The following is a 72,089-nucleotide window of genomic DNA, read 5'->3' on the forward strand; positions in this document are numbered from 1 at the left end:
AAGGGGAGCGGTAGACAAGATGGGGAGAGAGGGGGAAGGACACAAAAGAGAGGGGGAAGGACACAAACACAACATTTGAGAGCAGGGACATCGGGAGGACTTGGGGGGAGGTGGGAGAGGATTAAAACAAGGTGGTAGATTTTTCTGCTTTTGGCCCATTAGTGGCTTCTGATCCGTTACCAGCCTGAAATTCCGGCTATACAAATACAAATGGAACTTCTTTAGGTGGCACACCATTGCCCCCCCCCCCCCTCTTCTTACCACCTCCCTTCTTCTTACCACCTCCCTTCTTAGTCTGCACATGTAATGTTTCTCTGCAGGGCTGAGGGCTCTGCAGGCAGATGCTATCGGTCTTTTGGATCCATCTTCCAGCTGGTGACTTAATACTGCCCCCATATCCTGGGGAACTAGCATCTACAGTCTACAGCTACACTTAACACCAGAGTTTTGTTCGGGACATGATGCAGTAAACTTTGTCACCTGTGAGAAAGTTTTTCATGCACACAAAGACATCCTCACACTTTGCAAACCACGCCCACTTTGCGTGCTGGTTCAATAGGTCATAGAGAGGAAGCAGTTTTGAATACAAGTTTGGGACAAACTTTCCATCATAGTTCAGCATTCCCAAAAATGACTTTAGTTCTGAAACAACTTTAAGTCTGGGGGCCTTCTGTAAAACCTCCACTTTACTTTGGAAGGGGCAGATCCCATGTGCACTCAACAAGTGATATAAATACTCAAGTTCAACTTTGAAAAATTTGCATTTTTCCACATTTAGACGGACGTTGTGTTTGGAAAACCTACCAAACACTTTCTCATGAACTTCAATATGTGCTTCTACTGTCTCGGTAGCTGCTATATCATCAATGAAATAAAGTATTTTATCTACCCCTGCCAGAATCTTCAATACTTATGCTAACCTAAAATGGGGGAACTGAACATAAAAAGTGCGATTGTTCCACACTAGTAAAACATATATACAGTCGTGCCCAAAAATATTGGCACCCTTGCACTATTTTCAAATAATGCACCATTGTTGGTGCATTATCGTCCAGAAACTTGTTGAAATTAAGAAATATTTTGGTATCCACAAATGTATTTCTTTGGTTTGCTGTGGAACATAACAAAAAAAAGCTGAAAAAAATACAAAATCTTAGCTTATTCCACACAAAAATCCCAAAATGGCATGGACAATATTATTGGCACCTTTTAGAAGTTGTTAGAAATAATTATATTTCAAGCAGGTGATCTCCATTACTTTGGCATTGAACTCACCTGTGGTGAGGTGCAGGTACCTGCAATATAAAAATCACTCATTCAACCAGTTTGAATAGAGAAAAGGAATTATTCTGCTGTTTTGTGTCACTGTGTGTACCGCAATGAGCATGGAGAAAAGAAAGAAAACCAGAGCATTGTCTGAGGAGGTCAGAAACACAAGATTGGAGCCAAGCATGAACAATCTCAAGGTTACAAGTCCATCTCCAGAAATCTTGATGTTCCTGTGTCCAACGTACGCAATGCTAGCAAGAAGTTTAAGGCCCATGGCACAGTAGGCAACCTCCCTGGACGTGGCCGCAAGAGAAAACTCGATCGGAGATTGCAGCAAAGGATTGTTCGAATGGTGGAGAAAGCATCTCGATCAACTGCCAAACAGATTCAAGCTGACCTTCAGACACAAGGTATGACAGTTTCGACTCAATGAAAGGGGGTTCTATGGTAGGAGACCCAGGACCCTACTGCGGAGAGAGAGACCCAAAACACACCTGAACAAGCCAAAATCCTTTTGGGAGAATGTCCTGTGGACAGATGAGACCAAACTACATCTTAGTGGTGAAGCACATCATTTCTATGTTTACAGAAAACAAAATGAAGCCTTCAAAAAAAACAACACCTTCCCTACAGTCAAAGATGGAGGAGGTTCAGTGATGTTTTGGGGTTGCTGTGCTGTCTCTGGCAATGGGTGCCTTGAATGTGTGCATGGCATCATGAAATCAGGAGATTACCAAGGCATTTTGGAGCACAATGTTCAACCCAGTGAGAAAGCCGGGTCTCTGTCGAAGGTCATGGGTCTTGCAGCAGGACAATGACCCCAAACACACTTCAAAAAGCACCAGGAATGGTTCAAGACAAAACGCTGGACTGTTCTGAAGTGGCCAGCAATGAGTCCAGATCTAAATCCCATTGAACACCTGTGGGGAGATCTGAAAACAGCAGTTGGGAGAACGCACCCTTCAAATCTGGGAGAACCGGAGCAGTTTGCACAAGAAGAGTGGGACAAACTGCCAGTAGAGAGGTGTAGGAAGCTCATTCATGGCTATAGGAAGCGCTTGCCTGCAGTTATTTTGTCCAAATTCTGTGCTACCCAATATTAAGTCGAGGGTGTCAATAATTTTGTCAATGCCATTTCTTTTTATTTTCTGATTTGAAAGCATATATTAAGTTCTGAATCAAAAACAAAGGTTCTGTAATATTAACAGTAAAAAAAAAAGAATGAATGATCGTTTTAAGGCCATTTTCCCCGCTGGAGCAAGGGTTAGCCTTGCGGGCCCCATGACAATCATGGTTCCCTGTTTGAGGCAATGTTTTTATGGCCGGATGCCCTTCCTGACGCCAACCCTTGATCGCCTCTTACGATGCACAGGGATACGGTGTACCTATTCTAAACTGGGGTACACACCATGATCATTCATCCCAGCAAGCTGGTACTCAATTTGTCGGAGAAGGGGCAGGAACAGGGCAAGTGGACTAGAAAGGTGAAGCCTGCGTGCCCCAAAACCTCCACAGGGAAAAATAGCAACTCCTCACATCCAAGAGGTGTAATATTAACAGTGAAATAAAGAATTGTGAGACCAAACACTTTTGCCAATTTCAACTTATTTTTAGAGAAAATTTTGAGTTATTTGAAAAAAGTGCAAGGGTGCCAATATTTTTGGCCACGACTGCACAGAAATACCAAGAAATAAAAGGTGACCTGTACTCTTGCCTCATATTCATATTTTGATCTCAAATCCAAATTTCTCGAGTATATAGCAATAATAACAAAATTTACTTCACTGTTCCAAAACTTATGAAATATTTTTTTTTTTTATACTTTATTGTATATAGTTATTATTGATTTCATTCTCCGCTTATTTGTTCGGGATTAAACCCGTTTGGTTTTATTCAAAGCTTTATCCCGGTGTGTACCCTGGTTAGAATAGGTACACCGTATCCCTGCATGTTGTAAGAGGTGACGAAGTGGGTTGGCGTCAGGAAGGGCATCCGGCCATAAAAACATTGCCTCAAAAAGAGAACCATGACAATTACAACTACATATGGGCAGGGTACAGCCCGAAGTGGAGATCGGTTTCTGAGGTTTGGGACATGGAATGTAGGGAAAATGACAGGGAGATCAGGAGAAGTGGTGGAAGTATTGGTCAGAAGAAGAGTGGACATATGTTGTGTGCAAGAGACGAGATGGAAGGGAAGTGGTGTGAGAATGGTGAAGGGTAGGCAGGGACAGAAATACAAGTTTGTGTGGCAAGGGTGCCCGAAGGGCGTGAATGGTGTTGGTGTCCTGTTTTCTGAGGAGTTTGTAGACAGTGTGGTGAGTGTGACTAGAGTGAGTGATAGGTTGATGATGGTGAAAATGATGATTGGAAAGCTCTTGGTGAACGTCATCTCGGGATATGCTCCGCAGGTTTGTCGGAGTGATGAAGAGAAGGACAAGTTCTGGTGTGTGATAGAGAAGCTGATGGAAAACGTGAAAGATGAGGAAGTTGTTGTGGTAGGAGGAGACCTAAATGGACATGTGGGAAGGAGTATGGATGGTTTTGAGGGAGTTCATGGGGGTAACGGATATGGTGTGAGAAATGGAGAAGGTGAAAGGATTTTGGAGTTTGCTAATGGAGCTGATTTGTTGATTTGTAATACTCAGTTCCAGAAAGGGGATAATAAGCTTGTTACATACATGTCAGGTGGGTCGGCGACAACCGTTGACTTCCTGATGGTGCGTCGGCGATATAGGGGGCACTTCCGGGACATAAAGGTGATCCCGGGGGAGGAGGCTGTTTCACAGCACCACTTGGCTGTCTGCGACATAAGGGTGAAAGGTGCGAGGAAAGCTCGGTGGGTGAAGTACCAAACGAGAATGAAGGTGTGGAGGTTGAAAGAGGTGACAGTAAGGGAGGCATTAAAAGAGAGGCTGAGTAGGGTAGAGGATGATGTGCTTGAGCTTGAAAGTGGTTGGATGTCAATGAAAGATAGTCTGTTGGGAGCCGTTGGTGAGGTATGTGGATGGACAAAAGGCACTCTGAAACATGGTGGTGGGATGATGAAGTTGGAAAGAGGATTGACGAGAAGAGGAAGAGGTTCAAGGAGTGGCAGAAGGCGAAGGGTAAGGGAGCAGAAAAAGCAGAGCATGAAAGTTATAAGGCAGCCAAGAAGGCTGCAAAGAAAGAGGTAGCAAAGGCACAGGAAGCATGTAGGAAAATGTTCGGAGAATGCTTGGATTCGGAAGAGGGTCAGAGAGCAGTATTCAGGATTGCAAATCAGATAGCGAAAGAGAGGTGTGATGTGATGGGGGTGAGTTGCTTGAAGGATGAAGTGGCATAAATCGTTGTGGACCCAGAAGGAATAGATATGTGGAAATGCTGCTGAATACAGAGAATGAATGGGATGGCAACATAGAGAGTAACCCAGTTTTAGGACCGGCAGAGAAGATAACTGGGAAGGAAGTTGAGGAAGCGATAAAAGCAATGAAGAGTAGAAGAGCGGGAGGGCCGAAGGGAGTTGTGGGAGATATGTTGAAGGCAGCAGGAAGTTGGGGTGTGAAGAGAATGTCAGAGATCTGTAATCTGGTGGTGAAAGAAGGCCGCATTCCAGTGGATTGGGAACTGAGTACTCTTGTCCCTCTATACAAGGGGAAAGGTGACCCTCTGGAGTGTGGCTCGTACCGAGCGATAAAGTTATTGGAGCATGGAATGAAGGTATTGGAAAGGGTGTTGGAGAGGAGGATAAAGAAGAAGGTGAAGATCGACGAATTGCAGTTTGGATTTATGCCAGGAAGAGGAACGACAGACGCACTCTTTATTGTGAGGCAGTTGCAGGAGAAGTACATGGAGAAGAGGAAGAAGTTGTTTCTTGGGTTTGTTGATCTGGAGAAAGCATTCGATAGGGTTCACGTGAAGTATTGTCATGGGCATTGAGGAAGTTAGAAATGGAGGAATGGTTGCTCAGAGTAGTGATGGCAATGCACAAAAGAGCACGCACAGCTGTAAGGACGAAGGACGGGAACAGTGGTGAGTTTGAGGTGAAGGTGGGAGTGCATCAGGGGGTCGGTACTAATTCCACTACTATTTGTAGCTGTGATGGAGGTGCTGGCTCAGAACGTAAAGGAGGGTTTACCGTGGGAGTTGTTGTGTGCAGGTGATCTGGTGTTGATTGCGGAAAGTATGGATGGACTGAAGGAAAAGATGAACAAGTGGAAGGAATGTATGGAGACAAAAGGTCTGAAGGTGAATATAGGAAAGACGAACGTGATGGCAAGTGGTAAAGCATGTGGTGAGGTGGAAAGAACTGGGAAGTGGCCATGTGCTGTGTGCAGGAAGGGTGTCGGAGTGAACTCCATTCAATGTACAATGTGCGCTGAGTGGGTTCATCAAAAATGTAGTGGTCTGAGAGGGTCATTAACCAGTGTGGCAGCTAATTCAATTGTAAGGTGTGCACAGAGGGAGCTAAAGATGGAGGAAATGTTTGAGTTGGATCTTGGAGACGGCGTGAAGCTGGAAGGTGTGAAAACATTTTGCTACCTCGGAGACATGCTGAATGGAGAAGGTGGATCAGACTCAGCAACGGTTGCTAGAGTGAGATGTGCATGGAAGAAGTTTCGGGAAATGAGTGACGTGCTGATGAGGAGGGGAGTGTCGTTGAAGCTGAAGGGAAAGGTGTATGCTGCATGTGTGAGAGGTGTTATGATTTATGGGAGCGAGACATGGGTCATAAATGTAGAGCAGCAACGAAGGCTGGAAATGCGAATGGTTCAGTGGATGTGCAGAGTATCGTTGAGAGAGTGGAAGACAAATGATGAATTGTGAAAGATGATGGGAATAGAGCCTGTGATTGATGCTGTGAAGAGGAACAGGTTGAGATGGTTTGGTCATGTGTTGAGGAAGGATGAAAGTGACTGGTTGAGAAGAGTGATGGAAATGAATGTGGAAGGAAGTAGAGGACGGGGAAGACCGAGAAAGACTTGGCTAAAGCTGGTGGAAGAAGAAATGCGGGCAAGGGGAGATGCAGAAAATAGGGCAAAATGGAGAAGATGGTCATGGGGACTGCAAGGCTAACCCCCGCTCTAGCAGGGAAAATGGCCTTAAAATGCATGTTGTTGTTTGTTCCAATACTTATGGAGGGCACTCTCTTCTTTGGCGATCACTCGTTCGTAGCCGAGTATGATAGTTTTCCAGTTCACGAGTTGTGGGGCCGTAGGTGGCTAAAGAGGCCGATCTTCGAGCCGCAAATCCTTTTGCAGTGAGGGCACTTGTTCCCAGATGGAAGGGGATCAATCGGCTGTTTTGTTTTCTTGTCTTCCTTTTCTCCTCCTCCTCCTCCATTTAGCCTCAACTGCTTGTCGATGTAATTTTTCAAAACGATGCGAGCCCTTGTAGAGCAAGTTGCGCCAAGCAGATCTATCTTGCGGCGAGGGTCTCCCATGTAGGCCCCCTATCTGTGTTCATCTTGCATGGCCTTCAAGTTGCTTTTTAGTGTGTCTTTAAAACGCTTACGTTGTCCACCACGAGTCTGCTGTATGTAACCCGGATCGATGTATTATACATGCACATAGGCAGAAAAACATGTTTTTGCTTCAAATGCTGCACAGATTATTTGAATGTTATTTTTGGGAGTGATAGAGTCAACCATCTATATCTGACTATTTTGTCTTAAAAAACTCGACCAGGGACCACACCGGAAAACCCATTTCATTACATGAGTCTTTGTCCGAGTAACTCCCTCACACAGGACAATCCTTGTGGACACTAATAGTGAACAGTGCAAGCCCCCCCCACCCCCACCCCAAACTGGAGTAACCAAGGGGGGCGGGATGAAGGTTTGCACGGGGCGTCCCCCCTCTCCAGGTAGGTAAATTTTGTAATCTAATTAGAACCAAGGATCGGTACTTTCATTGTGTAAAGTGAAGCAAGGTACCAATTTGAACCACATATCGGTACTTTCATTGTGTAGAATGAACTAAGGCACCAATTTGAATCGATGATCGGTACTTTCATTGTGTAAAATGAACCAAGGTACCAATATGAAAAGAGGATCGGTACTTTCATTGTGTAAAATGAACTAAGGCACCAATTTGAAAAGAGGATCGGTACTTTCATTGTGAAAAATGAACAAAGGCACCAATTTGAACCGATGATCGGTACTTTCATTGTGTAAAATGAACCAAGGAACCAATATGAAAAGAGGATCGGTACTTTCATTGTGTAAAATGAACCAAGGTACCAATATGAACAGAGGATCGGTACTTTCATTGTGTAAAATGAACAAAGGCACCAATATGAACAGAGGATCGGTACTTTCATTGTGAAAAATGAACAAAGGCACCAATATGAACAGAGGATCGGTACTTTCATTGTGAAAAATGAACAAAGGCACCAATTTGAACCGATGATCGGTACTTTCATTGTGTAAAATGAACCAAGGTACCAATATGAACAGAGGATCGTTACTTTCATTGTGTAAAATGAACCAAGGTACCAATATGAACAGAGGATCGGCACTTTCATTGTGTAAAATGAACGAAGGTACCAATATGAACAGAGGATCGGTACTTTCATTGTGAAAAATGAACAAAGGCACCAATTTGAACCGATGATCGGTACTTTCATTGTGTAAAATGAACCAAGGAACCAATATGAAAAGAGGATCGGTACTTTCATTGTGTAAAATGAACCAAGGAACCAATATGAACAGAGGATCAGTACTTTCATTGTGTAAAATGAACCAAGGTACCAATATGAAAAGAGGATCGGTACTTTCATTGTGTAAAATGAACCAAGGTACCATTCTGAAAAGAGGATCGGTACTTTCAATGTGTAAAATGAACCAAGGTACCAATCTGAAAAGAGGATCGGTACTTTCATAGTGTAATGTGAACGAAGGTACCAACATGAACAGAGGATCGGTACTTTCATTGTGTAAAATGAACCAAGGAACCAATATGAACAGAGGATCAGTACTTTCATTGTGTAAAATGAACCAAGGTACCAATATGAAAAGAGGATCGGTACTTTCATTGTGTAAAATGAACCAAGGTACCATTCTGAAAAGAGGATCGGTACTTTCAATGTGTAAAATGAACCAAGGTACCAATCTGAAAAGAGGATCGGTACTTTCATAGTGTAATGTGAACGAAGGTACCAATATGAAAAGAGGATCGGTACTTTCATTGTGTAAAATGAACTAAGATAGCAATATGAACAGGGGATCGGTACTTTCATTGTGTAAAATGAACGAAGGTATCAATATGAACAGAGGATCGGTACATTCATTGTGTAAAGTGAACGAAGGTATCAATATGAACAGAGGATCGGTACTTTCATTGTGTAAAATGAACTAAGATAGCAATATGAAAAGAGGATCTGTACTTTCATTGTGTAAAATGAACTAAGGTACCAATCTGAAAAGAGGATCGGTACTTTCATTGTGTAAAATGAACTAAGATAGCAATATGAACAGGGGATCGGTACTTTCATTGTGTAAAATGAACCAAGGTACCAATATGAACAGAGGATCGGTACTTTCATTGTGTAAAATGAACTAAGGTACCAATCTGAAAAGAGGATCGGTACTTTCATTGTGTAAAATGAACTAAGGTACCAATATGAAAAGAGGATCGGTACTTTCATTGTGTAAGATGAACCAAGGTACCAATATGAACAGAGGATCGGTACTTTCATTGTGTAAAATGAACTAAGGTACCAATATGAAAAGAGGATCGGTACTTTCATTGTGTAAAATGAACTAAGGTATCAATATGAAAAGAGGATCGGTACTTTCATTGTGTAAAATGAACCAAGGTACCAATATGAACAGAGGATCGGTACTTTCATTGTGTAAAATGAACCAAGGTACCAATATGAACAGAGGATCGGTACTTTCATTGTGTAAAATGAACCAAGGTACCAATATGAAAAGAGGATCGGTACTTTCATTGTGTAAAATGAACCAAGGTACCAATATGAAAAGAGGATCGGTACTTTCATTGTGTAAAATGAACCAAGGTACCAATATGAAAAGAGGATCGGTACTTTCATAGTGTAAAATGAACCAAGGTACCAATATGAAAAGAGGATCGGTACTTTCATTGTGTAAAATTATGAACCGCAGGTGTGCTGTGATATCTTTGCTGTTAACAAGATTTTATTTGTCTAGCTCATTCAAACAGTGCAATCATAAAAGCCTTCCAATTTTATATCTTTATACCGTAGTATCTTTACCACAGACTTCCAGCTAGTTGGAGTATAAAAAGGTAAGAGTGAAAAAGTGTGGGGGTAGGGGGGAATTGGTGGGGTATCAGCTCGACCGGGAGTCCTAGGACCACAATTTGTCCCCTACTCCTGCCTCTTAAATGCAAAACCTTCCTCCCTACACCATTTTTCCAACCATTAGTTGACATCTATCACTCTGCTCAATATTTATATTACATTTCATGATCTTGGGAGAATCCAAGACAACATTACCTCACTACCCTTTGCTGTCAGCCCCTTGCCAAATGTGCTCTACATTTTTTTTCAAATCCTTCGAATAAACTTTCCCTACATTAATTGCTTCAAGGTGTATAAGACACAACCAACGTATTTTTGCCTTGTACCGATACAATGTCATTAAACCTTGCTCCAATGTCCCTAACTCCTGCTACTTCAAAACTGCACGGAGTCGATATCTACGATCCTTCCTGCAGAATGAAGAATCCACATATATTTAATAGTTTAATTGCCCAGAAAGACGGTCTCCCATACCTCATTTCTACCGGTCTCTAGTGCTGCACAATCACCATTGTCTACACTTGCTACACCCTGAGTACTGACCACTCTCTGGACCATCATCACTGCCTGCACTCACCACACCATCGCCGCTGCCTGCACTCTCAATTCAGCCTGCACTCCCTGCAGCCTCACTGCTACCTGCACCTGCTGCACCCTCACGGCTGCCTGCACTTACTGCACCATCACCACTGCCTGCGGCGTCACTGTACTCTCACCACTACCTAAAACTCGCCACACCCACACCTTTGCCAATCTCCTTCGGAAACTCACTCGACAACCATTATCAACTTTTCTCCACAAATTCCTCCCATTCTGATAACTGCTGTAAAGTATGTAGCCGTTCCTTTCTTTCATATCATAATGCACATAGATCTACTGAGGCGGTGTTAAGTGGCTAATTACAGGTGAACCCTCCAGCGCAGGATACTTGAATGGCTTATTTCTGCGATCTGGTAGTCATTTTGCAGACCTCAGAAGGATGGCAGGCTGAGTCAACCCATCTGGTGTTAATTAATGACATGGAAGGAGATTGAACTCAGGAGGTTAAGATCTTGATCCAGCCACCTTAAGCGTTAAGCCTTAACACCAGGGTTCCAGTGAATATACTCCTAATCCAAAGACAGAAGAGATGTTAAACAGAAGGATTAATTCAAATAAACATCTGAGCATATCATTCTTGGAAAGATGGTGCCACCATGTTAAATTAAACGGTGCCAGCTGTATGTGGAATATTGGAGTGCTTGAAGAAGAACCATCTTTAGAGGCCATTTTTCCCCGCAGAGCAGGGGTTGGCCTTTTTCCCTTTTTCGGGCACCGTGGTCCCCTTTTTAAAGCAATGTTTTATGGCCGGATGCCCTTCCTGCCGCCAACCTTGTTAGTCGCCTCCTGCGACACACAGGGAATTACCAGTGAACTGGTACTCAATTTGCCGACCTCGGAAGGATGACAGGCTGAGTCAATCCCCCTGGCGTTAATTCAGCGATCGACCGGGATTCGAACCCAGGATCCTTTCATCCCAAGCCAGCACCCTAACCGCTAAGCCAACACCAGGCTACCTTGCACCAGGACCAGGAGTGCTTGAAGGAAAGCCACAATATGTATGGCTCATTTTTCATAATTCAGATGAACACTGTAACTGATAGGAATAATGCGCTGAGTGATAATGCTAAGGTGAAACAACTTGGATTCCCTCTGGATGGAACATTTTACAAGTAAGACAGTTTAGAAATCAATGGGGATAAAAACAATTGTGCTGAAGTTTCCAAGTCTTGTCAAAAGGTTTGTGAAAGCAATGGAAAGAGAGGGCCTAATTTAGACATGGATGCATATAAAAGGTTATTTATAGTCCTGTAGATGCTATTGACCCGAGTGCTCAAAAGGAAAGTATAGAATTCAATGGAGTAGATGTTTTATATATTTTGTTATGGATTAAAGTATCGATTTTATTAAGTAGCGTACTCCAGCGTACTGGATCTTCACCAGTTCATCTGGAAATATTTTGTCAAGAATACATCTAATTTAGAAATTAAAAAACATTGTGAAAAATTGAATATTGAAATGTAGTTATTTGTATGAGAGATTATTTAACTCGGTTGTCTATGAATACTGAAAATATTGTTATGAATTTAGAATTGTTCATGTCAATATTTTTGGGTTATACTTTCTTTTTGCCGGTCAGCCAAAACTTTTTTTATCAGAACAATAATTTGATAAATGGATGGATATCCATCCCTTGAGATACACCAAAGATAGAACAATGTTTTTAAAATGTCATTTTGCATTTACATTCGATGAAAAAAATGATGTCATGAAAATGTTTCATTGTTGAGATGAAAAAATATGCATAAACATAATTGTTCACAAATTTGGAATTGAAATCTTGTATCTGAAAAGTGAGATAAACACCCTTCTTTAAGAATTTCATAATTACGAAGACCATCAATATCAAAATAATATTTACCTTGATTATTATAACTCCAGACTGAATGAGAACCATTCCCTTTGGGATTTTTTATGCCTTTGTCTGTGTAAAAAAGGATGCACATGAGTATGGCATTTGTAAGGATACAATCTGCATGGCCAAGAGAGTGTACAAGGCAAATAAAAGAGTGTCCAAATGCAACGTACCCATGGAAGTAATTGTATATTCTTCTTTACATTATAACATTATTTTGAGCAGACATTAAATTGCAACAAAAGCAGATGAAAGTTTTATTTTTTGCTTTTCAATGTTTTTACATTTTGCAAAAAGTGCAAAACACTGCACGTTATGTTTTTATCATCAATGAGAAAAATTTGCAACCCAATGTATACAACTGCCAAATAACATTTGTTTCATATAATTGTCCATTTCCATTTACCTTTTCCCATAATATTCCTTTTATTTCCATGATGTTGCAGTGATGTTATATTTGAGTAAACATGTGAATGATGAGTATTTTAAATTGAAACCCAATGGATAAGTCGCAAGTCATAATTATGTGTTGATTCATATAGTATTACTAATATTATATTACATTCCCAGTTCCAATAATATTATTTTTACTCCTGCTAGGGAGTAATGCATTCGATCGTGTCCGTCCGTCCGTGTGTGTGTGTGTGTGTGTGTGTGTGTGTGTGTGTGTGTGTGTTCGTATGTTCGTGTGTTCGTGTGTGTGTTTGTGTGTGTGTGTGTGTGTGTGTTCGTATGTTCATGTGTTTGTGAACAAGATATCTGGAAAAGTTCTGAACGGATTTTGATGAAAGTTGGTGGGATGATTGCACTTGGGATAAGGAAGAATTGATTAGTTTTTGGTGAAGCTCAGGATATTATTCCGGATCCAGGAATTTTTTGAATAATTGTTTACCATTGGAAGATGGGGCTCATTTTTTTTAAACATTATCTTCTATATATTCTATATTTAACATTGTGATATGAAAATAGTTTTCATATTTGTTGTAAATGTAGTTTAAACTCGTGGTTATGCGGTAGAGCGGTGTATTTTTTTTTAGCAGCGTCGTCTTCAATGTTCATTTTTTTCTTTTCTTATAAAGACATATTCTCTCATTTTAAAATCACCAAAGTGTGTATTAGGTTTCCCCGTTTCATAAAATGTATCGTTTGATACGCATCATGCTTTAAAACAGTTTTTTTTGTTTGTTTTATTTACCTCAGAAGAGATACCGTAATCAACATTTACCTCAGCGAATGTCAATCCCGGTGTCAATATTTGATGAACTTAAAGACTTAGGTGACTTATAAGTGTGACCAGCATGTGCACGGGATTCTTCCCAGAAGAATGAGTGGTCGCATTAGCTTGTACGACTTAAAATGAGTGAGTTTTGTTTTGACGTTTGGGCCAGTTTTACATGTTGTATCCCTAAGGAATGAAACGCACGTTTTCCTGGCTTACAATTTTATTTGAAGTCACACATGCCTCAAAATACACTCACTTATATAGAATTGAATTCTGAATCCGAAAATGTAAGTGAAATTGCCGTTTTTTTAAATACATTATCATATATATATATATATATATCTGTGCAGTGTCTGTCTTGTGTTGTCTTGTCTTGTCTTGTCACTGAACTACTCCCTCAAACTTTTGTGAAATCGTACTATTCCAACTTGACCCACGGCGGGAGTATGCGCTCCACTGAGTGGCATTCTAGTTACTTCCTGTATTGCAGCAGTGACCGTCACACGATGAGTGAGTATTGCTTTTTGTCTCTGCAAAGTGCAGATTTTAAAATGACTTCGGCCTTGAGGTCAACTGGAGAAAGAAAAACAAATGTTCAATATGATGTAAACATTTTCATCCAAATAAAATTGAATGCATTTTATATACAGTAAATGATTGAGGGTTATGCTTCTATTTTGGTCAGACTTGATCATATTAATTGTAAAGTTATTTCAATTGTCTTGATTCACAATAGCACATATTCATTGTCATTGTTTATGGAAAAAAAACATAGTCTGGATTGAGGATAAGCCACGACTTATTGCTTTAAAAGTAAGATTAAGAAACAAATATGATGAGAGAATGTATTGCAAAAACAAACAAACAAAATATTTGTCTGAATGTTCTAATCATTGGAGACATTACCAGCTGTAGTAGATGTGGTCGTCGGCAACAATGGATTTTGAGGGGGATGGACGTTTGACACAATAGCAAACAATCCCCAAAAGTATTCCCACTCCAAGGAGAGCTCCAAGGGTACCAAACAGGATCTTGAACAAGTTTGTGTCAACGTTACACCCCGTACACTTCTGTTTATCGGTGCAGGCAGGATCACAACTGGGAGGAGAAAAAATTGATAATTACAGAAGATGAAGGCAATTCACGGCTCCTCAAGATCTGTACACCTGCTCTCCTCTGTGTCGATCAAATCCACTCAACCTCCTTTGCTTCTCTTCCCCATGAGCCTCGATTTTGCATCTTTTAAAAACCAAGACCCCTCCTTCCCCAAACTTATATAAAGCACGTGTGATTTGCAGTACTGGGTAAATATAAGCACACTCAGGACAGTGCATTTTGAGGTTGGGTGGGGACTGCGTGCGCTCAAACATTTTTCTGTTTTGCAAAATGATTCATAATTTAAGAAGTAAAGCTGCTTTTAACAGTCGTCTGGAATAAAGTGAGTAATATAAGACAATATTTACAAGCTGAATCAAAGAAACATGATGGCATCTTTGTTGAGGAATAAAAAAAGAGGTATTCGGTAGCAAAGAAAAAACAAAAGTTTGAAAATGAAGGCAGAATACTTAATAGTTTTGCGAGTACAATTTTTGCCTTGAGACAGAATCTTAGATCATAGCAACTGGAGAAACCAACTTTACCTGCAATTTGGGCCAGTTTCCAGGTGTGTGCAATTTCCACGATTGTTACAGTAAGAAGGGTCGGTGCACGGTGATTTGCAGAAAACTCCGGTGCTATCGAATAAGACAATATATCCCTCGTACTTGGAGTTGCACTGAAACACCTTGTCCAGGTCCTCCATTGGAACTGTGATCGGAACAAAGTGAGATTTGTATTCAGCTTTTGTTTAGATTTCTACGAAATACTCTTGAAACATTATTCATAGAATTATTAGCACAGTACATTGATAAACATGCTTTGTGAAATCACACAATTAGCTTCCTGAATAATCAGGTACATCTTACCATTTGTTTGATTAACTTCTCCTCTCAGGGTCATCTTTTCTTGCCGGGTGGCCCGTACTTGGCTCCTGAACTTGTTTTTAATATCATCTTTGAGTCTGCCATTGTAGACTTTGTTGATGTTATCATTGGTATAATCAAACTTTGCTGTCACAGGATAATCGTTGGTTGTGCCTTCCCTGCTCCCATGATAAAGACAATAAAACAGGAACGTGTTTTAACGACATCAAAAGAACAATAAATCAAATATTCAAATGCACATCATTGATCCATAAACATTGTTGTTTCTTACTTGAGTGGAGAAACACTGACTTGGTTAAACCCAGAGAGGTTTCCGAATTGCTCACGTAACTGCAATACAGGATTGAGAATAATCACCAATCATATGCAATATTCAACTTGTGAACTACACAGTATAGACATGATTTGGATAGAATGGAGGCCGAATGGCATGGACTACTATATCTCAGAGCTTGTGGACATAATTTTAACGGCGTAGCCCATAGGACAAAGCCGTCTAGAATAGTGTTTGTCCATATGTATGTATGTATGTATGTATGTATGTATGTATGTATGTGTATGTCCCCTCAAACAATAACCAATCAGAGCTGACGATCTGGTCACATGACAGGGTGTTGTGATTACGTTTGATGTCATTACGGCGGTACGGTGGCTGACTCTCCACATACCGCCATTTTGATTTATATGCAGTTCATGCCAAACATATTGTCGAACCTGTCATATATCACAATCGCCATGCTCTACCCTGATGTTTTTTCATTCAGTGTAACACACAAACAAACCGGTTGCTAAAATCACCATCAAATATTGAAAGCATCGATGTTACGTCTCTTGCAACAAAACGGTACGTACCCAACCCTTATGGGGTATAATCTAGATTACATATCTTCCCTCAGTTCTGGAAGTAAAACTTACCTCAAGGATGGCTGGATTCCTCCAAATGTCTTTGTTTAATGTTATAGACTGCATGAGCGACTGCATAAAAAGCTAATCATGTTTTGTGTTTATAATATTTTACAAGCCCGGCTACGCCGCTGTTAGACTTTTGGTCTTGTTTTATCAAAAAAAGTCGAGGTTCCAGGAATATCTGGTACACTGAACAGATCAGGATGCAACAGATAAATAGGACGCAAAACATGCAAAATAGGATGCAAAAGGAACAGTAGAGAGGAGGGGGGGGGGGGGGGGGGGGAAGGAAACACGAACAGCACAGTTGAAGGCCAATTATCATTTGATTGTTAAAGTGGATATTTCTCTGGCCATTCTCAGAGAGCCTCCTCATCATCGACGAGTCTGGCATTTCACTCAGGCCAACTGGCACGCAGCCATCAATGATGCCCACAATTGATGGCTGCTTGAAAGCCCACAGAATCTTGTTTCTCACAGTCTGAGAGTCCTTTAGATGCTTTTTTGCAAACTCCAAGCGGGCTTTCATGTGTCTTTCACTGAGGAGAGGCTTCAGTCTAGCCACTCTGCCATAAAGCCCAGATCGGTGGAGTGTTGCAGTGATGGTTGTCCTTCTGGAAGTTTCTCCCATCTCCACACAGGATCTCTGGAGCTCAACCAGAGTGACCATCGGGTTCTTGGTCACCTCTCTTACCAAGGCCCTTCTCTCCTGATTGCTCAGTTTGGCCGGGCGGCCAGCTCTAGGAAGAGTCCTGGTTGTTCCAAACTTCTTCCATTTAAGAATTATGGAGGCCACTGTGCTCTTGGGAACCTTCAATGCAGCAGAATTTTTTTTGTAGGCTTCCCCAGATCTGTGCCTCGACACAATCCTGTCTCTGAGCTCTGCAGGCAGTTCCTTCGACCTCATGGCTTGGTTTTTGCTCTGATATGCATTGTCGGCTGTGAGACCTTATATAGACAGGTGTGTGCCTTTCAAAATCATGTCCAATCAATTGAATTTACCACAGGTGGACTCCAATCAAGGTGTAGAAACATCTCAAAGATGATCAAGAGAAATGGGAGGCACCTGAGCTAAATTTCAAGTGTCATAGCAAAGGGTATGAATACTTATGTAAATGTGATATTTCAGTTTTTTATTTTTTTATAAATTTGCAAAACTTTCTAAAATCCTGTTTTCTCTTTGTCATTATGGGGTATTGAGTGTGGATTGATGAGGGAAAAAAATGAATTTAAACGATTTCAGCATTAGGCTGCAACATAACAAAATGTGAAAAAAGTGAAGGGGTCTGAATACTTTCTGAATGCACTGTATGTTCCTGTGTCCACCGTACACAATGTTATCAGGACGTTTAAGGCCCATGGCACTGTATACAACCTCCCTGGACATGGCCGCAAGAGAAAACTTGATCGAAGATTGCAGTGAAGGATTGTTCGAATGGTGGAGAAAGCATCTCGATCAACTGCCAAACAGATTCAAGCTGACTTTCAGACACAAGGTACGACAGTTTCAACTCGCACCATCTGTCGCCAACTCAATGAAAGGGGGTTCTTTGGTAGAAGACCCAGGAGCTGAGCTGAACTGAATGCCCGACTGGAGTTTTCCAAAACACACCTGAACAAGCCAAAATCCTTGTGGGAGAATGTCCTGCGGACAGATGAGACCGAATTCGAGCTTTTTAGTGAAGAACATTATCTCTATGTTTACAGAAAACAAAATGAAGCCTTCAAAAAAATAAGAACACCTTCCCTACAGTCAAACATGGAGGAGGTTCAGTGATGTTTTGGGGTTGCTGTGCTGTCTCTGGCAATGGGTGCCTTGAATGTGTGCATGGCATCATGAAATCAGGAGATTACGAAGGCATTTTGGAGCACAATGTTCAACCCAGTGTCAGAAAGCTGGGTCTCTGTTGAAGGTCATGGTTCTTGCAGCAGGACGATGACCCGAAACACACTTCAAAAAACACCCAGGAATGGTTCAAGACAAAACACTGGACTGTTCTGAAGTGGCCAGCAAAGAGTCCAGATCTAAATCCCATTGAACACCTGTGGGGAGATCTGAAAACAGCAGTTGGGAGAACGCACCCTTCAAATCTGGGAGAGCTGGAGCAGTTTGCACAAGAAGAATGGGCCAAACTGCCAGTAGAGAGGTGAAGGAAGCTCATTCATGGCTATTGGAAGTGCTTGACTGCAGTTATTTTGTCCAAAGGCTGTGCTTCCAAATATTAAGACTTGGGTGTCAATAGTTTTGTCAATGCCATTTCTTTTTATTTTCTGATTTCAAAGGATATATGAAGTTCTGAATAAAAAACAAACGTTCTGTAATATAAACAGTGAAATTAAGAATTGTAGAGACCAAATACTTTTGTCAATTTCAACGTATTTTTAGAGAAAATTGTGAGTTATTTGAAAAAAGTGCAAGGGTGCCAATATTTTTGGCCACGACTGTATATACATGCACTCACACAAACACACAATTTTTTTTTTTTGGAGACAAGATCGAGGCTTGTGTAAGAGCTAACATTAATCACAAAAAAAAAAAACCGACACATAAAACATAATAACAAGCGTTATGCCTCGGCCCCCTGTCGGGGAAGTGATGTGAGTTGACAAAGTGGAAGACGCAGAAAACATGCTATGATATGATATTTCGCTCACAAGGTTCAGACATACATGGAGGCGGCCATCTTGGATTTTGACGTGGCGACCCAATTTTCAATAGCGTTCTTCCTTATGCCTAGATACACCCACACACCAGAATAGAAGTTGGTACTTCGCTTATTTTTCAAGATATTTCGCTCACAAGGTTCAGACATATATATGGTGGCGGCCATCTTGGATTTTGACGTGGCGACCCAATTTACAATAGCATTCTTCCGTAAGCCGAGATACACCCACACACCAAATTAGAAGTTGGTACTTCGTTTATTTTTCAAGATATTCATCTCACAAGTTTCAGACATACATGGCGGCGGCCATCTTGGATTTTGACGTGGCGACCCAATTTTAAACAGCGTTCTTGCTTGTGCCTAGATACACCCACAGACCAGATTAGAAGTTGGTACTTCGCTTATTTTTCAAGATACTCATCTCACAAGGTTCAGACATACATGGCGACGGCCATCTTGGATTTTGACGTGGCGACCCAATTTTCAATAATCTTCTTCCTGATGCCGAGGTACACCCACACGCCAAATTAGAAGTTGGTACTTCGCTTATATTTCAAGATATTCATCTCACAAGATTCAGACATATATATGGTGGCGGCCATCTTGGATTTTGACGTGGCGACCCAATTTTCAATAGCGTTCGCTTCCTTATGCAGAGATACACGCACACACCAAATTAGAAGTTGGTACTTCGCTTATTTTTCAAGATATTCAGCTCACAATGTTCAGACATACATGGCATCAGACATACATGGCGGCGGCCATCTTGGATTTTGACGTGGGTTGCACACACACACAAAATTCGAATGCGGTCCTTCACTTACGCACGCACGCATGCCCGCACGGACGGACGGACGGACGGATGGATGCACGGATGGACGGACGGACACACGGACGCAGGGGAAAACCAAAGTCCCCCTTTCGCTCCGCTGTGCGACGGGGGACAATAAAGGGAGCGGGAGACAAGATGGGGAGAGAGAGGGAAGCACACAAGTCCAACAGCAGATAACAGGAACATCGGGAGATCTGTGGGAGGGAGGGTTTGGGGGAAGGGCATGGGAAGGGGGGGAGGGTGGTGGTGGGAGAGGTATAAAACACATGGACACTGCTAGGACCTCCAGGAAATAAGTCGGTATTTCAAAAAAGTGGATCTGGGGTGAATTAACGGGGTAGAAAAGATCAAGGTTTTGGATGGGGGAAGATAAGAGATCGTTTTGAACAGCTGTTTTAAAGACCTGGAGGGAGGAGTGGGATTGAAGAGAGTGAGGAAGTTTGTTCCAGATGCGGGAGAAAAGAAGAATGAAAGAGTGAAGGTGAGCAGAGAGTCCTGATTTTGGCAGTTTCACCAGAAGAGGGTTGCTGGCAGATCTTGTGCGACCTGTGGGAATATTTGGGAGACAAAGCACAGACAGAGCTGGGGGAGCTAGGCCGGAGAGGAGTCGTTAGAAACAGAAAGACCACCAAACTGCCTGTGGTGAGTGAGTGAAATGCCCTCAGAATCAGCTTCATCGCGAGATTCCAATGATTCTGAAATATTTACGTTTCTACAGCGTGAAGCCGAGCTGGGTGTGAGGCAGGAGCACCAGCCCAGAGGGCGGAACAGTATTCCATCAAGCTGAAGATGAAAGCTTTGTTTGTGGTGAGGAGGTCAGTTGTGCTTAGGAAGGACTTCGCACAATGGAGGATGCTTGATGGAATGACTTGATCGATGACTGGCTTTGGAGGGCAGCTTGGAAATGTGGTCTTCCCAGGAAGGATCATGTCAGATAGTGAGACCCAAAATCTTGAGTGACAGAACTTCTTGGAGAGGATTGTTGAGAAAGTAGATGGGAGGGTTGTCCAGTCGGTCTTTTCAGAGAGACATAGAGAGAGTGTGAGATTGGTCAGGATTGAAAGACATGTTCCACTTGTTTGACCAGTCTGTGATTTTTTTCCAGGTCTGCAGAGAGTGAGGAGGCTGCAGCCTGCCGATCTGAGGGATGAGGTATGTCGCGGCAGAGAGTGGAGTCATCAGCAAAGAGATAGAGAGGATTTTCCAGAGTCGGAGAGATCATTGATGAAGACCAGAAAAGGCACAGGGCCCAGAACACTGCCTTGGGGAACTCCAGCCTGAACAGGAAGGGGAGATGAGAGAAATCCATTCAGGGCCACATGTTGACTATGACCAGAGAGGAAGTCCGCAAGCTATGCGTGGAGATTTCCATGGATACCATAGGAGGAGAGTTTGGTTAGCAGAGCGGGGTGCCAGACCGTATCGATGGCATGTGAAATGTCAAGGGAGACAGCCCTTATTTCCTGTTTGGCATTGACAACCTCATTCCATTGTTGAGACAGAATGATTTCATTGCTGAGTTGAGACAGAATGAACAGACATTGTTGAGTTGAGATGATTTGTGCATGACACACAGTTAGTCCGATTTTTGACGCCTTTTCTATGGACATCATCGCAATTTACCCTTTTCATGGAAGACGCCATTGGTGGACAAACATGGCACTTGGTGTGACAATACTGGATGACGATTGGCTGGGTGGCAGTACTACTATGCAGCGGACCAACTCACTGTACTCGCGCAATGCCACGCTGGAAGCTACGCCATAAGAAAATAATGCTGATTAATTATTAACGGAAACTACTTCGTGTTGGACCAAATTCATGATTGGAACTTTTTATATTGATGAGAAAATACGTTTCTGAAATGTATTCAAGCGAAATAAGTTGCACTCTTTTCATCGAATGAAACTGAATGAAGGCTCAGACCTGCACATGGCCTAATATGGTGAAGATGAAATCGCTGGCATCTTGGACATTAACAGAGGTTACCCATGGTGGGGTGATGCTGCCAATATAGCAACGACTCATCTTCTATGCAGATCGATGCTTTTCTTGCATAATATAACGTGTACATGTTCACTGTCAAGTTTTCCGCCCACTCTTTGTTGTATTGTGAAGGTTCTCAGTGCCGTTTAAGACCTTGTAGACCCTTTTGGTATTATGTTTTACCATTACTAGTCCTGCCAGTTGATGTTGTTCAATATTGCACAATTTCTTTTCTTTTTTTGTATACATAATCGAGGCTCGTGAAAGAGCTAACATTTATCACACAAACAAATCAAACAGACAAACAAACAAAGTGTATAAAAAGGGGAGCAGTAGACAAGATGGGGAGAGAAGGGGAAGCACATAAACACAACATTTGTGAGGGACATCGGGAATGTGTGGGAGGAAGAGGGCTTGGGGGGGGGAGGCGGCGTGGGAAGGGGGGGGGGGGGGGTGGGAGAAGTATAAACACAAGGACACCAAGGACATTCAGGAAAGAAGTTGGTATTTCAAAAAAAGAGGATTTGGAGTGAAATTATCGGGGGTAGAACTGATCAAGGTTTTGGATAGGGGAAGATAAGAGATGGTGGTGAACAGCTGTTTTAAAGACCTGGAGGGAGGAGTGGGATTGAAGGGAGTGGGGGAGTTTGTTCCAGAGGTGGGAGAAAATGGGAATGAAAGAGTGAAGGTGAGCAGAGAGTCTTGATTTTGGCAGTTTAACCATAAGAGGGTTGCAGGCAGATCTATGCGACCTTTAGGAATATTTGGGGGACAGAGCCCAGAGAGAGCTGGAGGAGCAAGGCCGGAGAGGAGTCGGTAGATGCTCCTTTCCTATGCCATCTCCAGGTGCTGCATGACGCCAGTTCTCAATCCGGTTTCTTTCTTGTTTGTTTGTTTGTCCGGGCGATATCTCATCCATCCTTTGAGCTCGGAAGGTGAAATTTCGGCACAATAGTGAGCATGTGCTTTATTTGGCAAAAACGCTATTTTTTGTTTTTTGATTAATCAATAATTAAATGATTCGTTACTTAATTATTATTGATTCATTAAGTACTTATTTATTTCATTTCTCATCTGGGCAATATCTCAGGCACGTTTTGAGCTAGGCAGCTGATATTTGGACAGGATAATGATAAAGTAATTTGGCTGTCAAGGCTATTTTTGATTAATCAAGTAATCGATTAATTATTTAATTATTCCATTAATGACAAAATGAATTAATTTTTTTAAAGTTACAGATTCGGATGAAACGGTGGTGGTTTAGGTATTCTGTTAGCCAATTGATTAATTATTTTATGATTATTATTTATTTCTTTTTATTGTTAATCATTAATTTATTTCCTTTCTCATCTGGGAAATATCTCTGGAACCTTTTGAGCTAGGAAGCTGATATTTGGACACAACCGTGACCAAGCGATGTGGCTAGAAAGGGTATTTTGATTTATTGATTAATCAATTGATCGAATAATTATTTATTAATTGATAAATTAATTATTTACTTTTTTCGATTTATGACTTTTAAAATTAATTTTCACAAAGTTACAGCTTCAGATGAAGCACTGATGGTTTAGGTATGCTATTAGCCAATTGATTAAGAAAATATTCTACGATTATTGTTTATTGATTTTAATTATGCAATTAATCAATCAATTATTGTACACCTCTCCCTCCTAATTCAGTCTCGATGAGCTACACGACGGTATCGCAGGGTGCGCCGGCAATGCCGCACTGGAGGATATTTATTTATTTGGCATGGGGTCGGTGTACTTTGAATGTTTCTGAACTTGTTTTATTTTAATTTTTTTAAAATCAGTTTGTGCAATGGCAATGTGCAATATTTGCAAATGATCTTCAGTGTTTTATTTCATGATGGAAACATAATTATACAAGCATCATGCCTAACTTGTTGACTTTTGTTATTATGTGTGAAGAATGCATGTACTCGGTATTGCTTCTTTTTCATTCACTCTTTTAGTTTTTTTTAGCTATTGGCTGGGACTGCCTCTTCGTCCTTCAAACCCGAGCTTCTTGCCAACAGTTTAAATTAAAACAATAAAGAACAATCAGAGATCATTGTAGTGAAATTATACCGAAGGTGAACCCAGGGAGTGCTCGCGTATCCCACTAAAAGGGGGCGTCTATAAGACCCGGGACAACCGAGGCGCCTGGACACTCCAGCGGCACTTACTGTGACATAGTCCTGTAGTTTGAATGGTACGTACGCCCCAATATGCTGCGCTTGCTTTGTTACCTATTGATATCGGACATTGCCCATGAAATACTCTGATTCTAATGTCTGTTGCATGAATGTATTTTTACAGGATGTTACTTCAGATCTAAATGATATTAAACCTACCCAAGGGACAAGTCGCGTCTGTGCTTGATTTTAACGACATTTAATATCATTTAGATCGACGAAATGGCTGAACACAAGATGATCATGGTACCGATTCTCGGAGCCGACGCTCAAGCTGAGGGGTCAGGATCGGAGTTCACCCACTGGCTCAAAACGCTGGAGAATTACTTTGCCGCTCACGAAACTGAGCCCACCGCTGCGGTGAAGCTGTCCGTGTTACAGTTGAAGGTCCATCACAGCGTTTACCGGAGCATTGCTCGATTTGAGACGTACGCTACGGCTCTGGCCGAGCTGAAGCGACTATACGTAAAGACACGGAGCGCCGTGCACGGCCGGCATCAACTCTCCCAGCGGCGACAACAACCCTCAGAATCGATCGATCGCTACGCGCAGGAGCTGCGTTACCTATTGGCGGACTGCGTGCAGGAGGTACGGACTCACGAGCAAATGCAGGATGACCTTCTCCGAGATTCATTCGTCTCCGGAATTAATTCTGGAGTCTTGAGGCTCCGACTCTTGGAGGTCGCGGAGCTGACATTTACGGAGGCACTACGGCTGGCACGCGTCTATACAGATGCCCGTGAACAATCCACCACTTATGACCACCCACGAGTCATGGCGGGGACTTCCCAACTCGTGCGACCGGAGAGGGTTACCGCCGAGGATATGGGGGAGGACCCAACCACCACGGCCGAGACTCTGGGTGCTCCTGAAGCGGACTCCGCTTCCAGCCTAACTGCTGCTGCCGTTGCCCGGCAACGGCCTGACTGGTATGCGAAGTGTTATTTTTGTGGGAATCGGCAGCACCCTCGATCTGAATGCCCGGCTCGGGAAGCAATATGCCACCTGTGCTCCTCCAAGGGCCATTTTGCAAAGGTCTGCAGGAAGGCTGCTCGGGGCACGCGCACCCGCACGACCCTGAATGGGCTTATCGCTGAGCCAACGGATCGAGCACCGGACGGGGCGCCTCACTCGGCTTTGATGAGCCGACCTCCTTCTCGCGGGCCTCTGGCTGCATGCACGACCTTGGTGAGATACACCGGGCCGCCAAAACAAATGGCGCGAACGCGACCGGCCACGGAGTGACCGACCTTGACTGGCGTTCGAACACCTTCTTCAAACAAGCGACATGCTCCTGCTTTGGAAACTCCTCTTGATGTGCGGCAAACGCGGCACGTGACTCGAGCGCCATCTGACGGCGGCTCTTACGAATTACATGCACCCACTCTGGCATATGAATCTGCAGATGGCAGTGATCCTTCTCACGTGACTCGAGCGCCATCTGGCGGCGGCACTTACGACCTACACACACTCACTCCGGCAAATGAAACTGCTGATGAGCCAACTATGCGCTTGTCACGAGGATCCTCCACGGGCTGCCCGAATGCCCGGCAAACTGCAGCCGGCGTGGGAACGTCCTCTGACAGTGGGTATTACAATTTATATGCTCCGGCTGAGGCCCAACCTGCCGACGATGCCCGGAAGATTGCAGCCGGAGTGGGATCCACCCGCGAGGTGCGATCTTCTCGCCCGGCCGGTACAATACCTGCCGGGTCTGCCGGCCTTGCGCAGGCCATCATTCCGCTCAAGGTCGCGGGCGTTTTTGCGCAAGCTTTGATTGACACGGGGTCTACGGATAGTTTTATCGATCAACGACTAGTGCATCAACATGGGTGGCCGGTTCTCGGGACAACACGACGGATCTTCATTCATGGCCTCCCAAGGACTTCGGTTGAGCACAAAAGGGGCATGTCAATTGAAACTTGTGATAAAGGGTCGCACGTTCCCGGACGTGTATCTCATGGTATTACCTGCTTTATGTGCCGACGTTCTGTTAGGACTTGATTTCCTTAAGCGACATGGACGTTTGGAAATAGACTTCGGTGGGCCGGACACGCTTGCTGTGTGCGCCCTCGCTCAGATGGACATGGAGCCTCTCTCGCTGTTCCCCAACCTGACCACTGATTGTACCCCTGTAGCCGTCAAATCGCGGCGCTACTTTCGCGCAGACGCGCAATTCATTGCGGAAGAAACGGCCCAGCTCTTAAAGGACGGTATTATAGAACCCAGTAGGTCACCGTGGCGGGCCCAAGTCTTAGTGGTGCGAAGTGAGGCCCACCGCCGGCGCATGGTAATCGACTACTCACAGACGATTAAGCGTTTTACACAGCTGGATGCCTACCCCTTACCAGGGATAGACGCCCTGGTACGTCAGGTGGCCCTGTATTCCGTTTATAGCACTCTCGATCTGCGTAGTGCGTATCATCAGGTCCCCATCTCTAGGGCTGATCGCGTCTTTACAGCCTTTGAATCAGGTCAGCGGTTGTACCAGTTCACGCGACTTCCCTTTGGGGTAACTAACGGAGTCCCTTGTTTTCAGAGGGCTATGGATGACCTCGTTGCGAAGGAGAACTTGACCGATGTCTTTGTCTATCTGGACAATCTTACTGTTTGTGGGTATGACCAGGAGCATCACGACGCTAATCTGAAGCGCTTCCTCGAGGTTGCGCGGAAATATCGCCTAACCATGAATGCGGCTAAGTGTCGTTACTCTCTATGCACGGTAGATCTGTTGGGGTACACCGTGACCCATGGCTCTGTCTCTCCGGATAAGGAGCGTCTGCGACCTTTGCTCGATATGGCTCCACCTAGCGATCGGGCTTCGCTGAAACGCGCTCTTGGGCTGTTCGCCCACTATTCAAAGTGGGTGCAAAATTTCGCCACGAAGCTCCGTCCCCTCGTGGCCTGCGACACGTTCCCCATGGGCCCGGCCACCATGGCGGCCTTCGAGGGCCTTAAAGCCGACATCGCTGGCACCGCTGTAGCGACGATTGACGAGAGTGCCTCTTTCGTTTTGGAGAGTGATGCCTCGGATCATGCGATAGCGGCGACTCTCTCCCAAGGGGGACGCCCTGTGGCTTTCTTTTCGCAGACTCTCACCTCCGCTGAGCGGAGGCATTCATCTGTCGAAAAGGAAGCGTATGCGATCGTCGAATCAATTCGGCGATGGCGGCCGTACCTGCTTGGGCGGTGTTTCCAAATCGTCACAGACCAACAAAGCTTTGCATTTATGTACGACACCTTACATGCTCAGCGCATTAAGAATGAGAAAATCACCCGTTGGCGTATCGAACTCGCCGACTTCTGCTACACCATCAAATACCGCCCGGGGAAGGATAACCTGGTCGCTGACGCCTTATCGAGGCCGGCCACTTGCGCGGGGGTTGTAACTTTGGAGGGATTGCGTGTCTTGCACGGCACTATGTGTCATCCCGGGGTGGCACGTTTCGCGCATTTTGTGCGCAGTGGTAATCTGCCGTACTCGATTGAGGACATCCGCCGGATCTGCCGTGATTGCACGATCTGTGCGGAGCTCAAACCGCGTTTTTACAACCCTCCTATGGGGACGCTGGTTAGGGCTACTAGACCGTGGGAGCGCTTGGCGATGGACTTCAAAGGGCCGCTGCCGTTGTCGAGTAACTCTCGTTATCTGCTCACTATCGTCGATGAGTATTCACGATTCCCCTTTGCTTATACGTGCGGGGATATGTCAGCTGCCACGGTTCTCCGGTGCCTGCAGAATTTGTTTTCTATGTTTGGGTATCCGGCCTACGTGCATACCGATCGGGGTGCGGTGTTCCTGTCTCAGGAGGTGAGGGGCTACTTGCTCCAGAATAATGTCGCTTCGAGCTACACCACCCCGTACCGGCCCCAAGCGAATGGGCAGATCGAACGCTTTAATGGGATTATATGGAGGGCCGTCATGCTAAGCCTCCGGACCCTCGGCCGAGGCCTCGATAAATGGGCGTAGTCACTACCTGCGGCTCTAAACTCGATCCGGGCTCTCCTATGTACCGCCACCAACCAGACTCCTCATGAAAGACTGTTCCACCACCCTAGAAGCTCGGGTAGTATCCAATCGTTACCCAGCTGGCTCGCTGAGCCGGGGCCCGCCTATCTCAAATGAGCGGTTCGCGCTAGCAAGTACGACCCCCTTGTTGATAAGGTGCGGGTCCTCCAGGCTAATCCCGAACATGCTCGCGTGTTAACAGCGGACGGCCGCGAGTCTACTGTCTCCATATGCCATCTCACCCCATGTGGGGACGACGACCGGGATATCGACGAACCCATCTACGAGTCTGTGGACTCTACCGAAGCTTCCTCTATGGAACTACTACCGTCACTTCCGTCGTCACCCACTCCCTTGCCAGAAGGCGCTGGGGCGCTCCCTCCGACACCCACCTCCGGCGACTATTCCGACGCGGGGGACTCTGGGCTTGGGGACGCCGTACCCGGTAGTTTCCGAACACGAACTGGCAGGGTAGTTCGCCGCCCCGACCGCTACGGGTGGACCGACTGACGTGGATTGACGTGACCCATCCGATTATTGCTGACGCTTGCTTGCCACCTGCCGGGCGGCAGTATAGTTCTAACGGCGGGGAGAATGTAGTGAAATTATACCGAAGGTGAACCCAGGGAGTGCTCGCGTATCCCACTAAAAGGGGGCGTCTATAAGACCCGGGACAACCGGGGCGCCCGGACACTTCAGCGGCACTTACTGTGACATAGTCCTGTAGTTTGAATGGTACGTACGCCCCTATATGCTGCGCTTGCTTTGTTACCTATTGATATCGGACATTGCCCATGAAATACTCTGATTCTAATGTCTGTTGCATGAATGTATTTTTACAGGATGTTACTTCAGATCTAAATGATATTAAACCTACCCAAGGAACAAGTCGTGTCTGTGCTTGATTTTCACGACAATCATAGACCCTCGCCAAGACTTGTTTCGTGTGGTGTATTTTGTATGGCAAATAAGTCGAAGGATGTACTCAATGAAAGGTCATTGATTGCAAATGAAAACTCTAAATTGTCTGTTTGTAAATGTGTGAAAGTCAAAGGTCTGAAAGGTTGTGAAGGTCAAATGGTCTGAAGGTCTAAAAGTTCAAAGGTCGAAAGGTTTCAAATTGTCAAAATGGTTCTAAAGGGTTGGAATTGTCTGAAGGGGTCCAAAGGGTCTTAAAACATATAAAAAAAGATCTGAAAGTCAAAGCGGCCTACAGGGTATTAAAAGGTCTGAAAGGTGTGAAGGTCTAAAGGGTAGAGGAGTCAATGGGTATTCGGGTTCTAAAGAGTCAAAAAGGATCTCAAGGATCTTATAGTAAAGGATGTAACGATGTCTATGGGGGTTTCAGAGTCTTCTGGTTCTAAACGATCTTAGTGATCTAAAGGGTCTTAAAGGTTATTGGGGTTATTAAGGGTCATAGGGGTCTTAAGGGTTTACAAGGTCTTAAACGGTCTTCAATGGTCCTCAGGGTCTAAAAGGTCTTCAAGGTCATAAAGCATGTTTTGGTTCTCAAAGGGTCTAAGGGCTTTAAAGGCTCCAAAGAGTTTTAGGTGTCTTAGAGTCTTCGTGGGTCTCCATGGTCTTTTGGGTTATAGGATTCTAAAGGGTCTAATGTAATTCATACAATACAGTACTAATGTTCTGTGCGGACAAACAGACAGAGAGACAAACAAACGGACCCAAATGCCACACCGTCTCCTCTGGTGAGGGTAGTCAGGATCTAACAGTCCAGTGAAACCTTCAGATAGGCTTTAACATGTTTAAAGAAGGCTGAAATGTGGAAAATGACATTTTTGGGTGGGATCATATTCCAGTGATCTTTCCAGATATCCCCTAGAATCTCTCCAGACTTTTTATATGTGATGGAGGACATATTCAGGAGTATAAAACAGCATAGATTCGTTTTGTTGCAATTTGTTCAAGGTTGACCAAAGACTTTTCATGAAATGCCTGAACTAGTCTGGTAATCTGGCTCTAAAATGCTGCATGCGACAAACAGTGCTGTTCCCACTGCCAAAGCCCCCAATAAATAAATATCAAATTCTGACAAAACTAAGAATGTATCTTGAAAAAATCATGGAAAACAAAAACTTTCTTGTGATATACGTCAGATAGAGGTATGTAGATATGTTTGTGGAATCATACTGTTGCGGTTTTGAGAACCCACACTTGTAAATATGACATTATTAAAAGATTAAAGGTTGCACCCCATAGATAGGCCACAAGAAACACGTAGGTCACCATAAGACTTCAGTTATTTCATTAGTATGTGTTTAGATAAGGCCGTGTTTCCAATAGTTGAATCTGTATTGTGTCAATCAAATAAGAAGTAGGCCCATTCCATTCATTTTTACAGCCTCCCTCTCCAAGCGACGCAATTACGCGCCCTCCAGTCTGCCCCATGGCCCTTCCAAATTGTTACGCGCCTCGGCCAGCAGCCGCAGCCTTAGCTGCCTGTGAGCTTGCTCAACGCCGCCATAAGCCGCGATGTGAGGCCCGGAAGAAGGGGGCGGAACGCCAGGAAGAAGGTGTGGCCACGTCAACCCACCATCAGGGCGTGGCCGGTAAGCAAGCACCAGCCAACCAGGGCTGTAGTAAGATAGCCTGATAGGCGTGGCTTTTGGGCTCGCGGAGCGATCGCTGCTTGACTTATAAAAGCGCGAACGCAAAGCCCTTTTCACAGGACTTACGGGACTAATGTGCTTGATTGGTTGTGAGAGGATTTGGAGGACTACTGTGATTTGAAGGACTGACTAGAACAGCGGGCTTGTGAAAGGACTCTGGTTGGAACCTTGTGTTAAAGCAGGACATTGGAGAGAGGGGGCGTTTGGAACGAGCGTGCACTTATTACATCCGCCGCTAGGACACCAGCCTCCCCCCGGTTATATAATTGTCCGTTCGCGTTCCACTACACGCGGAGCTGCCTGCCGGGTTTCGCCCGCTGGACAGGAGCCTGGACCGGAGCCTGGACCGGAGCCGGGCTGGAGCCTGGACGCGCTGGTGACCATCAACCATCTACAATCGCCGTGTGAGTGTGTATGTGAGACGGGCCCATTTGTCCTGGGGTATTAAGAATAAGACTGTTTAAGGCTGCCCTGTGTGCTTCTTCTTCCTCTTCCTATCCTGTACATTTCTTTCGTTTCCTCTTCTCCTTCTTGTACATTGGTAATAAATCCCATCTGTTCTTCCTATTTTCTAGGTTTCCTCTCCATCCGATCGCACCCGTCTTTTCTCTCATTGGGTAAACGTGGCCCGATCGGAACCGCCATAATCGGGTCTAGTCATTGTTAACGGCCCAAATCGCGGCTCGCTTCACTCGGCGTGTCCACTAACGCCGTGGTTCGGGCGGGAGTTATTTCCCTGCTTCGCGGTCGGTGTTCGTAATTAGGTTTTTGGACTAAGTTGACCAATAACCGGAAGGAGCGTATAACTTCGAGGACTCGTGTCGGCCAGATAAAAGGACAAGGGGATTAACCCCCCATTGATAAGGGGAGAGCCGACGTCTGAGATCCGCAACAATTGGAGTCAGGAGTGGGGATTTGGAACCTGGGACTAAATTTTTTTAGACCAAATTTTGGACACCAATTGTGTATATTGGCCGCAACAATTGGTGTCGGGGAGTGGGATTTGGGACCCGAACCAAATTTTCTTTACTGTGGAAAAATTGTCAAAATTTCGAGCGGCCGAAATTTTATTAAAACATCTAAATTAAATCGTGCCATGGATAGCCAAGGCGATCGGATGCCGGTGGGGGTAAATGAGGAGATAGAGGAAGGGTTAGAATCAACCCAGGACCCCCGGGAAGAATTGGGAAAAGAGGGAAACATTGATAAGGGTGCGGCAGCTGGCAAAGACAATGGCAGCACCTCGCACATGGCGATGAGGGCCGCGCCCGCTGCGCAAATGGGGGTGGGCGACATGCAAGCCTTCATTGCGCAGATACAGGCAGCCATACAAATGGGGATGGAAAAGTACAATAAGCAATTGGGAAATCAATTTAAAGAGATAGGAATTGAATGGGAGGAAAAGATGGATGCAATGGGAAAGCTAATTGAAGGGTTTGGAAACAGAATGGGTGACCGCATACAAAAATTTTGTGGAGAACATAGACCGCATGTCGAGCGGGAAAGGCACATCGGTATGCGACGGGGTAACGTGATTTGAGAAGCGCGGGGAAAGCGAACTGGAGCAAAGCACAGCCGGTTGGACCGGGATAGAAATCGCGACACGGGGTATGGAAAAGCCGACGACCGCAGAAGTAGAAAAGAAAATTTTATTAGCGCCAGCGGTCGTCGGGGGAAAGGAAAATGAAATAATGATAGTGGAAATGGGGATTCAGAAGACGGCGGACTTAGAAGAGCAATCGCGGGAGGAAGAGATGGAATATGTGCAAAGTCTGTATTCGCATCCTGATGCCGTACTTTCTAATCCCAATAAAGATTTGCAGGTGCGTGTGGAGAAGAGGATCCCGAAGGTAAGCCGGGCTGTATATGGTGCGAAAAGGTTTTGCGTGAAAAGATTTTCGCACGCTTGGGATCCCGGCATACCCCGGGCGCTCGTAGAAGGTCCGTGGTGCGCTGTATGGAAGTGAAAGGCGCGCGTGTAAGAAAAAAGTGTGCACCGAAGAGTGAGTGTGAAACAGAGTGTGATAGTGAGAGTGATTGCGACACAGAGTATGAGATGGATGGAGAGAGTGTGCGGGGATTCACATTGGAGCGCGTGATTGGGTGTGCGACAGGGGATTGCACACCCGTGGGTAGGTGTGCACTGAGTGGGTGGATGCAAGAGTGCACACCCATGGTGGTTATGAAGTACGTAACGGGGGAGAGTGTACGGGATGAGTGCGTGGAAGGAAGGTGTGTAACAGAGGAGTGGGCGAGTGGTATGGGTGCGCCAGGATGTGCGCGAGAGAGGTGTGTAACAGAGTGTGCGAGGAGAATGAGTGCGCCTGGGTGGTGTGCACGAGAGTATGGTAATGGAATGTATGGGATGTACGAGAGGCGTTGGAGTGCCGGGATGTGTGAGTAAGAAAAGGGTCGCAGGTGGATGTGAAAATGCGACTCGAGCATCGATGCTGACCGGGGCAGCGCTTAGGTCGACGTATAGCCGACGTGAGTTCTCGGGGCGTGGTGTTCATTGTGTGCTGCGGGAGCCATCAGGGATCGTTGCCACAGCGCTCTTGCAAGGAGCGCCGTGCATGATTCGGGACGGGTCCCGCCCTGTATGGTCAGTGCCGCGTCGTAGCGGCGACCGGCACGATTCCGGGGGAGAAAGGCCAGGTCGGACCTTCGCCCCCTGTCAGGCGCGGTGTTCCGACCGGGGGAGGTTGGGTCATCGGGCCGGAGACCGAAGGGCTCTGCGCCGGGATGGACCTTGGTACCTCAGCCCAAGTATGCCTCTTCCCCAGAATCGAAAATGCCGGACGGACCCAACCAACAGGAGACTGACCATCGCATGCATTGCTCGGCTTTTCGAAGCCGAGCTGTGAAAATGCATTACCGCATCCGACGAGGCTTGAGTACAGTGGACTAGTAGTGATGACAGTGAATGGTAGTTGTACCATTCATTGGGGGCAGAGGAGTAATAGATGTATGGGGATTGGCAGTACAAACTAGCCCGGGAGGAGTAGGATAATGGTTAGGGACCTATAAATGACTTTAGGAGACTTGAGAGTTAAGTAGTGACATAGTACAAGTAGTGGGGGATGTAGAGAGATTAGATGGATGTCAATGACGAGGGATGTGCAGTAGTATAAAGGGATGACAGGGAAAGCACGAGTTTTAGAGGGGCAGTAGTTAGTTAGATGATGCAGTGTGTTTGTGGTGTAGTTTATTAAATGAGGAATTGAATGAGAGTCTTGCTGGAGAGCATGTTGAAATGAGGAATTGGAGCGTGGGAAAATCTGAGCGAATGAGGCAATGGTTTGGAGAAGTGATGTATTGTGAGGGTATTGTGGGTGAGTGTAATGGTGTTGAGTGAATGACTTGCATAGGATGCAGTGGAGATTTGGGGTGTATGGAAACAGGTGTGTGGAATAAATGGTGTGGAGTAAATGGAGTGTGGAATACGTGGCGTGGAGTGTATGGTGCGAAGGAGTGAATGGGGGAAGGATGGACCCCTTCACAAATACCCGGGGAGGGTAGTTTAAAGTTAGGTAGAGGGAGTAGCTAAAATTGGTTGGATATTGACATCTGTGGTGCGTGTAGTTGCAAAGTAGTGTTTTGTTGGGTGCATACATGTATGGAATGGCTGGGCGTGTGGCCTGTTAGTGCGTATGGTTAAATGAGCACTCCGCCACTGGTAGTCTGTCAGCCAGGTGAGGCGGCAGGTAGGCTCTGGGAGCCAGGTAGAGTTCAGCGGGGCCCGAGGATCCCAGGAGAGGACCCGCGTAGCCCAATGCCAGAGAGGGCATCGAGGGGGTAAGCGCCAGGGAGGGCCTTCCCCAGGTAGGTTAGGGTGAGGAGCTAGGCATGCTCGGGTGGTGACGTTCAGTCGCGGAGGTGCGCAGGTAAGTAGGACCTGCTAGGGGAGCCACACGACCCAGCCCCGAAATTGTGCGAGGGCACATTCGAGAAAAATCGGGGGAGTGAGACCCCAAATTGGTGAGCACCACAGGGATTTTTTTTTTTTTTTTTTTTTTTTTTTTGTATACAAGATCGAGGCTCGTGAAAGAGCGAACATTAATTACACAGAAAGACAAACCGACACATAAAACATATAACATAGGGAGCGGTAGACAAGATGGGGAGAGAGGGGGAAGGACACAAACACAACATTTGAGAGCAGGGACCGAGAGACATGGAGACATCGAGAGATCTGAGAGAGGGTGAGGGCTTTGGGGGGGGGGGGGGGGAAGGGGGCAGTGGGAGAGGTATAAAACATATGGACACTGCCAGGACTTCCAGGAAAGAAGTTGGAATTTCAAACAAGGTGGATCTGGGGTGAATTAGCGGGGGTAGAAAAGATCAAGGTTTTGGATGGGGGAAGATAAGAGATGGTGGTGAACAGCTGTTTTAAAGACCTGGAGGGAGGAGTGGGATTGAAGGGAGTGAGGGAGTTTGTTCCAGAGGCGGGAGAAAAGAGGAATGAAAGAGTGAAGGTGAGCGGAGAGCCGAGATTTCGGCAGTTTAACCATCAGAGGGTTGCTGGCAGATCTTGTGCGACCTGTAGGAATATTTGGGGGACAGAGCACAGAGAGAGCTGGGGGTGCAAGGCCGGAGAGGAGTCGGTAGAAGACAGAAAGACCACCTACCTGCCTGCGGTGAGTGAGTGAAAGGCCCTCAGAGATAGCTTCATCGCGGGAGATTCCAATAATTCTGAAATTTTTTTCAGAATTATTGGAATTATTGTTTTATTGGTTTCAGAATTATTGGAAATCCCTGGATGGTCAATGGGAATTGGTTTCTAGAACCGCATAGTATAATGATGGCCAATGGATTGGCAGGGCAAGACCCCGGGTAGTTTAAAGAGAGTTAATGTCAATTAGAGTATAGTTAGGAGTTGCAATCCCTGGTGTTGGGCTAGCGGCTAGGGTGTCAGCTTAGGATCCTAGGATCCTGGGTTCGAATCCCGGTCTGATCGCTGAATTAACGCCAGGGGGGTTGACTCAGCCTGTCATCCTTCAGAGGTCGGCTAATTGAGGACCAGTTCACTGGTAATTCCCTGTTTGTCGTTAAAGGCGGCAAAAAGGGTTGGCGTCAGGAAGGGCATCCGGCCGTAAAACATTGCTTCAAAAAGGGGACTGAAAAACAACAACAACCACGGTTCCCGAAAAAGGCCAACCCCCGCTTGCGGGGAAAAATGGCCTCTAAAGGTGGTTAGAGTATAGTTAGGAGAAAATCTCTTTGCACCATCCACATCCACTCACCAAGGTGATAGGACTCCACACCAGGTTTTGGCAAATGTTTGGAATGTAAGACACATCTTGACGTGGGTGAGACATTGTGGTTATTCCATCCCTTCCTTCTTGGGAGGGATTCGGGACGAATTTGGTTTAGGGGAGATATGGGAGACAAGACGAGTAGAGACGAATTTGTAAATTTGTAAATTATGTAAATACGGGGAAGGGCAAGGGTAGAGTAGGTGACATGGGGGGTGACGGACGAGTAGGGACGAGCTTTCTCAGCTCGCTCTCCCGCGCCCCTCATATTGCATTACCTTGCCTTGATGTGTACCCTTGTGCCCTTGCCCCTCGCTAACCTCTGCTTTGTCTTCCTTCCCCACTCATGGACCATGGTCTTTTGTCCGAGGGGAGTGTGCAGGTGCCCTGAATTGTGCTGCCTGCACCCATGCTGCCTGCTGCCTGCACTGATACACCCTATGGACCACACGTTCTGTGGCCTGGCACCTATCTGGTAGGCTCTGGGACACGTTCTGTGGCCTGGATGGCTCCCGCAGCCAGGCCACACATTCTGTGGCCTGGCACTTATGGACCACATGTTCTGTGGCCTGGCATCTCTGCTGGGACAGACCTTTGCTGCCAGCAGTATCTTACTTGCGGACCACTGTTTTAAGTGGCATCCATGCCCAGCCGTTGGACCACCTGAGTTGGCCCTGCTGGCCATAAATAAAAAAGTGGACGCGGTTTGTGCCCTTTTTATTAAATGAAAACATCAAGCAAGAAGATCAAGCCAAAATACATCGGCCCAGCAGAAAAGCCCAGAAGACATCATTCATAACTTTGAAATGTTTGTTTTGTGCATTTTTGGTGCTTTTCATGCATTTTCTTTATTAGGGTGCATTTTTTTTGGTAAACATGGGTATGGTGTATCGGTGCAGTGCATTGCAATGGCATTTCCTCTTTTCAAATTCTCTCTGCTTTTTCCCACAAAAGACAGGTCCTGGAAACTAGTTTTGTAAATAATCAAATAATAGTAGTCTTGTAAATAATTCTCCCCACCGGCTCTATGTGTAGTTTGAAAACCATTCCGTAATTAGGTTAATTGTGGGCGTGAGTCAGTCAGATAGGACGCAACGCAGCAGGGGGGACATATCTAGTGTTAAAACTGTCGCACTCAGGGTAGTAGGTTAAATGTAGAGGGTAACCACACCTAAGTGTCACACTAATTTAAAGATAGTCCGATTGTTTCGGCTCGGGACGAGCCGAGGAAAAGGGGGGGGGTGCAGTGTTGCAGAACCCACACTTGTAAATATGACATTATTACAAGGTTAAAGGTTGCACCCCATAGATAGGCCACAAGCAACACGTAGGTCACCATAAGACTTCAGTTATTTCATTAGTATGTGTTTAGATAAGGCCTTGTTTCCAAAAGTTGAATCTGCGTTGTGTCAATCAAATAAGAAGTAGGCCCATTCCATCTCATTTTTACAGCCTCCCTCTCCAAGCGACGCCATTACGCGCCCTCCAGTCTGCCCCATGGCCCTCCCAAATTGTTACGCACCTCAGCCAGCAGCCACAGCATTAGCTGCCTGTGATCTTGCTCAACGCCGCCATAAGCCACGAGGTGAGGCCCGGAAAAAGGGGGTGGAAAGCCAGGAAGAAGGTGTGGCCACATCAACCCACCATCAGGATGTGGCCGGTAAGCAAGCACCAGCCAACCAGGGCTGTAGTAAGATAGCCTGATAGGCGTGGCTTTTGGGCTCGCGGAGCGATCGCTGCTTGACTTATAAAAGCGCGAACGCAAAGCCCTTTTCACAGGACTTACGGGACTAATACGCTTGATTGGTTGTGAGAGCATTTGGAGGACTACTGTGATTTGAAGGCCTGACGAGAAGAGCGCGCTTGTGAAAGGACTCTGGTTGGAACCTTGTGTTGAAGCAGGACATTGGAGAGAGGGGGCGTTTGGCACGAGCGTGCACTTATTACATCCGCCGCTAGGACACCAGCCTTCCCCCCGTTATATAATTGTCCGTTCGCGTTCCACTACACACGGAGCTGCCTGCCGGGTTTCGCCCACTGGACCGGAGCCTGGACCGGAGCCGGGCTGGAGCCTGGACGCGCTGGTGACCATCAACCATCTACAATCCCCGTGTGAGTGTGTATGTGAGACGGGCCCGTTTGTTCTGGGGTATTAAGAATAAGACTGTATAAGGCTGCTCTGTGTGCTTCTTCTTCCTCCTCCTATCCTGTACATTTCTTTCGTTTCCTCTTCTCCTTCTTTTACATTGGTAATGAATCCCATCTGTTCTTCCTATTTTCTGGGTTTCCTCTCCATCTGATCGCATCCGTCTTTTCTCTCATTGGGTAAACGTGGCCCGATCAGAACCGCCATAATCGGGTCTAGTCATTGTTAACGGCCCGAATCGCGGCTTGCTTCGTTTGGCGTGTCCACTAACGCCGTGGTTCGGGCGGGAGTTATTTCCCTGCTTCGCGGTCGGTGTTCGTAATTAGGTATTTGGACTAAGTTGACCAATGACCCTGCCTAATACCGACCGGAAGGAGCGTATAACTTCCAGAACTCGCGTCGGCCAGATAAAAGGACAAGGGGATTAACCCCCCCTTGATAAGGGGAGAGCCGACGTCTGAGATCCGTAACAATACCATGGTTTCTTGTTGTGATGTGTCCGGGTCGGTCAAACCAAATCGCACGGTCATGTCAAATTCCACTTTTGGTGCATCTGAAAGCAAAATAATCCAAGTCAAATACTGCAAGAGGCAAAACGTGTAATATTTGGCCATTAACCTGACACCACTCAGGTTGAATAACAATACTTTTCTAACTAGCTCAATCCGCCAACAACACTTCCCCTTCCCTTCCCTTCCCCACAATCTTCATTTCCACCTTTATAATCTTCACTCAAATAATCTCTCAGATAATCATGGTTACTCCAACAGGAAAACTGGTCAGTCATGATAATAAATGTTGAAAAGAGATCATCTTGTGCACAGACAGTTAATGTGAAAGTTAATTCCATTAGGTGAAAACGGTGATAAATTTGCTTCTGGAAGGTTTCCACTTATTTTGAACGAAGTACAACACAACACAACACAAATACAACACAACGAAGTTATTAATGGGTTTTCTTGGTTACAAAATCGAACCTAAGACGGATGGTCCATTCGAGTTCCAATCTAAACCCAATTGCTCATGAGGCAAATAGCTCAGGTTCAAATCCCATATATCATGTATGTGCCCATTGTCTACTAATGTCCTTGAATGAAAAGCACATATTTGTGTACGAATCTCTGTGCCCTTCATGTGATAGAGGTACAAGGTCCTGTACGATCGTTCAGAGTAAGTATAAATAATATTCGAGGTTATGAAATTATGGGATTTAAAGTTTGCGTGGACTTTCTTTTTCAAAGATTGTCGTGGTGTTGAAATAGTTTCGTGGTGTTCAGACGAAATTTGGCGGAGAGGTTCGGTACGTGACAAGGACGAAATGATTAGATTTTGGTGAAAATTTGGATACGGATCTGGATTCGAGAAATTTTAAAGTTATTCTTCACCATTGAGAGATGAGGCCAAAAATGATATATAGCAGGATATTTCAAAAGTTGTGAACGAATTATGACTAAACGTGGTGGATGACTTGGTTCGGCAACAAGAAAAAGCCGATTAGATTTTGGTTCAGGTCCGAATCTAGAAACTGTTTAACCTGGCAGAGGTATGTGCTCCACCGAGTGCCGTTCTAGTTTACTCTTGTATTTTTCTGCCTAACTGTTCTCTCTCTATTTTTAATACATTATCCTTGCACTGTGACAATACATTATTTCAATACATTGTCCTTGTAAGATTTTACATGAACCTCAATCATTGCATGAAAGGGCTGCCATGATGGCCTAGAGAAAGGCACACTCAACTATAAGCCATCCAGCCTGGGTTTGAATCCCAACCCAGGTATAAACTGTCAACCCGGTGTTTCAGAGGCAGGGTTATTCATCAATGTGTGTGCCGTCCTTCTGATGGGCATTAAACAGGCATCCCATCTGCTGGCATTAGTTGGTGGATGTAAAATATCCCACGGTGTCATCGCAAAGAGTCGGCGAGCTATCGCTGGCACCATGGACAAATTCCAAATTCCTTGTCCGAAGCAGCAGAGGGCATTGCATCAGCGGCACAGCCATGCCCCCTGCCAAACATGCTACCACACAACCTTGTGTTGCATTCGAATGAAAAAGAAGATTACATGAAAAACTAGAATGGCACTCTTCGACGTCACATTGTCGACTGATATGCCTCCGCCAACATTGATACATCATGATAAAACTTGTATCAAGTTTGATTTAAATCCATTCAGCTGTGCCCAAGTTAGTATATTTTTACCTGACATGACCTCTGCCCTTTGACCTATTGATCCCAAAATTTAATCAGTTCATGTTTACATCATTATACATACCTGTATCAATTTTAATTTTAATCACTTCAGCTGTTCACAAGTTCTCAAATTTTCACCTGACATGACTTCTAACCTTTGACTCCAGGACCCCCAAAATCGAATCAGTTAATCTCTACATCATTATACATATCTGCACCAAGTTTGAATTAGATCACTTCAGCCATTATAGACCTATTACAGATTTGACGTTTGACCCCAAAATCGAATAACTTAATCTTTATAATATTATACATACCTGTACCAAGTTTGAATTAGATCACTTCAGCCATTTTCAAATTATAGACCTGTTACAGATTTGACCTTTGATCCCCCAAAATCTAATCACTTAATCTGCACAACATTATATATACCTGTACCAAGTTTGAATTAGATCACTTGAGCCGTTCCCGAGTTATAGACCTATTACAGACTTTGACCTTTGACCTCTTGAGCACAAAATCTAATCCGTTCATCTTCCCATCATTCTACATAAGTGGCCCAAATTTGGTTAGAATCCCATCACTGGTTCACAAGTTATCACGGTAACAGTATTTCTACCTAACATGACCTCTGACCTTTGGCCTTTGACCTCGTGCCCCCAAAATCTAATCAGATCATCTCTACCTCATTATACATACCTGCACCAAGTTTGACTAAGCTCCCTTTCGTAAAAATAATCACTCGGACAATAAATAATTGTACACCGCTCCTTTCATAAGCCACCTCCAGGCATTGCAAATCGTCATTGCCGGGCACCGAAGGGGGCTCGGCAGTGACGCACGCTGAAAGGGAGTACTCAGTTTTCACTCTGGTTGTTGTACACCGCTCCTTTCCTACGCCACCTCCAGGCATTGCAAATCGTCATTGCCGGGCACCGAAGGGGGCTCGGCAGTGACGCACGCTGAAAGGGAGTACTCAGTTTTCACTCTGGTTGTTGTACACCGCTCCTTTCCTATGCCACCTCCAGGCATTGCAAATCGTCATTGCCGGGCACCGAAGGGGGCTCGGCAGTGACGCACGCTGAAAGGGAGTACTCAGTTTTCACTCTGGTTGTTGTACACCGCTCCTTTCCTACGCCACCTCCAGGCATTGCAAATCGTCATTGCCGGGCACCGGAGGGGGCTCGGCAGTGACCCACGCTGAAAGAGAATACTCAGTTTTCACTCTGGTTGTTTGTTTTCTTGGTTGTTTTCTTGCTTTCTTGTTTTTTTGCTTTCTTGTTTGTTTTTCCGGATGATATCTCAGCCATCCTTTGAGCTAGGAAGCTGAAATTTCGGCACAGTAGTGAGCAAGTCCTTTCTCAAAAACTGTATTTTTTGTTTTTTGAATAATCAATAAATTGAGGAGTTATTTAATTATTAGCGATTAATTAAGTACTTATTTAATTAATCAAATTTCCTTTCTCTTCTGACCATTAACTCAGGCACCTTTTGAGTTAGGAAGCTGTTATTTGGACATGCCAATGACCAGGTGATTTGGCTGCAAAGGCTATTTTTGATTTATTAATTAATCAATTAATCGATTAATTATTTAATTATTCGATTAATGCCAAAAAACTTTTTTTTTTTTAAGTTACAGATTCTGATGAAATAGTGGTAGTTTATGTGTTCTCTGACCAAATTGATTAATAATTTAATTTTTTATGATTATTATTTATTTATTTTCATTATTAATCATTTATTTATTTTCTTTCTCATTTGGCCAATATCTCAGGCACCTTTTGAGCTGGGAAGCTAATATTTGGACATGAGTGACCAAGTGATGTGGCTATCAAGGATATTTTTGATTTATTGATTAATCATTTCATCTATTAATTATTTATTGATTAATCGATTAATTATTTATTGAGTAATCAATTAATTATTTAATTTTTTATAAATGACTTATTTAATTACATTTCTAAAAGATACATCTTCGGATGAAGCACCAGTGGTTTAGTTATGCGATTAGCCAATTGATTATGAAAATATTTTGTGATAATCTTTTATTGATTTTAATTATACAATTAATCAATCAATTAGTGTACACCTCTCCCTCCCAATGCAGCCTCAATGAGCTGCACTGCGGTATTGCTGGGTGCCCGAGGCGCCCCGGCAATGCCGCGCTGCAGCATATTTAATTATTTGGCATGGGGCGGTGTACTTTGAATGTATTTGTACTTGTTTAATTAAAAGTTTGACTCATTGTGGTGAAAAATAAAATCTTAGATAAGGAGACAAGAACCACTGAAAATACACAATCAAGTTTATTTACAATCAATATTGCAATTACTTTGGGACAAATAACTTTACCAAATTAATTAATTTCACTTCTTTCTTGTGAACTATATCTCTCTTATTCCTTTTGCATACCTTCATTTTTCATATCAACCAAGGGATAATAAATGCCAAATCCCGACCGTGATCCAAGCCCATAACCTTACCTTGACGGAGCACAGCAGCGACAATATCTGCTCCCAGTTCACATTTGCTGCCGTTGAAGGCTGAGCCACAATTGCAGATGGCGGTGCAGGTAGCGTCACAGGAACAGGTTCCACCGTTCAGGCAGGGGTTCCACTCTGTGCACTTCTTTTGACACTTTTCCACATCACAACTCTCTGAAAACGGAGATTGAAAAAGCAGTTGATTTTGCATTCGCATTTTATGACCACGATAGACACTGTTTGTCTTCATCCACAGACCTGATGTGACTCGGTAAATATTCTGAGAAGTTTATGAAAATTTTAGAATGTTTTCCTTTGTAAAATAATTATATCCTTATAAAAATGTCATGTATAAAGTACACTGATGTCTTATAATGTCATCGTGGGGCACGTGATCATCTGTAAACAAGCTTCTCCACATCACAGTGAACTTTATATTGTAGACCGCACCTTTCCTATGCCATCTCCAGGAATTGCAAATCGTCATTGCTGGGAACCAAAGGGGGCTCGGCAGTGACGCACGCTGAAAGGGAGTACTCAGTTTTCACTCTGTTTGTTGTACACTGCACCTTTCCCATGCCATCTCCAGGAATTGCAAATCGTCATTGCCGGGCACCAAAGGGGGCTCGGCAGTGACGCACGCTGAAAGGGAGTACTCAGTTTTCACTCTCGTTGTTGTACACTGCTGCTTTCCTATGCCATCTCCAGGAATTGCAAATCGTCACTGCCGGGCACAGAAGGGGGCTCGGCAGTGACGCACGCTGAAAGAGAGTACTCAGTTTTCACTCTGGTTGTTTTCTTGTTGTACACCGCTCCTTTCCTATGCCATCTCCAGGCATTGCAAATCGTCATTGCTGGGCACCGAAGGGGGCTCGGCAGTGACGCACGCTGAAAGAGAGTACTCAGTTTTCACTCTGGTTGTTTGTTTGTTTGTTGTACACCGCTCCTTTCCTATGCCATCTCCAGGCATTGCAAATCGTCATTGCTGGGCACCGAAGGGGGCTCGGCAGTGACGCACGCTGAAAGAGAGTACTCAGTTTTCACTCTGGTTGTTTGTTTTCTTGTTTTCTTTCTTGTTTGTTTGTCCGGACGATATCTCAGCCATCCTTTGAGCTAGGAAGCTGAAATTTCGGCACAGCAGTGAGCAAGTCCTTTTTCAAAAATGGTATTTTTTGTTTTTTGATTAATCAATAAATTGAGGAGTTATTTAATTATTAGCGATTAATTAAGTACTTATTTAATTAATTAAATTTCCTTTCTCTTCTAACCATTAACTCAGGCACCTTTTGAGTTAGGAAGCTGATATTTGGACATGCCAATGACCAGGTGATTTGGCTGCAAAGGATATTTTTGATTTATTAATTAATCAATTAATTATTTAATTATTCGATTAATGACAAAAAAAATTTTTTTTTTTAAGTTACAGATTCTGATGAAATAGTGGTAGTTTATGTGTTCTCTGACCAAATTGATTAATAATTTAATTTTTTTATGATTATTATTTATTTATTTTCATTATTAATCATTTATTTATTTTCTTTCTCATTTGGCCAATATCTCAGGCACCTTTTGACCTCGGAAGCTAATATTTGGACATGAGTGACCAAGTGATGTGGCTATCAAGGATATTTTTGATTTATTGATCAATCAATTAATCGATTAATTATTTAATTATTCGATTAATTACTAAAAAAATATATATATATATTCAGTTACAGATTCTGATGAAATGGTGGTGGTTTCTGTGTTCTGTGACCGAATTGATTAATAATTTAATTTTTTAATGATTATTATTTATTTATTTTCATTATTAATCATTTATTTATTTTCTTTCTCATTTCGCCAATATCTCAGGCACCTTTTGAGCTGGGAAGCTAATATTTGGACATGACAGTGACCAAGTGATGTGGCTATCAAGGATATTTTTGATTTATTGATTAATCATTTCATCTATTAATTATTTATTGATTAATCGATTAATTATTTATTCAGTAATCAATTAATTATTTAATTTTTTATAAATGACTTATTTAATTAAATTTCTAAAAGACACATCTTCGGATGAAGCACTAGTGGTTTAGTTATGCTATTAGCCAATTGATTATGAAAATATTTTGTGATAATCTTTTATTGATTTTAATTATAAAATTAATCAATCAATTAGTGTATACCTCTCCCTCCCAATGCAGCCTCAATGAGCTGCACTGCGGTATTGCCGGGCGCCCGAGGCGCCCCGGCAATGCCGCGCTGTAGGATATTAATTATTTGGCATGGGGGCGGTGTACTTTGAGTGTATGTGTACTTGTTGTACACCGCTCCTTTCCTCTGCCATCTCCAGGCATTGCAAATCGTCATTGCCGGGCACCGAAGGGGGCTCGGCAGTGACGCACGCTGAAAGAGAGTACTCAGTTTTCACTCTGGTTGTTGTACACCGCTCCTTTCCTATGCCATCTCCAGGCATTGCAAATCGTCATTGCTGGGCACCGAAGGGGGCTCGTCAGTGACGCATGCTGAAAGAGAGTACTCAGTTTTTACTCTGGTTGTTTCCTTGTTTGTTGTACACCGCTCCTTTCCTATGCCATCTCCAGGCATTGCAAATCGTCATTGCCGGGCACCGAAGGGGGCTCGGCAGTGACGCACGCTGAAAGAGAGTACTCAGTTTTCACTCTGGTTTCTTGTTGTACACCGCTCCTTTCCTATGCCATCTCCAGGCATTGCAAATCGTCATTGCCAGGCACCGAAGGGGGCTCGGCAGTGACGCACGCTGAAAGAGAGTACTCAGTTTTCACTCTGGTTTCTTGTTTGTTTTCTTGTTTTCTTGCTTGTTTGTCCAGGCGATATCTCAGCCATCCTTTGAGCGAGGAAGCTGAAATTTTGGCACAGTAGTGAGCAAGTCCTTTGTCAAAAACACTATTTTTTTTTGATCAATCAATAAATTGAGGAGTTATTTAATTATTAGCGATTAATTAAGTACCTATTTAATTAATCAAATTTCCTTTCTCTTCTGACCATTAACTCAGGCACCTTTTGAGTGAGGAAGCTGTTATTTGGACAAGCAAATGACCAGGTGATTTGGCTGCAAATGCTATTTTTGATTTATTAATTAATCAATTAATCGATTAATTATTTAATTATTCGATTAATGACAAAAAAAACTTTTTTTTTTTAGTTACAGATTCTGATGAAATAGTGGTAGTTTATGTGTTCTCTGACCAAATTGATTAATAATTTAATTTTTTTATGATTATTATTTATTTATTTTCATTATTAATCATTTTTTTATTTTCTTTCTCATTTGGCCAATATCTCAGGCACCTTTTGAGCTGGGAAGCTAATATTTGGACATGAGTGACCAAGTGATGTGGCTATCAAGGATATTTTTGATTTATTGATTAATCATTTCATCTATTAATTATTTATTGATTAATCGATTAATTGACATGTTCGTCATCATTGACATTGACATTAAAAGACATGTTCCACATCTTGTCTACCGCTCCCGATGTTATTTGTTTTGTGTGTCTGTTTGTCTTTCTGTGTGATTAATGTTCGCTCTTTCACGAGCCTCGATCCTGTATACAAAAAAAAAAAAAAAAAAAAATTAATTGAGTAATCAATTAATTATTTAATTATTTATAAATGACTTATTTAATTAAATTTCTAAAAGATACATCTTCGGATGAAGCACTAGTGGTTTAGTTATGCGATTAGCCAATTGATTATGAAAATATTTTGTGACAAGTACAAATACATTCAAAGTACACCGCCCCATGCCGAATAATTAAATATGCTGCAGCGCGGCATTTCCGGGGCGCCTCCGGCGCCCGGCAATACCGCAGCGCAGCTCATTGAGGCTGCATTGGGAGGGAGAGGTGTACACTAATTGATTGATTAATTGTATAATTAAAATCAATAAAAGATTATCACAAAATATTTTCATAATCAATTGGCTAATCGCATAACTAAACCACTAGTGCTTCATCCGAAGATGTATCTTTTAGAAATTTAATTAAATAAGTCATTTATAAAAAATTAAATAATTAATTGATTACTCAATAAATAATTAATCGATTAATCAATAAATAATTAATAGATGAAATGATTAATCAATAAATCAAAAATATCCTTGATAGCCACATCACTTGGTCACTCATGTCCAAATATTAGCTTCCCAGCTCAAAAGGTGCCTGAGATATTGGCCAAATGAGAAAGAAAATAAATAAATGATTAATAATGAAAATAAATAAATAATAATCATAAAAAATTAAATTATTAATCAATTTGGTCAGAGAACACATAAACTACCACTATTTCATCAGAATCTGTAACTTAAAAAAAAAAAATTTTTTTGTCATTAATTGAATAATTAAATAATTCATCGATTAATTGATTAATTAATAAATCAAAAATATCCTTTGCAGCCAAATCACCTGGTCATTGGCATGTCCAAATATCAGCTTCCTAACTCAAAAGGTGCCTGAGTTAATGGTCAGAAGAGAAAGGAAATTTGATTAATTAAATAACTACTTAATTAATCGCTAATAATTAAATAACTCCTCAATTTATTGATTAATCAAAAAAAAAAATACCGTTTTTGAGAAAGGACTTGCTCACTCTTGTGCCGAAATTTCAGCTTCCTAGCTCAAAGGATGGCTGAGATATCGTCCGGACAACCAAGAAAGAAAACAAGAAACCAGAGTGAAAACTGAGTACTCTCTTTCAGCGTGCGTCACTGCCGAGCCCCCTTTGGTGCCCGGCAATGACGATTTGCAATGCCTGGAGATGGCATAGGAAAGGAGCGGTGTACAACAAGTACACATACATTCAAAGTACACCGCCCCATGCCAAATAATTAAATATGCTGCAGCGCGGCATTGCCGGGGCGCCTCCGGCGCCCGGCAATACCGCAGTGCAGCTCATTGAGGCTGCATTGGGAGGGAGAGGTGTACACTAATTGATTGATTAATTGTATAATTAAAATCAATAAAAGATTATCACAAAATATTTTCATAATCAATTGGCTAATCGCATAACTAAACCACTAGTGCTTCATCCGAAGATGTATCTTTTAGAAATTTAATTAAATAAGTCATTTATAAAAAATTAAATAATTAATTGATTACTCAATAAATAATTAATCGATTAATCAATAAATAATTAATAGATGAAATGATTAATCAATAAATCAAAAATATCCTTGATAGCCACATCACTTGGTCACTTATGTCCAAATATTAGCTTCCCAGCTCAAAAGGTGCCTGAGATATTGGCCAAATGAGAAAGAAAATAAATAAATGATTAATAATGAAAATAAATAAATAATAATCATAAAAAAATTAAATTGGTAATCAATTTGGTCAGAGAACACATAAACTACCACTATTTCATCAGAATCTGTAACTTAAAAAAAATTTTTTTTTGGGTCATTAATCGAATAATTAAATAATTAATCGATTAATTGATTAATTAATAAATCAAAAATATCCTTTGCAGCCAAATCACCTGGTCATTGGCATGTCCAAATATCAGCTTCCTAACTCAAAAGGTGCCTGAGTTAATAATGGTCAGAAGAGAAATGAAATTTAATTAATTAAATAAGTACTTAATTAAACGCTAATAATTAAATAACTCCTCAATTAATTGATTATTCAAAAAACAAAAAATACCGTATTTGACAAAGGACTTGCTCACGACTGTGCCGAAATTTCAGCTTCCTAGCTCAAAGGATGGCTGAGATATCGTCCGGACAACCAAGAAAGAAAACAAACAAACAACCAGAGTGAAAACTGAGTACTCTCTTTCAGCGTGCGTCACTGCCGAGCCCCCTTTGGTGCCCGGCAATGACGATTTGCAATGCCTGGAGATGGCATAGGAAAGGAGCGGTGTACAACAAGAAAACAAGAAAACAAGAAACCAGAGTGAAAACTGAGTACTCTCTTTCAGCGTGCGTCACTGCCGAGCCCCCTTCGGTGCCCAGCAATGACGATTTGCAATGCCTGGAGATGGCATACGAAAGGAGCGGTGTACAATAATCTTTTATTGATTTTAATTATACAATTAATCAATCAATTAGTGTACACCTCTCCCTCCCAATGCAGCCTCAATGAGCTGCACTGCGGTATTGCCGGGCGCCAGAGGCGCCCCGGCAATGCCGTGCTGCAGCATATTTAATTATTTGGCATGGGGCGGTGTACTTTGAATGTATCTGTAATTGTTGTACACCGCTCCTTTCCTATGCCACCTCCAGGCATTGCAAATCGTCATTGCCGGGCACCAAAGGGGGCTCGGCAGTGACGCACGCTGAAAGAGAGTACTCACTTTTCACTCTGGTTTCTTGTTTTCTTGTTTTCTTTCTTGTTTTCTTTCTTGGTTGTCCGGGCGATATCTCAGCCATCCTTTGAGCTAGGAAGCTCACATTTCGGCACAGTCGTGAGCAAGTCCTTTGTCAAAAACGTTATTTTTTTTTTGATTAATCAATAAATTGAGGAGTTATTTAATTATTCGCGATTAATTAAGTACTTATTTAATTAATCAAATTTCCTTTCTCTTCTGACCATGAACTCAGGCACCTTTTGAGTTAGGAAGCTGATATTTGGACATGCCAATGACCAGGTGATTTGGCTGCAAAGGATATTTTTGATTTATTAATTAATCAGTTAATCGATTAATTAATTAATTATTCGATTAATGACAAAAAAATTTTTTTTTTTTTAAGTTACAGATTCTGATGAAATCGTGGTAGTTTATGTGTTCTCTGACCAAATTGATTAATAATTTAATTTTTTTATGATTATTATTTATTTATTTTCATTATTAAGCATTTATTTATTTTCTTTCTCATTTGGCCAATATCTCAGGCACCTTTTGAGCTGGGAAGCTAATATTTGGACATGAGTGACCAACTGATGTGGCTATCAAGGATATTTTTGATTTATTGATTAATCATTTCATCTATTAATTATTTATTGATTAATCGATTAATTATTTTTTGAGTAATCAATTAATTATTTAATTTTTTATAAATGACTTATTTAATTAAATTTCTAAAAGATACATCTTCGGATGAAGCACTCGTGGTTTAGTTATGCGATTAGCCAATTGATTATGAAAATATTTTGTGATAATCTTTTATTGATTTTAATTATACAATTAATCAATCAATTAGTGTACACCTCTCCCTCCCAATGCAGCCTCAATGAGCTGCACTGCGGTATTGCCGGGCGCCGGAGGCGCTCCGGCAAAGCCGCGCTGCAGCATATTTAATTATTTGGCATGGGGCGGTGTACTTTGAATGTATGTGTACTTGTTGTACACCGCTCCTTTCCTATGCCATCTCCAGGCATTGCAAATCGTCATTGCCAGGCACCAAAGGGGGCTCGGCAGAGACGCACGCTGAAAGAGAGTACTCAGTTTTCACTCTGGTTTCTTGCTTTCTTGTTGTACACCGCTCCTTTCCTATGCCATCTCCAGGCATTGCAAATCGTCATTGCTGGGCACCGAAGGGGGCTCGGCAGTGACGCACGCTGAAAGAGAGTACTCAGTTTTCACTCTGGTTTCTTGTTGTACACCGCTCCTTTCCTATGCCATCTCCAGGCATTGCAAATCGTCATTGCCGGGCACCAAAGGGGGCTCGGCAGTGACGCACGCTGAAAGAGAGTACTCAGTTTTCACTCTGGTTTCTTGCTTTCTTTCTTGTTTTCTTGGTTGTCCGGGCGATATCTCAGCCATCCTTTGAGCTAGGAAGCTGAAATTTTGGCACAGTAGTGAGCAAGTCCATTGTCAAATACGGTATTTTTTGTTTTTTGAATAATCAATTAATTGAGGAGTTATTTAATTATTAGCGTTTAATTAAGTACTTATTTAATTAATTAAATTTCATTTCTCTTCTGACCATTATTAACTCAGGCACCTTTTGAGTTAGGAAGCTGATATTTGGACATGCCAATGACCAGGTGATTTGGCTGCAAAGGATATTTTTGATTTATTAATTAATCAATTAATCGATTAATTATTTAATTATTCGATTAATGACAAAAAAATTTTTTTTTTTTAAGTTACAGATTCTGATGAAATAGTGGTAGTTTATGTGTTCTCTGACCAAATTGATTAATAATTTAATTTTTTTATGATTATTATTTATTTATTTTCATTATTAATCATTTATTTATTTTCTTTCTCATTTGGCCAATATCTCAGGCACCTTTTGAGCTGGGAAGCTAATATTTGGACATGAGTGACCAAGTGATGTGGCTATCAAGGATATTTTTGATTTATTGATTAATCATTTCATCTATTAATTATTTATTGATTAATCGATTAATTATTTATTGAGTAATCAATTAATTATTTAATTTTTTATAAATGACTTATTTAATTAAATTTCTAAAAGATACATCTTCGGATGAAGCACTAGTGGTTTAGTTATGCGATTAGCCAATTGATTATGAAAATATTTTGTGATAATCTTTTATTGATTTTAATTATACAATTAATCAATCAATTAGTGTACACCTCTCCCTCCCAATGCAGCCTCAATGAGCTGCACTGCGGTATTGCCGGGCGCCAGAGGCGCCCCGGCAATGCCGCGCTGCAGCATATTTAATTATTTGGCATGGGGCGGTGTACTTTGAATGTATGTGTACTTGTACCAAATTTGGTCAAAATCCCATCACTGGTTCACAAGTTAATGCAGTAACTTCCAATTTGAAACTATCTTTCAAATCATTGTTTTATTTAAATTGAATTATATACCTGAACACTGTGTGGGGTGTTGTATTCTATGAATTCTCTAGTTGCCCTCGCCTGAGGAGAGGGTATTGCAGTTGAGTCTGTTTGTCTGTCCGCATAGAATAAATATGATTTTCTCTGCAACCGTTGGTCCGATTGACAGAAATTTTCACCATAGGTGCAACTTCACCTGTAGAATTTTTTAAATGATAAGTACAACGTCATAGGTCACGTGGTTCGGCCGCCATCTTGGAAAAACCGAAAATATTTGCACATCTATATCTCTGAAAGCGCTGCAGAGAAAAAATTGAGACATGGCTCATTGAAAATAACTCTCCATGTGGAATAACATCTGTTAATTATGATGTCAAAGGTGCCTCCATCATGACATCATAATTTGACAAGTACAAAACTTCATCCGATCAAGATGAAATTTCTTGAACATAATCTCTGAATAAATTGGTGGACAAAAAAAAAAAATGATGACATCGGTCAGGTGGTTCAGCCGCCATATTTGTTTTCACACAAAAGCCTTAAAAACCTCTGAAAACACAACCTGACGAGGGTCTGCAATCTACGATTGCTCTTTCTTGTTTGTTTTCTTTCTTGGTTGTCCAGGCGATATCTCAGCCATCTTTTGAGCTAGGAAGCTGAAATTTCGGCACAAGAGTGAGCAAGTCCTTTGTCAAAAACGGTATTTTTTTTTTTGATTAATCAATAAATTGAGGAGTTATTTAATTATTAGCGATTAATTAAGTACTTATTTAATTAATCAAATTTCCTTTCTCTTCTGACCATTAACTCAGGCACCTTTTGAGTTAGGAAGCTGATATTTGGACATGCCAATGACCAGGTGATTTGTCTGCAAAGGATATTTTTGATTTATTAATTAATCAATTAATCGATTAATTATTTAATTATTCGATTAATGACTAAAAATTTTTTTTTTTAAAGTTACCGATTCTGATGAAATAGTGGTAGTTTATGTGTTCTCTGACCAAATTGATTAATTTAATTTTCTTATGATTATTATTTATTTATTTTCATTATTAATCATTTATTTATTTTCTTTCTCATTTGGCCAATATCTCAGGCACCTTTTGAGCTGGGAAGCTAATATTTGGACATGAGTGACCAAGTGATGTGGCTATCAAGGATATTTTTGATTTATTGATTTATCATTTCATCTTTTAATTATTTATTGATTAATCGATTAATTATTTATTTAGTAATCAATTAATTATTTAATTTTTTATAAATGACTTATTTAATTAAATTTCTAAAAGATACATCTTTGGATGAAGCACTAGTGGTTTAGTTATGCGATTAGCCAATTGATTATGAAAATATTTTGTGATAATCTTTTATTGATTTTAATTATACAATTAATCAATCAATTAGTGTACACCTCTCCCTCCCAATGCAGCCTCAATGAGCTGCACTGCGGTATTGCCGGGCGCCGGAGGCGCCCCGGCAATGCCGCGCTGCAGCATATTTAATTATTTGGCATGGGGCGGTGTACTTTGAATGTATTTGTACTTGTTTGTTTTCTTGTTTGTTTTCTTTCTTGTTTCCTTGGTTGTCCGGACGATATCTCAGCCATCCTTTGAGCTAGGAAGCTGAAATTTCGGCACAGTAGTGAGCAAGTCCTTTGTCAAATACGGTATTTTTTGTTTTTTGAATAATCAATTAATTGAGGAGTTATTTAATTATTAGCGTTTAATTAAGTACTTATTTAATTAATTAAATTTCATTTCTCTTCTGACCATTATTAACTCAGGCACCTTTTGAGTTAGGAAGCTGATATTTGGACATGCCAATGACCAGGTGATTTGGCTGTAAAGGATATTTTTGATTTATTAATTAATCAATTAATCGATTAATTATTTAATTATTCGATTAATGACAAAAAATTTTTTTTTTTTAAAGTTACAGATTCTGATGAAATAGTGGTAGTTTATGTGTTCTCTGACCAAATTGATTAATAATTTAATTTTTTTATGATTATTATTTATTTATTTTCATTATTAATCATTTATTTATTTTCTTTCTCATTTGGCCAATATCTCAGGCACCTTTTGAGCTGGGAAGCTAATATTTGGACATGAGTGACCAAGTGATGTGGCTATCAAGGATATTTTTGATTTATTGATTAATCATTTCATCTATTAAGTATTTATTGATTAATCGATTAATTATTTATTGAGTAATCAATTAATTATTTAATTTTTTATAAATGACTTATTTAATTAAATTTCTAAAAGATACATCTTCGGATGAAGCACTAGTGCTTTAGGTATGCTATTAGCCAATTGATTAAGAAAATATTTTATGATCATTTATATATTTTAATTTCACAATTAATCAATCAATTATTGTACTCCTCTCCCTCCCAATTCCGTCTCCATGTGGCTGCCATATATACCCCTGCCACCGAAGGTGGATAGAGGTTGTGTTTTTGCCCATGTATGTCTGTCTGTTTGTCTGTGAACAAGATATCTCAAAAAGGTGTCGACGGATTCGGACGAAATTTGGAGGAGAGGTAGCATATGTGACAAGGACGAAATGATTAGAATTTGGTGAAGATCCGGATTCGGATCCGGCTGGTCGAATTTTTTTTATGATTCTCCACCATTGGGAGATAGGGCCAAAAACGATACATAGCAGGACATTTAAAAAAGTTGTGGACGGATTCAGACAAACTTGGTGGAGAGGTTGGATGTCTGACATGGAAGAAGTGATTCAATTTTGATGACGTTTCGAATCCGGATATGGATCAGATAATTTTAAAGTGATTTTTCACCATTGAGTTGTCGGGCTAAAATCGATAGATATCGATAAACACGATATCTCAAAAACGTTATGGACGGATTTGGACGAAAATTGATGGACAGGTTGGGTGTGTGACAAGACAGAATCGATGCGATTTTGGTGAAGATGTGGATATGGATTCGGATACAAGTATTATTTAATTTCCGAAGTAATTCTTCACCATTGAGAGATCGGACCAAAAGCGATATATAACATGATATTAAAAAAATTATGGATGAGTTATGTCTAAACGAGGTGGATGAGTTGGTTCGGAGACAAGAACAAGCCGATTCGATTTTGGTTTAGGTCCGAATCCAGATCTCGTCTATCAGTGCATACAAACATAAACTGTTTAGCCTGGCGGGGGTCGTTCGACCAAGTGCCGTTCTCATTCACCATATTTTGGATAACGCAGCCTTCGGCTCAGGCATTAAACATGGAAACGCAAATCGATTACAACTCGCCACGGAGGGAGGCAAAACGCTGATGCACATGACGCCGGAAAGGACATTAATGACACCACCCAGTCGTAGCCATGGTGAAGCTCGTGACTGAAACACGCGAGGATATTGTGGGAAATTGTGAGACTGCAGCCAAGACGCAGGCTTGTCATCGACTACGGAAAAGGGGTTTCCTGCAACAATTGTCTTCAATTAGGTAAATTTATTTCACCTTAACAGTTGACGAAGCACACCTGTAAAGAAATGATCTGTAAAGATGACACATCAGAAATGCTTTTATACACATTCACGTCAGAAATGCTTTTGTTATAGGCCTACACATTCACCTCAGAAATGATTTTATACACATTCACCTCAGAAGTTCAAATGATGCGATTACAAATCTCCCCTCACTCTCTCCTCAAATCCTCCACCCCCCCCCCCCCCCCACACTCAGCTTAGTCACTGGCATTCTCACAGTACCGTGTGGTGCAGCAGAACGAGATAGCTCTTCGGTGAAGATGACAAAGCAAACCACCTGATATTCACACCACGAGCGATTGAGGAAACGTGCTCAGTCCAGGAAGTTCTCCCTAAGAGTCAGAACAATGAATTGCATAGTCATTTGACTCCAGGATCAGGGTACCTGACCCGGTACGTGGTGTTTGTTTTGTACGCAGACCCGGTCCGTGATGTTTGTTTTGTACAGAGAACTTATGGTTCCTGAAAGTTTGGTGTTAATGGAATGTTTTTATTCACCGTTTATATTTTAGATTCTGAAAAGAAAGTGAAAATCAGGTCTGAGTTTGGCGCTGATTCGTTCTCTCAATGCAAGTTTGAACCGCTGCCACGTGAAGTGCGGACATCCGGTGTTGCACGAGCTTCATTGTTTGAGCTCCTTCACTTACGGAGAGACTTTCCATACAACTTTCATTCCCGATTTAACTAGAGAGATGGCTGATCACACACATATTTCTGGTTTTAAAGGCAGTACAAGGGGTAGACCAAAAATATCCAGATTAACCTCTTCTGAAGATAAAGGTGATTGTAAATTAAGTCAAGAATACTTGAATAGCCAATCTTCCCCAAATACCTCAAAATATTTGAGCCTTCGAGAAAAGTATGGAATGAACAAGGAATATTACAAACAATCTAAGGAAGCTACTCGGAAAAGGAAGTCAAGAAGTGAGGAAACAGTGGAGGAAATGGAAACAAGATTTAAAAAACAAAAATCTCGTAATCAAAAACTGATAGCTACAGAAACGGAGGTAGGGAAAATTCAAAGATTAGAAGAACAAAAATCTCGTGATCAAAAACGGATAGCTGCAGAAACTGAGGTAGAGAAAAGTCAAAGATTAGAAGAACAAAAATCTCGTAATCAAAAACGGATAGCTGCAGAAACTGAGGTAGAGAAAAGTCAAAGATTAGAAGAACAAAAATCTCGTGATCAAAAACGGATAGCTGCAGAAACTGAGGTAGAGAAAAGTCAAAGATTAGAAGAACAAAAATCTCATACTCAAAAACGGATAGCTGCAGAAACTGAGGTAGAGAAAAGTCAAAGATTAGAAGAACAAAAATCTCGTAATCAAAAACGGATAGCTGCACAAACTGAGGTAGAGAAAAGTCAAAGATTAGAAGAACAAAAATCTCGTGATCAAAAACGGATAGCTGCAGAAACTGAGGTAGAGAAAAGTCAAAGATTAGAAGAACAAAAATCTCGTGATCAAAAACGGATAGCTGCAGAAACTGAGGTAGAGAAAAGTCAAAGATTAGAAGAACAAAAATCTCATACTCAAAAACGGATAGCTGCAGAAACTGAGGTAAAGAAAAGTCAAAGATTAGAAGAACAAAAATCTCGTAATCAAAAACGGATAGCTGCACAAACTGAGGTAGAGAAAAGTCAAAGATTAGAAGAACAAAAATCTCGTGATCAAAAACGGATAGCTGCAGAAACTGAGGTAGAGAAAAGTCAAAGATTAGAAGAACAAAAATCTCGTGATCAAAAACGGATAGCTGCAGAAACTGAGGTAGAGAAAAGTCAAAGATTAGAAGAACAAAAATCTCATACTCAAAAACGGATAGCTGCAGAAACTGAGGTAAAGAAAAGTCAAAGATTAGAAGAACAAAAATCTCGTAATCAAAAACGGATAGCTGCACAAACTGAGGTAGAGAAAAGTCAAAGATTAGAAGAACAAAAATCTCGTGATCAAAAACGGATAGCTGCAGAAACTGAGGTAGAGAAAAGTCAAAGATAAGAAGAACAAAAATCTCGTAATCAAAAACGGATAGCTGCACAAACTGAGGTAGAGAAAAGTCAAAGATTAGAAGAACAAAAATCTCGTGATCAAAAACGGATAGCTGCAGAAACTGAGGTAGAGAAAAGTCAAAGATTAGAAGAACAAAAATCTCGTGATCAAAACCGGATAGCTGCAGAAACTGAGGTAGAGAAAAGTCAAAGATTAGAAGAACAAAAATCTCATACTCAAAAACGGATAGCTGCAGAAACTGAGGTAAAGAAAAGTCAAAGATTAGAAGAACAAAAATCTCGTAATCAAAAACGGATAGCTGCACAAACTGAGGTAGAGAAAAGTCAAAGATTAGAAGAACAAAAATCTCGTGATCAAAAACGGATAGCTGCAGAAATTGAGGTAGAGAAAAGTCAAAGATTAGAAGAACAAAAATCTCGTAATCAAAAACGGATAGCTGCACAAACTGAGGTAGAGAAAAGTCAAAGATTAGAAGAACAAAAATCTCGTAATCAAAAACGGATAGCTGCAGAAACTGAGGTAGAGAAGAGTCAAAGATTAGAAGAACAAAAATCTCGTAATCAAAAACGGATAGCTGCAGAAACTGAGGTAGAGAAAAGTCAAAGATTAGAAGAACAAAAATCTCGTAATCAAAAACGGATAGCTGCACAAACTGAGGTAGAGAAAAGTCAAAGATTAGAAGAACAAAAATCTCGTGATCAAAACCGGATAGCTGCAGAAACTGAGGTAGAAAAGAGAAAAAGACTTGAAAGACAGAGAGATCGGAATCAACATCAGAGGTTATTAGGCTTTGAATTTTGCAAAGAAAAGCTTATTGAAAACACTTCAATGAATTACATATGTGTGTCAGAGTGCCGATATCGCCCAAAGTCCAGCATGACTAAAATAATATTTGAGGGAGCAAAGACAACTTTCCATGGAGAACAGCTAAGTAAGCTGACAATCAATGATCAGACTGTATCCATGGATGGCAATTATTACGTATGCAAGGCATGTAAGGATACAATAAAAAAAGGTGGAGTTCCAAATTGCAATGAGAAAGCCTTTGAGTTCATTATATCCAATCTGCCAAACAAATTTCAAAATGAGTCTATGAAACTTTACAAATGCGAGGCCTTCTTATTGAAACTGATCATTCCCTTCATCAGAATTGCTCACTTGCCAAGATCACCAGACTTCAAAGTGCGGGGGCCAATGATAACAGTTGAAGCTGATGTGAAGCAGTCAATGGAGAAAATATTGCCACGGAATCAGGAATTTATACCAATCTCCCTGAAACGAAAGCCAAACTACAAAGGCAGTGTCGTAGAGGAGGTGATATCGAAGAGCAAAGTTCTAGAATATTTCAATTACTTCAAACTGCATAATCCTCTTTTCAAAGAAGAAGTATTTGATGGAGGAAGGTTGGATGACTTTATCACACAAGCACTTGCTAATAGAGATGCCCAAGATGCCTCAGGAGGTAAAACTGATGAGGATGAAGGTATTATTCAAAATGGTGAAGAGAACACAGATGCTGCAGAAAGAAGCCCATCTCAAGGAAGCCAGCAGGAACAAAGAAGCAGTGATGCCAATATTCCTGATTTTATTACAGAAATTAACGAGGACACAATGTTAGAGACATTCAACACTAAAACTGATAGAGCAAATGGAGCTACTGACTTGGTGGCAGAGTTAATTCTGACTCATGAGCGGACAACAACACCTGAAAATAATTATTCAACACCTTGGAAGAAAGTTGTATTGGCACCGACTGCAGAAGGTAAATTTGTAAACTGGAAAGATGTTGTTAACATTGAGGAAAAAGCTTTCCCTCATTTGTTTCCTCATGGTATTGGAGGCTACCTATCAACATATGTAGACAAAGGGGTTATGTTTAGCAATTACATCAAACAAAGGCTTAATGGAATAGACCGCCGATACATTAATGATTATTTGTATATTTGCTTCTTATATCATGTCAAAGAAGCACTTGAAATAAAGAGATCGCGTGTAACATTCTTCAGAAAGACCAAAATGGATAGAACTAAATATACAAAGCAATCTATCAAGGACATGGACAGGGCATACATGGAAAGAACAGACTTGGGCTTTAAGGCTTTTAAAAATGTGAGAGGTACAGCACCCTATTTCCAAGAGAATAAGAAAAAGCTTTTTGCCATGCTTCGTCAATTGGGGTCTCCTCATATCTTTTACACAAAGAGTGCAAATGAGCTCAACTGGATAGAACTAATGAAGGCATTATTAGAAAAGGAAAAGAATAAACACGTGGCAACCCAGGAAGTTGAAGGCTTGAGCAAAAAACAGAAGTATATGCTTCTCAAGAAATACCCAGTAGATGTTGTCCACCATTTCGATGCAAGGTTTAGAACACTTTTGCAGGCATTACAGAAACCTAGTAGCTTAGGAAAGTACAAGGTAGTTGACTATTTTTACAGAATTGAATTTCAGCAAAGAGGAAGTGCGCATGCCCATTGTGTGCTCTGGTTGGCTGATGAGGCAGGTAATCCTCCACCAGCTGTTGATGTGAACAGTGAGTCCTCAAAAGAGAGTTTCCTAACCTTCATTGACAGCATAATTAAGACAACTAAGGAAACTAAATCAGACAACGCTGGTATTAATAATCTAATAGCAAAATACCAAACACATAACCATAGTTTTACCTGCGAGAAGAAAGGTCGGAAATTAATAACAATAAAAGAGACAGAAGGTCATGGTGCACTAGATGGAAAAGAGAAAGGTGAGGAGCTCCTTTTACCAGTATGTCGCTTTGGTTTCCCCAAATATCCCATAATGAGGACAACAGTGCTCGAGGCATTTTCCAAAGATACACCTGTTGAAAATATAAAGACAGCTAAAGTCAATGCCACCAAGATAAAGAAATACATCTTGAGACAAACATATGGTTCTGAATGTCGCTCAAAGTTCTTAACCATGAGTTTTCCTGAAACGTTGGATAGGTTAGGCATGCCATATGAGGTCTACCTAGAGGCTCTAAGGTCGACTGTTACCAAAAGAAAGTTACAAGTTTTTTACAAACGCTCATGCCAAGATGTTTTCATTAATAACTTCAATCCAAGCCTATTAGAAGCAGACAATGCAAATATGGACTTTCAAGCTGTTAGTGATCCTTACAGTGTTGCAGAGTATTGCTGTGGGTATATACTGAAAGCCGAGACTGGACAAAGCAAGTTGCTTCAAGCAATTGAGGAGCAATCATCTCGAAGTGGAGACTCAAAAGATGTGAAACTTAAGAAGCTGGGGAAGGTACTTGATGATACAAGAGAAGTGTCACTCCAGGAACTCATATACCGTCTTTTTGGATACAAAATGTGTGCCTTCTCAAGGAAACAGAAGTTTATAAACACTGCTCCACCTGCTAAAAGAGACGGCCTGCTAAAAGGAAACATTGAAGATCTTGGTGACAATGACGACATATTCTACCCAAATATCGTGCAATATTATGAAAACAGGCCAGCATCACTTGACAAATTGACCTTGGCAGAGTTCACAAGTGACTATGACATTTATAATCGGGGTAACAAGAAAGACAATAACTTGGACAATATTCCGGAAGATGATAATTCTGATGTTGAGGATGAAAAATGTGAATCACATGCTGGCATTCTTGTCTTAATGAACAACATGGGGACACTCAGAAAGCGAAAGAGAAGGGCGATCATAAGATACTTCCTTAGCAGTGATGATGAGAGTTCTTACATGAAGGCACTAATGATGCTTTTCTGTCCCTTCCGAAATGAAGTTGCTGAAATACATGATTATAACAGCATAGTTAGTAAATACCGAGATGTTCATGAAGAGGTTGATAATAAGCGGAAGGAATTTGAATCAAATAAGGACCTCTTGGTTGAGCTTGAGAATTTTGATATGACTGACGATGATGAAGTAGAGGAACCAAGTGAATATGTTGAAGAAGAAACAACAACAAATGAGGAAATTCTTGATTTTATGAAAAAGGCATCAAGGATTTATGATGGAAAATCAGTCAATATTGAAGAAAGACGAAAGCTAAACAAAAACATCAACTCTTTAAATCAGCAACAACGTAAAATATTTGATGACTTGATTGAGATGCCAGATGATCAACAGTTCAGCTTGTACATCAGTGGTGATCCTGGGACTGGAAAAACGTACCTGATCAATACACTCATTCAAGCACTGTGGGTGAAACACATGAAATCAGGTGTAGATCTAAACAAGGAGCTCCTATTGGTCATGTCACCAACAGCTGCTGCAGCCAAGCACCTGAAATCAGGGGATACAATCCATGGGAAGTTGAAAATGATGGGTGGTGAAAACTTTGAACGACTTCTGAGCTTTTCAAGTGAGGCCAAGCTTGCAAACGACTTCTTGCAAGTAAAGATAATAATTCTTGATGAAATAAGTATGGTGGGAAGTAATTTGTTTTTCAAGATAAATCAAAGGTTGGAACAGATTCTTGGAAAACAAGATGGACCGTTTGCAGGTTTGAGCATAATAATAACTGGTGATTTATTACAACTACCACCTGTTCTAGACAAGCGAATATTTGAAACACCTACAATCAGAGCACGTGCAAATTTTACAGCTGTGAATACATGGAAACGATACATCAGAATGTATATGCTAACTCAGAAAATGAGATCTAAAGATGACATTGCTTTCTCTGAACTTCAGACACGTATAGGTCGGGACGAAGTAACATATGAAGACATAGAGGTCCTCAAATCTCGGGTTAAGGAATGTCCAACGAGAAATGAAAATGCTTGGTACAAAGATAGGAAGCAAGTTTTGATTGCAAAAACACATCAGGTCAAGGATGCTTTTAATGATGAACAGATTCAGAGGCTACATGGAGATTCGTATATTTTACCAGCAAAAGATATTCCAAGTAAGAAAAGTTATGTTATGCCTGATCTCAGCAAAGCTAACGAAACACAACTCAAGGGTCTTCCAAATCTTCTTCACCTAAAGAGTGGTGCACCTATTAAAATTACAAGCAACATCAATAAAGTTGACAAGCTAACTAATGGCACATTTGGTTATGTAGTTGATGTGGATACCAAAAATAGCATTGTTTGGTGTAGGTTTGATGATGATACCGGTGTCATGACAAGAAGTATCTGCAACGCTAAGTGTAGCCTAGACAGGTATGCAGTACCGATAAAGCCATTGAAGGAGATTGTAACATGGAAAAAATCAACAGAGAGAGTAAGTTTTCGGCGGACTCAATATCCATTAGTACTTGCATATGCCATTACCTGCAATGCAGCACAAGGAATCACGAGAGACAGAGTAATGGTCGACTACACAACAAAATGTCAAAGTTTTACAAGACAACATGGTTGTTTCTTTGTTGCTGTCAGTCGGTCAAGAACTTTAGAAGGTGTGTTTCTGAAGAATTTTCAAAGAGGTTATATTTATTGTCATCCATCTGTAAAACAAGAATTAGCTCGACTGGAAGCATCTGCTGTTCATGAATGTTCACCCAAATTTTTGGATGAGAAGGCATTCGAGTGCTCAAAGGATGATATGGTGTTAACTGATTACAAGGTTTCATATATCAATATTAACGGTTTGCAAGATGCTGATCATCTTGAATGTTTAAGAAAAGATAATAATTTAGGGTTTTCTGATTTATTGTGCATAGCTGAGACCAAACTAGGACCTGATGTAGACAATTCAATGATTGCACTTGAAGATTTCGAAATAGTTGAAAGAATCGATGTTTCGTCGAAATCAATGGGATTAGTCATTTACAAGAAAAATAATACAGATTTAGTTTGGCTTTCATGCTCAGGCTTTAAACTAGCTTCAGGAAAAGGTCAAATAATCATATGTAAGTTAAATGTAGCCTTAATTATGTTCCTCTACCTTCACCCAAAATATGAAAGAAGTGATCTCGCAGATCTTACGAACTTCATTGGAGCAACTGAATGCAATTCAAATGCAAAGATTATAATGGGTGACTTCAATATGGATACTCTCTCAGGTCTTACACATAAGGAAGATCATTTGAAGTACATTTGTGAAAGTACTGGGTGTGTTCAAGCTTTGAAAGCCATGACACATATAAATGGAGGACAACTAGACCATATCCTATTGGATTCGAAATTTCCCTTTACATTTGTTTCTAGTTGCTTCACTAATTTTTATAGTGACCACAAAGCTATATCAGTGCGATTTTCTACCAGTGAAGGAGTTACAGCAAGGAAAGACAAAGTAAATGTTTGAAGAGGAGTAAGAAAGTGAATGTGGTTGTACCAACAAGCTTTCAAAGCAGTTACATAATATATAAATGGAGGACAACAAGACCATATCCTATTGGGTTCTTCATTTCCCTTTACATTTTTTTTCGTTGCTTTACTATTTTTCATGGTGACCACAAAGCTACATCAGTATGATTTTCTACCAGTTATATAGTTGTTGTTATGTGGAAAGTAAAGGGTTGTGAGTTATGTAGAAAGTAAATGTTTGAAGAGGATTAAGAAACTGAATGTGGTTATACCAATATTGTACATGATGGACAGAGAGAAGTTGCTCTAAAACAAAAATGTTTCGAAACACAGTCTGTGATTCTTGATGATACTACCATGGTTCTGGAATTGTTTGAATTTATGACCATTTTTGCATGCTAGAGAGAGGTTTGGTAGATTCCTCCAATAGCAGTATGTTCCTCTAATACCTACTAAGAGGTATTGCGTATGCTGTTACCTGTTATCTGTGTTTGCTACATTGTTACCTGTTATCTGTAATTGTTTCACTCCTGTTATTATGCTCTATGGGTGAACATATGAGTCATTTTGCTATGCATTGAAAATGTGGACAATTTGCCAACTTACGTCATTTCAATAAATATAATACCAAATCGTTATGGTCTTTTTTGTACAACAGCCCCTCCCAATTCTGTTTCAAGGTGCCACATGGTGACATCGGCGGGCACTTTAGTTGCCCGCCGATGTCACTCTCAGAAGTATTATTTGTGCACATTTACCTCAGAAGTGCATTTGTACACAATGCACGCAGTGCAGCATCAACGGACGCCAAAGTGCATTGCGCACCTCTCCCTCCCAATACAGTCTCTATGAGCTGCACTGCGGTATTGCCGGGCGCCGGAGGCGCCCCGGCAATGCCGCGCTGTAGCATATTTAATTATTTGGCATGGGGGCGGTGTACTTTGAATGTATGTGTACTTGTTTGTTTTCTTTCTTGTTTCCTTGGTTGTCCGGACGATATCTCAGCCATCCTTTGAGCTAGGAAGCTGAAATTTCGGCACAAGAGTGAGCAAGTCCTTTCTCAAAAACGGTATTTTTTTTTTGATTAATCAATAAATTGAGGAGTTATTTAATTATTAGCGATTAATTAAGTACTTATTTAATTAATCAAATTTCCTTTCTCTTCTGACCATTACCTGAGGCACCTTTTGAGTTAGGAAGCTGATATTTGGACATGCCAATGACCAGGTGATTTGGCTGCAAAGGATATTTTTGATTTATTAATTAATCAATTAATCGATTAATTATTTAATTATTCGATGAATGACACAAAAATTTTTTTTTTTTAAGTTACAGATTCTGATGAAATAGTGGTAGTTTATGTGTTCTCTGACCAAATTGATTAATAATTTAATTTTTTTATGATTATTGTACACCGCTCCTTTCCTATGCAATCTCCAGGCATTGCAAATCGTCATTGCCGGGCACCGAAGGGGGCTCGGCAGTGACGCACGCTGAAAGAGAGTACTCAGTTTTCACTCTGGTTGTTTGTTTGCTTTCTTGTTGTACACCGCTCCTTTCCTATGCCATCTCCAGGCATTGCAAATCGTCATTGCCGGGCACCGAAGGGGGCTCGGCAGTGACGCACGCTGAAAGAGAGTACTCAGTTTTCACTCTGGTTTCTTTCTTTCTTGTTTGTTTTCTTGTTGTACACCGCTCCTTTCCTATGCCATCTCCAGGCATTGCAAATCGTCATTGCCGGGCACCGAAGGGGGCTCGGCAGTGACGCATGCTGAAAGAGAGTACTCAGTTTTCACTCTGGTTGTTTGTTTGTTTGTTTTCTTTCTTGTTTTCTTGTTTTCTTGTTTGTTTGTCCGGGCGATATCCCAGCCATCCTTTGAGCTAGGAAGCTGAAATTTCGGCACAATAGTGAGCAAGTCCTTTGTCAAAAACACTATTTTTTTTTTGATTAATCAATAAATTGAGGAGTTATTTAATTATTAGCGATTAATTAAATACTTATTTAATTAATCAAATTTCCTTTCGCTTCTGACCATTAACTCAGGCACCTTTTGAGTTAGGAAGCTGATATTTGAACATGCCAATGACCAGGTGATTTGGCTGCAAAGGCTATTTTTGATTTATTAATTAATCAATTAATCGATTAATTATTTAATTATTCGATTAATGACAAAAAAAATTTTTTTTTTAAAGTTACAGATTCTGATGAAATGGTGGTGGTTTATGTGTTCTGTGACCGAATTGATTAATAATTTAATTTTTTTATGATTATTATTTATTTATTTTCATTACTGATTATTTATTTATTTTCTTTCTTATTTGGCCAATATCTCAGGTACCTTTTGAGCTGGGAAGCTAATATTTGGACATGACAGTGAACAAGTGATGTGGCTATCAAGGATATTTTTGATTTATTGAGTAATCATTTAATCAATTAATTATTTATTGATTAATCAATTAATTATTTAATTTTTTATTAATTATTTATTTAATTAAATATCTAAAAGATACAACGTCGGATGAAGCACTAGTGGTTTAGTTATGCTATTAGCCAATTGATTAAGAAAATATTTTGTGATAATCTTTTATTGATTTTAATTATACAATTAATCAATCAATTAGTGTACACCTCTCCCTCCCAATGCAGTCTCAATGAGCTGCACTGCGGTATTGCCGGGCGCCTGAGGCGCCCCGGCAATGCCGCGCTGTAAGATATTTAATTATTTGGAAGGGGGGCGGTGTACTTTGAATGTATCTTTACTTGTTTTCTTTCTTGTTTGTTTGTTTGTTTCTTGGTTGTCCGGGCGATATCTCAGCCATCCTTTGAGCTAGGAAGCTGAAATTTCGGCACAACAGTGAGCAAGTCCTTTGTCAAAAACGTTATTTTTCGTTTTTTGATTAATCAATAAATTGAGGAGTTATTTAATTATTAGCGAATAATTAAGTACTTATTTAATTAAACAAATTGCCTTTCTCTTCTGACCATTAACTCAGGCACCTTTTGAGTTAGGAAGCTGATATTTGGACATGCCAATGACCAGGTGATTTGGCTGCAAAGGATATTTTTGATTTATTAATTAATCGATTAATTATTTAATTATTCGATTAATGACAAAAACTTTTTTTTTTTGAAAGTTACAAATTCTGATGAAATAGTGGTAGTTTCTGTGTTCTCTGACCAAATTGATTAATAATTTAATTTTTTTATGATTATTATTTATTTATTTTCATTATTAATCATTTATTTATTTTCTTTCTCATTTGGCCAATATCTCAGGCACCTTTTGAGCTGGGAAGCTAATATTTGGACATGAGTGACCAAGTGATGTGGCTATCAAGGATATTTTTGATTTATTGATTAATCATTTCATCTATTAATTATTTATTGATTAATCGATTAATTATTTATTGAGTAATCAATTAATTATTTAATTTTTTATAAATGACTTATTTAATTAAATTTCTAAAAGATACATCTTCGGATGAAGCACTAGTGGTTCAGTTATGCGATTAGCCAATTGATTATGAAAATATTTTGTGATAATCTTTTATTGATTTTAATTATACAATTAATCAATCAATTAGTGTACACCTCTCCCTCCCAATGCAGCCTCAATGAGCTGCACGGCGGTATTGCCGGGCGCCGGAGGCGCCCCGGCAATGCCGCGCTGTAGGATATTTAATTATTTGGCATGGGGGTGGTGTTCTTTGAATGTATGTGTACTTGTTTCAATTTAGTTTTCTATTTTGAACACTGTACAACATGAATTGGAACAGAAGTCGGAACACAAACCTGCAGTTTCACGATACTTTGGCAATGAATTTGGCAAATTTTACAGAGCCTCGTCCCAAGCGCACATGCGAAGTTTCACATCAACTATCTTCCCAACAATCCTGTGTTTGACTTCATCAGGCAGAGCACATCGTGATGAAATGTGTCATCTTACAACCCTCTCTAATATCTGATAGCACCTGACCTTTTGTTCTTCACTGTCATCATTGGGAGTTGCATCGCACTACGTATTATCATCATCATTTTGGAATGTATCGAGAAGAATCTTCCTTTGATGATTATTTTGCTGATAGGATGCCATTACATAACTAAGTGACCTATCTACTCCTTTCTTCAGCAAAAATGCCACACCATGCCTGTGTGGGTTTTCTTCTTGACATGAATAATGTCAACCTTGACATGGTTGTTTCTCCTTCCACAAGGCTCATTTGGCCAAGTCCCCCAATATCTCCTTCCCAAAGATAGGTTCATTACCTCAATAGCTGCTGACACCAATGTAATTCCATCTTCAACATTCGTTCCTTCAACGGTTCAGCTCATCATGCCTCCAATTGTTCCATTCAACAACATGAGGCTGGTACACTGAGTCACGGGGTGAAGCGTTACGCCTAGGTCCCCCGTCGGTGAAGTGATGCGAGTTGACAAAGTGGAAGACGCAAGGCGGCCATCTTGGATTTTGACGTGGCGACCCAATTTTCAATAGCGTTCTCCCTTATGCGTAGATACACCCACACACCAGATTAGAAGTTAGTCGTTCGTTTATTTTTCAAGATATTTCGCTCATAAGGTTCAGACATATATATGGTGGCGGCCATCTTGGATTTTGAGGTGGCGACCCAATTTTAAATAGCGTTCTCCCTTATGCCTAGATACACCCACACACCAGATTAGAAGTTGGTACATCGCTTATTTTACAAGATATTCTGCTCACAAGGTTCAGACATACATGGCGGCGGCCATCTTGGATTTTGACGTGGCGACCCAATTTTCAATAGTTTTCTTCTTTATGCCTAGATACACCCACACACCAGATCAGACGTTAGTAGTTCGTTTATTTTTCAAGATATTTTGCTCACAAGGTTCAGACATATATATGGTGGCGGCCATCTTGGATTTTGACGTGGCGACCCAATTTTCAATAGCGTGCTTCCTTATGCCTAGATACACCCACACACCAGATTAGAAGTTGGTACTTCGCTTATTTTTCAATATATTCCTCTCACAAGGTTCAGACATACATGGCGTCAGACATATATGGCGGCGGCCATCTTGGATTTTGACGTGGGTTGCACCCTCACACCAAATTCGAATGCCGTCCTTCGCTTACGCACGCACACACGCTCGCACACCCGCACGCACGGACGGAGGGGAAAACCATAGTCCTCCTTTCGCTCCGCGGTGCGACGGGGGACATAAAAGCAACTTGTGTTCTCCAACTGGAAGTCAAACCCAACTGAGTGTAGTCCGGCAACCACGATGTATTAGTCCTTTTAAGAGCCAGAGGCCAACTTCAAGCTCACCTTTGATCAAACCTCTTCAGTCTTTCCCATCCTTCAAAGCCTGGTGGGTTCTGGTGACGTCTGTCTCTGGTACAAAATCCCGTTCTCCACCTTGCCACCAAAAGGATGGAATGATGTTTGGCACTGCTCTGGAAAGAGCTGAATGTCTTTACTGAAAATGTCAAGGTCCCCAATATCTTCCTTCAGCTACCCAACCTTTTCCCTGTAACATAGTGCTCTCTGTAGCGGGTGGAGTTGCCTACCACGAGTGTTGAGAAGTTCACAGTCAATTTTGACACCTATTATGCAACTGATCCTGCGACATTGGCATTATCATCCTCGATATCTGTGCTTCGACTCAATCCTCTTCTCTTTCTTCAACATGTCATTCTCATATGATTTCCTGCCTTCAGCAAAGAAAATTTAAAATGTCAACAATTCACACAAAGGACTGCCTGACAGACAAGAACAAGCCGATTAGCTTTTGGTTGATAGTCCGGTCATTAAATAGTTGATGTTCAACAAAATTTGTACAAAAGGTTTCTCGATGGGTTTCACCTCTTTGATACCTCTACTTTAAACAAAAAAAAGTTTGCCAAAATATGACATGGGGAACTACCTGAAAATAGGCCAAATCCAAAAAGGCCGCCATCAAAATTAACCAAAGTGGAAAAAATTTCAAATATGGAATTGATCAAGATAAAAACATGTACGATGAATCTATGCATATCAGCATATACATATACATGTTATGGAATGTAATTTTTAAGTTCAATGTTACATAAAATGCAAAATGGCCACCAAGAGTTGATGAAAAATGCAAAATTAGTATATCTACATGTACATAACTAACGGCATTAGAAAGTGGTTAGAAATCTCTACAATTAGCATATTCAAACCCCTGACATCTATATATTCAATGTTGATGACAAAATTATAATGTCAATGGAACTCTAAAACATGTTCTTATTCACTTTAATTGTTGGATTAAGGTTAATACTACCATGCCTCTCTGCACCTACAATGTCTTAGCTCAAATTTGCACAGTGCATCACTATTAGTCAGTGGTGTCACTGGAATCATGAATTTGCCCATTTGTGCATGTTATCCCTTCACAGTGACCACACACCAAGTTACATTTGATTCCATTTTTCCTGCAGGAGCATGTGTTTTTGGCACACATTCCAGTACAGTTGCATTTAATGATCTTGAGTGGAGATGCAGGTGCAGCAAGTTGATCCATTCTGTGTGGCTTCAAGATAGACTCATGCTGGGTCTTGCAGAGCACCCAGCCCCATTCTGTCGCCTCCATGTTCTTGCCTAGCCAGGCCTGCACTTGGAGGTAGACCCGCTGGCTGTGGAATCTGGCAGCATCTGATGTCGGTGGAAGACGTTCAGGGGGCAGATAGCCGGAGCTTGAAGCAACCTTCTCGGTGAACGTAGATGCACGTGAGGGGGTTTGAAGCCAGTTTTTAATCTTACAGCCACCATGTTGGTGCTCGCCGTCACTGCGATGCGAAGCGAAAGACGCCTCAGAGCTGTTACATTGACAATCGCTATGTTGTATGTACTCCCGATACGTGTTTCCTTCATTGTAAAAACTACCAAATCAACAGTAAAAAGGATTTTGAGCCGATAGGCCAAGTAAGTTTAGATAGGTCTACTGACTACTGATCTAGTATTGATAACAATGTCGCAAACTGACTTACAATGCTAAAAAAAATTTTTTTCAGCATCTGCATCTGTAACCAACAATGGATAAAGCAAACCAGAAGAGAAGAAAAGGAGGTGCTGAGAAGGAACGTGATCGAAAGAAAAAGAAACTGTCAGATCGTGCTTCAAAGTGCAGAAACCTTTTGGATATGTTCAAGAGTACTAATACTGGGCCTGGTGAAGTCAGTGAACACGGGGATAAGGATACTGAATCGGTAGCTGGACCATCAGCAGCCTAATTGGTCGATGATCAATTGGCAGCTGAATCAGTAGATGACCAATTGGCAGCTGAATCGGCAGAATTGGTGCAAATTGGTGAACACGAACAGGTGCGGTCACCTGAGAGAGATGTACCTGCTGCAGCTGCTACACTTGCAGAGGAGGGATACCCCTCGATTAACTACTTTAAGAAACCATGTAGAGATGAAGATTGTTTGCTGTTTTGGAATTACCACCCTAATCAAAAAACTGACCACCGAGTGGTCAAGAGGTGTTTCATGTGAAAAGATGGTACAAACAGATGGTGGTTGTCATACAACAAGGACAATCATTCTCTTCACTGTTCAGTGTGCTTGGCGTTTTCCAGCACCTCAGACTGGTCCACGTTCATCGAGGGAATGACTGACTGGCGACACGTACATACACGTTTTGAAGAACATGAACGCTCTTCTTTTCATTTGAGATGCTCTACAGCATACCTGGTAGATCGACAACAGTCCAGCGTTTCTCACCTGCTCACACGTAGCCATCATGATGAGGTTAGAAAGAGACGACAAGTGATGGAAAGAGTTGTGGATGTGGTCAAACTCATTGGTAAGAGGGGACTGAGCTACAGAGGAAGTAATGAAGAAGCAGCATACACACTTGACAATGAGGAGATCGACCATGGTACATTTCTGGAAGTTGTAAAACTACTTCGGAAGTATGATTCCTGCACAGCCGATCATCTCTCTCACGTTGTCCAGAACAGCAAGAAGCAACATGAGAATGCAAAGAGTTCACGAGGTCGAGGCTCCTTGGTAACTTTCCTGTCTAAAACTACAGTGAATTCTGTTATCACAGTTATCTGGGATAAGATACGTCAGTGGATTTCTGAAGAAGTAACAGACATGTTTGCTGTGGAAATTGATACCACTCAAGACATCTCAACACAAGACCAGTGCTCTGTTGTTCTTAGACATGTTGATAGCACTGGCACTATCCAAAAAAGATTAGTGAGTGTGGTGAAATGTGAGGAATCTACTGGCAAAGCTTTTGTGCAACTTGTTTTTGAAGTCTTGTTAGGACTGAATCTTGACCTCAAGAACTGTGTTGGAAACTCAACTGATGGTGCAGCAAACATGCAGGGGCGCTACAAAGGCTTCAGTACTCTGCTATCAAAAGAAGCTCCAATGCAGATCCATGTTTGGTGCCACGCACATGTGTTAAATCTCGTTGTGACCGAAGCTACAAGTGTTGTGGTGACTAGCGCATCACTGTTCTCACTACTGAATGACATTGCAGTATTCTTTCGGGAATCTTATCAGCGAATGAACACCTGGAGTCAACACTCCACTACTGTGAAACAAATGGGAACTATCGGAGAAACTAGATGGTGGTCAAAGGATGCCGTCTTGAAGAAGGTTTTTGGTTCATTCAACAACCCAACTGGAGCGCTTTTCATGGAAGTTATCACCACTCTTAATGCCATACTAGTTGCTGACCAGATCCAAGCAGCTGTTAAGGCCAAGATGAAGGGATACATTGACAGTCTCCTGAAGTTTGAAACAATTCTGACTGCACAAGCATATCTGCAAGTATTCTCCCACACTACAGCGCTCTCCAAGTATCTACACCGGATGGTGGATCTGCTGACTGTGCAATTGGATCCAAGTGCAATTGGATCTGCTGACTGTGCACCGGATGGTGGATGAATTGCTAGAGAATATGCAGATGCTATGGGATGACTTCCAAGCTTGTCATGATGCAGCTGCAAAGTTTGTTCAATGGGCTAATGACCAGCTGGAAGAAATGGATGTAAATCTTGTTATGGAAGAGTCCCTTCCTATAAAACGGCAAAGACAGCACAAACGTATTGATGGCGAACTGTCCATAGATGAGGCTACATCAGCTTC

At 41.7% G+C, this 72,089-nt stretch overlaps 1 protein-coding gene across 1 annotated transcript; it reads right to left on the reverse strand.

Annotated features, from left to right (window-relative positions):
* Nucleotides 1-11,262: 11,262 nt before the first annotated feature.
* Nucleotides 11,263-43,356, reverse strand: LOC137424487 (mucin-4-like). The gene is made up of 11 exons (XM_078775188.1): nucleotides 42,940-43,356; nucleotides 42,490-42,663; nucleotides 38,290-38,366; nucleotides 15,464-15,522; nucleotides 15,175-15,350; nucleotides 14,851-15,016; nucleotides 14,117-14,308; nucleotides 12,395-12,411; nucleotides 11,995-12,105; nucleotides 11,493-11,521; nucleotides 11,263-11,340 (listed from the first exon to the last, which is right to left on the reverse strand). Exons 1-11 carry the CDS (start codon nucleotides 42,974-42,976, stop codon nucleotides 11,263-11,265), a joined length of 1,116 nt encoding a protein of 371 aa, XP_078631314.1. The 5' UTR covers nucleotides 42,977-43,356.
* Between the last annotated feature and the right edge of the window lie 28,733 nt (nucleotides 43,357-72,089).

Source organism: Myxine glutinosa, chromosome 4 (assembly GCF_964187855.1).
Source record: "Myxine glutinosa chromosome 4, kmMyxGlut1.1, whole genome shotgun sequence".
Taxonomy (NCBI): Eukaryota; Metazoa; Chordata; class Myxini; order Myxiniformes; family Myxinidae; genus Myxine; species Myxine glutinosa.

What these genes read in the sequence shown, in the direction of transcription:
- LOC137424487 (XM_078775188.1), bottom strand. Translation starts at nt 42,976, where the DNA reads ATGACGATTTGCAATTCCTGGAGATGGCATAGGAAAG. An exon ending in CATCACAACAAGAAACCATG is followed by an intron (nt 15,523 to 38,289) that starts GTATTGTTACGG and finishes CCTGTATTGCAG; the next exon opens with TTACGTGAGCAATTCGGAAA. An exon ending in GAAACTGGCCCAAATTGCAG is followed by an intron (nt 14,309 to 14,850) that starts GTAAAGTTGGTT and finishes TTCTCCTCCCAG; the next exon opens with TTGTGATCCTGCCTGCACCG.